Source organism: Coregonus lavaretus, assembly GCF_964263955.1.
Source record: "Coregonus lavaretus genome assembly, chromosome: 20".
NCBI classification, from domain to species: Eukaryota; Metazoa; Chordata; class Actinopteri; order Salmoniformes; family Salmonidae; genus Coregonus; species Coregonus lavaretus.
Genome location: NC_140007.1, coordinates 31,373,889 through 31,431,933, shown reverse-complemented (window position 1 = coordinate 31,431,933; position 58,045 = coordinate 31,373,889). Strand labels below are relative to the sequence as shown.

The following is a 58,045-nucleotide window of genomic DNA, read 5'->3' as shown; positions in this document are numbered from 1 at the left end:
ACAATTTTGAGGGCCTTCCTCTGACACCACCTGGTATAGAGTTCCTGGATGGCAGGAAGCTTGTCCCCAGTGATGTACTGGGCCGTACGCACTACCGTCTGTAGTGCCTTGCGGTCGGAGGCCGAGCAGTTGCCATACCAGGCGGTGATGTAACCAGTCAGGATGCTCTCGATGGTGCAGCTGTATAACTTTTTGAGGATCTGAGGACCCATGCCAAATCTTTTCAGTCTCCTGAGGGGGAATAGGCTTTGTCGTGCCCTCTTCACGACTGTCTTGGTGTGTTTGGACCATGATAGTTGTTGGTGATGTGGACACCAAGGAACTTGAAGCTCTCAACCTGTTCCACTACAGACCCGTCGATGAGAATGGGGGCGTGCTCAGTCCTCTTTTTTTTTTCCTGTAGTCCACAATCATCTCCTTTGTCTTGATCATGTTGAGGGAGAGGTTGTTATCCTGGCACCACACGGCCAGGTCTCTGACCTCCTCCCTATAGGCTGTCTCATCATTGTCAGTGGTCAGGCCTACCACTGTTGTGTCGTCGGCAAACTTAATGATGGTGTTGGAGTCGTGTCTGGCCATGCAGTCATGGGTGAACAGGGAGTACAGGAGGGGACTGAGCACGCACCCCTGAGGGGCCCCCGTGTTGAGGATCAGCGTGGCAGATGTGTTGTTACCTACCCTTACCACCTGGGGGCGGCCCGTCAGGAAGTCCAGGATCCAGTTGCAGAGGGAGGTGTTTAGTCCCAGGATCCTTAGCTTAGTGATGAGCTTTGAGGGCATATCACCTGATGTAATGTTGTTGTCAGGGGAAAGACTGAAAAAGCAGCATTCAAAAGTGTGTCAGCAGTGTTGTATGTGTCCATGCATGAGTTAATATAACTGGATGTTATCCAAAAAGGTTGAAGCAACTATCTGGAGTAGATTTAGATGTTCTGTGTTGTGGGTCTCTACTGATTAGATCAAGGAAACAATGGACTGTGTCTAGCTGGACTTTTGTTTAGATCACAAATCATGTCTTGCATCTTACCGCCATTGCTTATAAAATGGCACTCTGGCAAAATGCCTGATTTTCAAAGCTATAATGTAGTAAAATAAACTCAAGGCTTTATTTACCATTTTCTTCAAAGAACTGCATCAAATTAAGGCAGAGATTAGGTCAGGGTAGCGGACTATAGACCTTGATATTGAGTTACTCTTGATATCTGTTGTCGCTAAAGCTCATTCAGTTAACAGACCACAGCGTCTGGTTTGTTAGACTGAGGTATTTCATAAAAGTGTTAGACAGGTTCTATTTCACACAATTATGTACTTGTGTGTTTATATGGCAGGGGAATAAAGGGTTTGTGTTTATTGTTGTGTGTGTGTGTGTGTACATTGCTGTAAAAACATAATGGCAGATGTTAGTACTAGCTTTTAGATTTTATGTACTTGAGTATCGTTGATGCTCCAACAGATGCATGCTCCAATCTGATGTGTCTGCTCACAAACATGAATAAAACCATTACAAGCTAATTGAGTGTGAATGGGGCTAACTAACTGTGAATGCTGCATAACACCTGCAGTTGCACTGACTTCGAAACAAAAAAATCCCCTCTCCTCTCAGTAGAAAACAAATCTATCCCTCACCTCTCCGGGACCTCAATATGGATGATATTGCCAAAGAAAAGTGGGGCACTGGTTCAGTGAACCCCCACCCTCTGACCTCTCCACTGTCCACTGGCAAAGGATTCAAGCAGAATAATAACCTGAAATTGCACATGAAGATCCACATGGGAGAAATCATATCATTTACATCGTTGTGACAACTATTTCAGCACTACCACCCAGTCATGACTGGCAGAGACTTGTGAGAGACTCAGTGGTATGAGAGGAGGAAGAGGAGGCTGTTTTGAGATTAGGAGGAAGGGGAGGCCATTTTTTAGATGAGAGGAGGAAGAGGAGGCCGTTTTATATGGCTGATAAGATAAGGTAGGCCCTACTACATCTCAAAGCCCATTCAGATCATGTGTTTATAAAAATCTAATGTAAAAGAGACATCACACCAGATGCATACTGGGCAACCAGAGGGTTGACCCACGCTCCGGGTGATATTTCGATTCTTGACTATGACTAATGCGACTACATACATTTACAGCATCTACGTTTTTCATATGCTGACAGACAACAATTTCCAGCTGAGTCAAGGCATAGGCTACACGCAGTCGCAGCATTTGCTGGCCTACAGCCAACACTCAAGTCAAGAATAATCCCATCAATCATCTTCGAATCCAATCATCTCTCCAGTCCAACTTAAGAGAGTGGTTCTAGTAAGAATGCTGCCCCAAAAATGACAGTACATTAGCTATGGGCAGTTACTGTTGATGAATGTAGTCTACTATTCAGTACAGACCATCAAAGCCAAGTTATGTTGTGGCATGTCGTCAGAACATTGTATGAAACTGCAGCATTATGGTGACTAGTTTAGTTGTCTGCTCTGGGTCGGTTGAGAAGGCTGTTACATGGAGAACACAGACACGGTTCACCTCGCTCCCACGACCTCAAGGAATCTCCCGAGGCCCACTAGAGGGACGTGACACACAACATGCCCCATGTGACGTGTGGATGAGGCATGGGGTTTTCAACATATTTACATACAGTGCCTTGCAAAAGTATTCATCCCCCTTGGCGTTTTTCCTATTGTGTTGCATTACAACCTGTAATTTAAATTGATTTTTATTTGGATTTCATGTAATGGACATACACAAAATAGTCCAAATTGGTGAAGTGAAATGAAAAAAATAACTTGTTTCAAAAAATTCTAAAAAATCAATAATGAAAAGTGGTGCGTGCATATGTATTCACCCACTTTGCTATGAAGCCCCTAAATAGGATCTGGTGCAACCAATTACCTTCAGAAGTCACATAATTAGTTAAATAAAGTCCACCTGTGTGCAATCTAAGTGTCACACGATCTGTCACATGATCTCATTATATATACACACCTGTTCTGAAAGGCTCCAGAGTCTGCAACACGACTAAGCAAGGGGCACCACCAAGCAAGCGGCACCATGAAGACCAAGGAGCTCTCCAAACAAGTCAGGGAGTTGTGGAGAAGTACAGATCAGGGTTGGGTTATAAAAAACACGTTGAACATCCCACGGAGCACTATTAAATCCATTATAATAAAATGGAAATAATATGGAACCACAACAAACCTGCCAAGAGAGGGCCGCCCACCAAAACTCACAGACCAGGCAAGGAGGGCATTAATCAGAGAGGCAACAAAGAGACCAAAGATAACCCTGAAGGAGCTGCAAAGCTCCACAGTGGAGATTGGAGTATCTGTCCATAGGACCACTTTAAGCTGTACACTCCACAGAGCTGGGCTTTACGGAAGAGTGGCCAGAAAAAAGCCATTGCTTAAAGAAAAAAATAAGCAAACACGTTTGGTGTTCGCCAAAAGGCATGTAGGAGACTCCCCAAACATATGGGAGATGGTACTCTGGTCAGATGAAACTAAAATTGAGCTTTTTGGCCATCAAGGAAAACGCTATGTCTGGCTCAAACCCAACACCTCTCATCACCCCGAGAACACCATCCCCACAGTGAAGCATGTGGTGGCAGCATCATGCTGTGGGGATGTTTTTCATCGGCAGGGACTGGGAAACTGGTCAGAATTGAAGGAATGAAGGATGGCACTAAATACAGGGAAATTCTTGAGGGAAACCTGTTTCAGTCTTCCAGAGATTTGAGACTGGGACGGAGGTTCACCTTCCAGCAGGACAATGACCCTAAGCATACTGTTAAAGCAACACTCAAGTGGTTTAAGGGGAAACACTTAAATGTCTTGGAATGGCCTAGTCAAAGCCCAGACCTCAATCCAATTGAGAATCTGTGGTATGACTTAAAGATTGCTGTACACCAGTGGAACCCATCCAACTTGAAGGAGCTGGAGCAGTTTTGCCTTGAAGAATGGGCAAAAATCCCAGTGGCTAGATGTGCCAAGCTTATAGAGACATACCCCAAGAGACTTGCAGCTGTAATTGCTGCAAAAGGTGGCTCTAAAAAGTATTGACTTTGGGGGGGTGAATAGTTATGCACGCTCAAGTTTTCTGTTTTTTTGTTTTATTTCTTGTTTGTTTCACAAGAAAAAATATTTTGCATCTTCAAAGTGGTAGGCATGTTGTGTAAATCAAATGATACAAACCCCAAAAAATCATTTTTAATTCCAGGTTGTAAGGCAACAAAATAGGAAAAATGCCAAGGGGGGTGAATACTTTCGCAAGCCACTGTAGCCCATACTTCAACCACCAAATGCAGCACTATGCATGTACACAATTCTACTCAATCATCATAACTGGCTTTGGCCTCCAAAATTCAATTATCCATTCCACTGCAACGGAAAACATACAGAATGAAATACTTCCAGACGGACCGTATCATATGATTACCGTCTGAACTGTAGCTCTTTTATAACAACAGCCTAGATGGAGACACAGTTTGAAGGTCTTGTCAAGTTGTTTTTTAATGGATGCTCTGCAAGCATAATCGTGTCACCGCTCACATGCTCATTCATGCGGCGAATGCCTCACAACCACAATTGTACTGCACACGGCCACCACCATGCTTCAACAGCCACTGATTCCCCAGTTATCTCCCCTGAGTCAAGACAATCACAGTGTATGAGTGACATTTCCCGTTCAAGTGGAGTCTTATGTCAGACTGAATCAATTCAACTGAAGAGGAAAAGGGACCCTTTGACAGACATCCAGCCAACAGTAAGATGACAGCATCAGACAGACATGATCAGACCCCAGTGTCTGGAGTCTGGACCTTCGTCTCCGGATATCAGACTCAAGTGTTTTATAGACAAGTCACAGAGCAAAAGATAAATGCTGAGAGTCACTGAGAAATGCAGGCAGATGTGACAATTCAATCACAGGGTTCAGTGTCTGCAATTATCAGCGTTACTGGCTGTGTTCAAACAGGTAGAGACTAGAGACACACAGAGGGAGATACAGAAAGGCATATATACATTATGAAAAATAACACAGCAGTGTGTCAATTGTAAATCATTGATTTTCGGTATGTGTGCAGGCCAATCTAAGTTTGGTTTGGATATCTAAACTGGCTCTGTGGCTACGTCTCAAATGGTAACCTATTTCCTATATAGTGCACTACTTTTGACAAGGGCCCAGTAGTGCACTAAATAGGAAGTTGGGTGCCAATTGGGATGCAACTGTGTCAGTCACTATCCAGGGCACCTAGTTAACTACAGCTGACCAGAGCAGCTATTCAACAGAACTCAAAGACATAGCTGTTGCACAGTTCAGCTGGCCCACAAAACACCAGATCAGCCACAGTTGACCAACGCTGCAATTCAGCTGGTCAACCAGTGGTCATTCAGCTTTCTAATGTGGTGACAAGCATGCATGGATGCAAACACACACACACACACACACACACACACACACACACACACACACACAATCACACATGTGCTGTACTCATGTTACAAGGTTTGTTTATGGTTCCACTTGCCACTGCAGTAATATGTATTCAATGTTTATGTATTCTTATTGGTTGGCTGAATTTACATATCAATAAGGTGTTTTGCCATTGGTCATGCTTGCAGATAGGGGGAGATCGCAAACTTCAATTCTTCCCAGTCTGATATTGACATGCAAGCAGTATAGGTCACGTTCTGAAATGTGCATTTTATTTACATATTTACAATGTGTACGAGTTCACTATGTACATTTCCTGATATACAGTATATACACGTGCCTTCAGAAAGTATTCATACCCCTTGACTTATTCCATATTTTCTTGTGTTATAGCCTGAATTCTAAATGGATTCAATAGATTTTATTTTCATCCATCTACACACAATACCCCATAATGACAAAGTGAAAACATGTCTTTTGATATTTTTGCACATTTATTGAAAATGAAATACAGAACTATCAGTAGATGTTAGAATCACCTTTGGCAGCGATTACAGCTGTGAGGTTTTCTGGGTAAGTCTCTAAGAGCTTTGCACACCTGGATTGTACAATATTTGCACATTATACTTTAAAACATTCTTCAAGCTCTGTCAAGTTGGTTGTTGATCCTTGCTAGACAGCCAACTTGGGCTCCCGAGTGGCGCAGCGGTCTAAGGCACTGCATCTCAGTGCTAGAGGCATCACTACAGACCCTAGTTCGATTCCAGGCCGTATCACAATCCGGCGGTGATTGGGAGTCCCATAGGGCGGCACACAATTGGCCCAGCGTTGTCCGGGTTTGGCCCGGGTGGGCCGTCATTGTAAATAAGAATTTGTTCTTAACTGACTTGCCTAGTTAAATAAAGGTTAAATAAAAATAAAAAGTCTTAGCATAGAAGCCGATTTAAGTCAAAACTGTAACTAGGCCACTTAGGAACATTCACTGTTTTCTTGGTAAGCAACTCCAGTGTACTGTTTGTGTGTGTGTGTGTGTGTGTGTGTGTGTATGTACGGTACCTGTTAGATATTGGGGTCTTCCTGGGATGTGCTTTGTATGGTATTGCTGTAAGAGCAAGTTAGCTAGCATGCTCTAATTGTAATGGTCGCATTAGCTCCCTGCTAATTCACAGTTACTGTATTTCCATGCTAACAGACAAATCACGAATCTACAGCCATCAACATACCGTTGTCCTGCACATCTAATGTGCTTCCTTGTGTCTATCGTCAGAATAAACACCAATCAACTAGGATCGCTGGCTAGACAGTCCTTTCTTTAAAAACACAACGCAAGAGAGTTATGAAGTACGATCACATCTGTTACACTCACACATGCACACACACACACACGCACGCGCACACACACACTTACCTGCGTACTCACATGCACGCACGCACTCACATGCACACACACACACACACACACAGCTGAGGGTGTTCTGGATGTTCTGGTATTCATGTACCATTTCTTGGAGAAAGACAGTGAGCAGAAAATGGGCATCCACTATGGGTAGATCTTTCAGTGGAAAATACGCTTTGTTTGAAAGGGATGACGCACATCACACTGGTCTGTAAGGAAGCTTTCCAATTTACTGTATAGTCAACATGTTAAAAAAGGACCAAGAGATTTTGGTTGTTTGCCTTGAATAAAAAAAGAAGTGATGAAACATTAATGTCAGATGGCGCCAGGGATGAGATGTGAGTGAGAGGGTCTTTTTGAAGTAGTATCATGATGGAGTTCTTATTGGTGTCTTTGTTAGAGTAGCAAAGCCTGGCTGTCTCTGTCTTTGAAAGAGCACCCTCAGTCTCCATTTTATGTAACATTTGAATGTTAAGTAGGCCAATGATGTGAACTCACTGATCTAGTAACCGAAAGGTCGCTGGTTCTTACCCCTGAGCCGACTAGGTGAAAAATCTGTCGATGTGCCCTTGAGCAAGGCACTTAACCCTAATTGCTCCTGTAAGTCGCTCTGGATAAGAGCGTCTGCTAAATGACTAAAATGTAAAAATGTAAATCTTGGTGAGGTTTAAATAATGAAAACCTGCTTGTGATGGTTAATAGTTATGGCACACATGGTTAAATATACCCCTGGCTCAAGTACCCAAGTGAGTCACTAGACAAACACTAAACTGACTTGAGATGAAATTAGAAATATAGGTGGGTGTGACTTAACATTGTTTGTTTAAATTCACAATTTCCACCCAAAAATGAATGAAGGTGAAATATGACTGATACATTAAACATACACAGTTCCATGCGTTGTCACGACACGATCAGCAAATTCAGATAACCAACCCATTTGCTAATGGTCTGTCAAGCATCCAAGTAACATTGTAGCCTACATGTACCTGAATATATCTGATAGGGTTGTTACGCAATCCTGTGGAACACAACGTCAGTCTATTGGAAATTAATATTCTGGTCAAGGGGATGTGCTTCTGTAGTGCTCCTCCAACCAGACTCAATTACTGAGAATCACTACGTTATATAGCCTTCCTTATACACCACCGATGTTGTAATACATTATAAGCATTTCCTAGATTTGTGGTGACGTAACTATGTCTTTCTGTGTAAGATATTAAAATACTGATTGGAGCATGGCTACAGGTTCAAGGACACTCCCTATATGGTTGAACGGTGACCTAAAGTTTATTTTTAACACAGTTCCCCATTGACTTTGCTGTCTGTCAGACTGGGCATGTAGCACTTCATATTAGGGTGTACTTTATAAAGGGGTTATAAATAGCTTATAAACGGTTAATCATTTGTTTATAGATAGTTAATAAACTGATAGGCAATGAACTTATCCTATCCTTTATTCAATTTCAGTTATTACATATGCCCTAGAAAAATAAGCACATTTGGTAACCTACATAACCTCAAACCCATAAGGAGGGATGCCTGAGGGCCATCATTGTCTAGAGCAGGAGTTCCTAAACTTTTTCACTCAGGCCCGCTTCCAACATTGGGGAACATCCCGCACGCGCGCGCCACATCTATTTCTATGGGCACAAGGACTGTTCTCACCTCCTCCTACAGGGAGGAGGTGAGGGCCCTGGTGGAGTGGTGCCAAGAAAATAACCTATCCCTCAATGTCAACAAAACAAAGGAACTGATCGTGGACTTCAGGAGACAGCAGAGGGAGCACGCCCCCATCCACATCGACGGGGCTGCAGTGGAGAAGATGAAAAGCTTCAACTTCCTCGACGTACACATCACTGACAATCTGAAATGGTTCACCCACACAGACAGTGTGGTGAAGAAGGTGAAACAGTGCCTCTTCAACCTCAGGAGACTGAAGAAATTTGGCTTGGCCCCTAAGACCCTCACAAACTTTTACAGATGCACCATTGAGAGCATCCTGTCGGGCTATATCACCCACCACCTGGTACGACAACTGCACCTCCCGCAACCACAGGGCTCTCCAGAGGGTGGTGCGGTCTGCCCAACGCATCACCGGGGGCACACTGCCTGCCCTCCAGGACACCTACAGCACCCGATGTTACAGGAAGGCCAAAAAGATCATCAAGGACATCAGATGCATCAAAGTTGGGACCGAGAGACTGAAAAACAGCTTCTATCTCAAGGCCATCAGACTGTTAAATAGCCATCACTAGCCGGCCTCCACCCAGTACCCTGCCCTGAACTTAGTCACTGTCACTAGCCGGCTTCCACCCGGTTACTCAACCCTGCACCTTAGAGGCTGCTGCCCTATGTACATAGACATGGAATCACTGGTCACTTTAATAATGTTTACATACTGTTTTACTCATTTCATATGTGTATATACTGGATTCTAGTCAATGCCATCCTATTCAACTATTGTTGTATACACTACCAGTCAAAAGTTTGGACACACCTACTCATTCCAGTGCCGCAGGTAGCTTAGTGGTTAAGAGCGTTGTGCCAGTAACCGAAAGGTTGCTGGTTCTTTTCCTTGAGTCGACTAGGTGGAAAATCTGTCGATGTGTCCTTGAGCAAGGCACTTAACCCTAATTGCTCTTGTAAGTCGCTCTGGATAAGAGCGTCTGCTAAATGACTAAAATGTATCTTTATTTTCTACAATGAATAATAATAGTGAAGACATCAAAACTATGAAATAACACATATGGAATCATGTAGTAACCAAAAAATTGTTAAACTAATTTGTGGAATTTCTTTCCTTCTTAATGCGTTTGTGCCAATCAGTTGTGTTGTGACAAGGTAGGGGTGGTATACAGAAGATAGCCCTATTTGGTAAAAGACCATATTATGAACAGCCAAAAAGTTATACCTTTGAATCATCTGTCCATAGAACGTTCTTCCAAGAGTCTTGATGATCATCCAGGTGCTTTTTGGCAAACTTGAGTCAACTTTTTGGACGAGATGGGTCCCATTATGCCTGGCGAAAACCAAACACTGCATTCCACAGTAAGAACATCATACCAAAGGTCAAGCATGGTGGTGGTGGTGTGATGGTTTGGGGATGCTTTGCTGCCTCAGGACCTGGACGACTTGCCTTAATAGAAGGAACCATGAATTCTGCTCTGTATCAGAGAATTCTGCAGGAGAATGTCAGACCATCCGTCTGTGAGCTGAAGCTGAAGCGCAGCTGGGTCATGCAGCAAGACTATGATCCAAAACACACAATCAAGTCTACATGAAAATTGCTAAAAAGCAACAAATTGGAAGTTTTGGAATGGCCTAGTCAAAGTCCAGACCTAATCCCAATTGAGATGTTGTGGCAGGACTTGAAACGAGCAGTTCATGCTTGAAAACCCACACGTCACTGAGTTCTGCATGGAAGCGGTTCTGCATGGAAGAGTGGGCCAAAATTCCTCCACAACTACGTGAGAGACTGATCAACAACTACAGGAAGCATTTGGTTGGAGTCATTGCAGCTAAAGGTGGCACAACCAGTTATTGAGTGTAAGGGGGCAATTACTTTTTCACACAGGAGAATTGGGTGTTACATAAATTTGTTTATGAAATAAATATGTAATTGTTGTGTTATTTGTTCACTTATGTTCCCTTTATCTAATATTAGGTTTTGGTTGAAGATCTGATAACATTCAGTATCACAAATATGCAAAAGTAGAGAAAATTAGAAAGGGGGCAAATACTTTTTCATAGCACTGTATGTGGGAACTGCTTCAAGCTGTCATCAAGGTAAAGGGTGGCTACTTTGAAGAATCTAAAATCTAAAATATATTTTGATTTGTTTAACACTTTTTGGGTTACTACATGATTCCATATGTGTTATTTCATAGTTTTGATGTCTTCACTATTATTCTACAATGTAGAAAATAGTACAAATAAAGAAAAACCCTTGAATGAGTAGGTTTGTCCAAACTTTTGACTGGTACTGTAAATATATTGACACTCCGGACTCTGACATTGCTTGTCCTAATATTTATATATTTCTCAATTCCATTCTTTTACTTTTAGATCTGTGTATTGTTGTGAATTGTTATATATTGCTGCACTGCTGTAGCTACAGTGAGGGAAAAAAGTATTTGATCCCTTGCTGATTTTGTACGTTTGCCCACTGACAAAGACATGATCAGTCTATAATTTTAATGGTAGGTTTATTTGAACAGTGAGAGACAGAATAACAACAAAAAAATCCAGAAAAACGCATGTCAAAAATGTTATAAATTGATTTGCATTTTAATGAGGGAAATAAGTATTTGACCCCTCTGCAAAACATGACTTAGTACTTGGTGGCAAAACCCTTGTTGGCAATCACAGAGGTCAGACGTTTCTTGTAGTTGGCCACCAGGTTTGCACACATCTCTTGGCCACCAGGTTTGCACTCCTCTTTGCAGATCTTCTCCAAGTCATTAAGGTTTCGAGGCTGACGTTTGGTAACTCAAACCTTCAGCTGCCTCCACAGATTTTCTATGGGATTAAGGTCTGGAGACTGGCTAGGCCACTCCAGGACCTTAATGTGCTTCTTCTTGAGCCACTCCTTTGTTGCCTTGGCCGTGTGTTTTGGGTCATTGTCATGCTGGAATACCCATCCACGACCCATTTTCAATGCCCTGGCTGAGGGAAGGAGGTTCTCAACCGAGATTTGACGGTACATGGCCCCGTCCATCGTCCCTTTGATGCGGTGAAGTTGTCCTGTCCCCTTAGCAGAAAAACACCCCCAAAGAATAATGTTTCCACCTCCATGTTTGACGGTGGGGATGGTGTTCTTGGGGTCATAGGCAGCATTCCTCCTCATCCAAACACGGCAAGTTAAGTTGATGCCAAAGAGCTCGATTTTGGTCTCATCTGACCACAACACTTTCACCCAGTTCTCCTCTGAATCATTCAGATGTTCATTGGCAAACTTCAGACGGGCCTGTAAATGTGCTTTCTTGAGCAGGGGGACCTTGCGGGCACTGCAGGATTTCAGTCATTCACGGCGTAGTGTGTTACCAATTGTTTTCTTGGAGACTATGGTCCCAACTGCCCTGAGATCATTGACAAGATCCTCCCGTGTAGTTCTGGGCTGATTCCTCACCGTTCTCATGATCATTGCAACTCCACGAGGTGAGATCTTGCATGGAGCCCCAGGCCGAGGGAGATTGACAGTTATTTTGTGTTTCTTCCATTTGCGAATAATCGCACCAACTGTTGTCACCTTCTCACCAAGCTGCTTGGTGATGGTCTTGTAGCCCATTCCAGCCTTGTGTAGGTCTACAATCTTGTCCCTGACATCCTTGGAGAGCTCTTTGGTCTTGGCCATGGTGGAGAGTTTGGAATCTGATTGATTGATTGCTTCTGTGGACAGGTGTCTTTTATACAGGTAACAAGCTGAGATTAAGAGCACTCCCTTTAAGAGTGTGCTCCTAATCTCAGCTCATTACCTGTATAAAAGACACCTGGGAGCCAGAAATCTTTCTGATTGAGAGAGGGTCAAATACTTATTTCCCTCATTAAAATGCAAATAAATTTCTAACATTTTTGACATGCGTTTTTCTGGATTTTTTTGTTGTTATTCTGTCTCTCACTGTTCAAATAAACCTACCATTAAAATGATAGACTGTTCATTTCTTTGTCAGTGGGCAAACGTACAAAATCAGCAGGGGATCAAATACTTTTTTCCCTCACTGTAGGAACACAAGCATTTTGCTACACCCGCAATAACATCTGCTAAATATGTGTATGTGACCAATACAATTTGATTTGATTTTCATGGCACAAACTGTTCACACCCCTCTTGTTTGAGGATAGATCATTTTGCAGGTTTAAATCTTATTTCCTGCAATTTTACACATTTTGTCATGGTGTGCAGAGAAAATGTTGCTGTTTTAAAGCTAATTTTCGTACAATTCTATACATTTTGCCATGTCTAATGTGTATTCATGTGATATTTGAGTTTTTTTATTTTATTTATTTAACCTTTATTTAACCAGGTAAGCCAGTTGAGAACAAGTTCTCATTTACAACTGCAACCTGGCCAAGATAAAGCGAAGCAGTGCGATAAAAACAACAACACAGAGTTACATATGGGGTAAAAAAACATAAAGTAAAAAATACAACAGAAAATATATATACAGTGTGTACAAATGTAGCAAGTTATGGAGGTAAGGCAATAAATAGGCTATAGTGCAAAACAATTACAATTAGTTTTAACACTGGAATGATAGATGTGCAAGAGATTATGTGCAAAAAGAGATACTGGGGTGCAAATGAGCAAAATAAATAACAATATAGGGATGAGGTAGTTGGGTGGGCTAATTTCAGATGGGCTGTGTACAGGTGCAGTGATCGGTAAGGTGCTCTGACAACTGATGTTTAAAGTTAGTGAGGGAGATAAGAGTCTCCAGCTTCAGAGATTTTTGCAATTCGTTCCAGTCATTGGCAGCAGAGAACTGGAAGGAATGGCGGCCAAAGGAGGTGTTGGCTTTGGGGATGACCAGTGAGATATACCTGCTGGAGCACATACTACGGGTGGGTGTTGCTATGGTGACCAATGAGCTAAGATAAGGCGGGGATTTGCCTAGCAGTGATTTATAGATGGCCTGGAGCCAGTGGGTTTGACGACGAACATGTAATGAGGACCAGCCAACAAGAGCATACAGGTCACAGTGGTGGGTAGTGTATGGGGCTTTGGAGACTAAACGGATGGCACTGTGATAGACTACATCCAATTTGCTGAGTAGAGTGTTGGAGGCTATTTTGTAAATGACATCGCCGAAGTCAAGGATCGGTAGGATAGTCAGTTTTACGAGGGCATGTTTGGCAGCATGAGTGAAGGAGGCTTTGTTGTGAAATAGGAAGCCGATTCTGGATTTAACTTTGGATTGGAGATTCTTAATGTGAGTCTGGAAGGAGAGTTTACAGTCTAACCAGACACCTAGGTATTTGTAGTTGTCCACATACTCTAGGTCAGACCCGTCGAGAGTAGTGATTCTAGTCGGGTGGGCGGGTGCCAGCAGCGTTCGATTGAAGAGCATGCATTTAGTTTTACTAGTGTTTAAGAGCAGTTGGAGGCTACTGAAGGAGTGTTGTATGGCATTGAAGCTCATTTGGAGGTTTGTTAACACAGTGTCCAATGAAGGGCCAGATGTATACAAAATGGTTGGTGAACCAGGTGAGGCAGTCATTTGAGAAACCAAGGCTATTTAGTCTGCCAATAAGAATGCGGTGGTTGACAGAGTCGAAAGCCTTGGCCAGGTCGATGAAGACGGCTGCACAGTACTGTCTATTATCGATCGCGGTTATAATATCGTTTAGGACCTTGAGTGTGGCTGAAGTGCACCCATGCAACCAGCTCGGAAACCGGATTGCATAGCGGAGAAGGTACGGTGGGATTCGAAATGGTCGGTGATCTGTTTGTTAACTTGGCTTTCAAAAACTTTCGAAAGGCAGGGCAGGATGGATATAGGTCTGTAACAGTTTGGATCTAGAGTGTCACCCCCTTTGAAGAGGGGGATGACCGCGGCAGCTTTCCAATCTCTGGGGATCTCAGACGTTACGAAAGAGAGGTTGAACAGGCTAGTAATAGGGGTTGCGACAATTTCGGCGGCTAATTTTAGAAAGAAAGGGTCCAGATTGTCTAGCCCAGCTGATTTGTAGGGGTCCAGATTGTGCAGCTCTTTCAGAACATCAGCTGTCTGAATTTGTGTGAAGGAGAAGCGGGGGGGAGCATGGGCAAGTTGCAGCGGAGGGTGCAGAGCTGGTGGCTGGGGTAGTGGTAGCCAGGTGGAACGCATGGCCAGCCGTAGCAAAATGCTTGTTGAAATTCTCGATTATTGTAGATTTATCGGTGGTGATAGTGTTTCCTAGCCTCAGTGCAATGGGCAGCTGGGAGGAAGTGCTCTTATTCTCCATGGACTTTACAGTGTCCCAAAACTTTTTGGAGTTAGTGCTACAGGATGCAAATTTCTGTTTTAAAAAGTTAGCCTTTGCTTTCCTAACTGCTTGTGTATATTGGTTCCTAACTTCCCTGAAAAGTTGCATATCGCGGGGGCTATTTGATGCTAATAGAGTGACTTGAACATAACTACAAAACCAATGGGCTAAAAAACCTAGCTAAAAAACGTTAGCTGATATAGACTAGTTAATCTGGACATTTCTGAAAAGTTAATAGCTCTCCAAGGTACACAATGTCTGACATGACAAGAGGAAAACTGATGGTGCACTACCCAATTTATTTATTGCATCTTGTGCATTCTACTATTACAACTATCAAGAGTAAGTTGAAAGCCGGACTCAGTTCCTTAAAAAAAGTGGCTTTTTGGAGCCCGCGCCAACCTGTTGTGCCCCCACAGTTTGGGAACCACTGGTCTAGAGAGATTGTAGCCTCTGGAGGACTGGGAGGCCCACTCAGAACACAGTTGTGCTCCAGGCCCTTTGTGGTCTGTGTGGCTCTATTAGCAGAGGGACTGCCTGGCTCCTCCAACATCCCTCATATCAATAGTAATAGTAATAGACATGTTGAAGAACCTCTGTTTATCATATAGCATAAGTGTGTTGTGTGAATATGTCTCTCTCTCTCTCTCTCTCTCTCTCTCTCTCTCTCTCTCTCTCTCTCTCTCTCTCTCTCTCTCTCTCTCTCTCTCCTCCCTCTCTAAGATAATCAGACTTTTTGGCCATTAGGTTTGGAGTACCACCATATCTGCTGTGAAACAGTTCAAGGCTCTCCATCTCCATTTCCCTCTATTGTGCAGCTTACAATGGCATAATAGAGTCCGCTTAACACATCTACTCCAACATACTCCACATAGAAATCAACAGCTGCTGTGTGAAGAGCACACATTCAAACTCTTAACAAAAGTACAGCCAGCAGTGTCTTGGTTCAGTGCTCAACCCAGCTGTCGTTTCAATTCATTTCAAGGCCCAGTGCAGTCAAAATTCGTTTTTTTCCTGTGTTTTATATCACATTGTGCAACAGTTGATGAAACTAACACTGTAAAAGTGTGAACAATTTTGATCAGCGTTATTTCCTGATAGTTGCTGGTTGAAAATACAATCTACACGGGACCATCTAATCAGCAGGTTTGCATGGGCAGGAGTTGTGGCTTTCCATGGTGACATCACCATGCGGTAAATGTGTTAATAGACCAATAACAAAGAGCGTTCCAAACCTCCAATAACAGCTAGTTTTCCCCTCCCCACTGAGACCACTCCCAGACAGTCCTAGCAAAATTCTTGCTTCAGAAATCGTTTTTTGCTAAAAAGCTACTTTTGCCCATTTTTACGGAAATCTATTACAGTAAGGTACTTAATTGTTACCCAGAAATGATTTGATATTGATATAAAAACAGCTGCATTGGGCCTTTAAACCTTTCCCATTCTGATATTTATCCAAAGCAGACAAATGTAGACCAGATGGAAAGACAAACATAAATAGTGTAGTGAATCCTTTGTTGTTGCTCTCACTTTCATGATCTGTTTGTCCACCCTCGGATGTATTGCCTCATCACACGTTCACTAATTATTAAATTAGTTGATTCAGAGAGAACTTGTGGCTGTAATTAACGCTAGCAAACATTACGTAATGACATAATTGTCAATTAACTGCACTACTGTTCTCTGACTAACAGTTACACTCCCTTCTGTCGACCCCCCACTCCTTCTATCTCTTTCTCCAGATGGGAAATGCTTCAGACACAGCCTTGTTTGTCTCCACAATCTCAAAGGAGCTTGACTTCCTCATGGGCACCCTCTACAGCATATTCTGTGAGTTCATATTCACTGCCAAGAGGTCATACTTATATCCATTCACAACAAATTCTCACATTTGAGTAAATTCAGTTCCAGCTAGCTAGTCATCCAGTCACAGCCACATGCAGTTCAAATTAAGAGAAGATTCAAGGCATATACAATCAATCCATTCATAGAGTACTGGATATGCTTTTATGCCTGGATGTATACCCTCCGATTTTCATTCCTCTATGTCTTCAGTTGTCCTCTCTTTTTCATATTATCATATTTCACTCTTGTGGTGCCGAGAAAACAATGCTAATTATGCTGTGAGAACAAGGGAATCCGCTGACACTGTCCTCGATTATAATTCTTTATTACATTTGAAGATCTCAGCGCCAATTTACAGATATCTGCCGATATCTGGAGAATAACCGGCTCCAATCTGTAATATGTTATTCTCTCCGTCCTCTGTTTTAACCGTGGTATTTATCCTATGTAACCTGATATGGGTGTTTTCCCCTACAGACCAATCCCAGGACTCCACCTAACATACTTCCTCGGCTTTAGGGTGCCCCTATAGAACTACTCTCCAGATGCTCCCCTTAAGCTTAGTCAACATCCTCTAAGACCATTTGCAACCATTAGCAAAGTCATAAATTCCTTAGACACCATACTCTCTTTCTCTTCTAGGTGTTCTATCTCTCCTGGGGAATGGCATATTGCTGCTTGTTGCGTATCGTAAGCACTTGTCCTTGAAGCCGGCCGAGTTCTTCATCATTAACCTGTCCATCAGCGACCTTGGGATGACCCTGTCTTTATTCCCTCTGGCCATTCCCTCTGCATTCGCTCACAAGTTCGTCATATTCTTTCTCTCTTCTGGCTCATGGAACAAAAAACTAAACAAAAAAACACTTGTTTGAAATAGAAAATCTAACAGAACAGATAGATGGCAATAAAAACTGTAACATAGAGGCTCAGAATAAATTAGAGGAAAAACAAAAAGAAATGGAGAAACTTATTCAAGAAAGATCAAGTGTAATATATTATAAAAATAAAGCAAACTGGATGGAATATGGGGAAAAATGCACAAAATTATTTTTTTATCTTCAACATAGGAATGCTACCAAAAAGAACTTAATGAAACTGGTTACAATTGACGGAGCCACCCATAATTCACCAAATGATATTTTGAAGGAAGAAACAAAGTACTTTAAGCATATGTTTTCTTTTCAGTCGCCTCCATCTCCTCTAACTGAAGCTAATTGTAGAGATTTTTTTTCTATTGATAATGTCAAATTAACAGCCACACAGAAAGACTCATGTGAAGGTGAAATTACAGAGGAGGAACTTCTGGATGCAATTAAAGACTTTAAGTCCGGGAAAACTCCAGGGTTGGATGGCATACCAGTCGAGGTATACCAAACCTTTTTTGATATACTAAGCGGACCACTATTAGCATGTTTTAGTGGTCCTCTGTAGCTATTAGTGGTCCTCTGTAGCTCAGCTGGTAGAGCACGGCGCTTTTAACGCCAAGGTAGTGGGTTCGATCCCCGGGACCACCCATACACAAAAATGTATGCACGCATGACTGTAAGTCGCTTTGGATAAAAGCGTCTGCTAAATGGCATATTATTATATTATATTATATTATTATTATTATTATTATTATTATGTTTTAACCACTCCTATGTAAATGGTAGATTATCTGACACTCAAGAAGAAGGTCTGATCTCATTATTACTGAAACAGGATACAAGTGGAAAATATAAAGATCCAGTCCATTTACAAAATTGGAGGCCCCTTACACTTCAGTGTTGTGATGCAAAAATCCTAGCAAAATGTATAGCGCATAGAATTAAAAAGGTATTGTCGGATATTATTCATTCTAATCAGACAGGTTTTTTACATGGAAGATACATTGGAGATAATATAAGACAAGTATTGGAAACAATAGAACACTATGGAAAATATGGGAAACCAGGCCTGCTATTCATAGCAGACTTCGAAAAGGCATTTGATAAAGTTCGACTGGGGTTTATATATAAATGCCTGGAGCATTTCAATTTTGGAGAATCTCTTATAAAATGGGTCAAAATCATGTATTGGAACCCTAGGTGTAAAATAGTAAATAATGGCTATTTCTCAGAAAGTTTTAAACTGTCAAGAGGAGTGAAACAAGGATGTCCACTATCAGCATATCTATTTATTGTGGCCATCGAGATGTTAGCTATTAAAATCAGATCCAATAATAATACCAGAGGATTAGAAATACAGGGCTTAAAAACAAAGGTGTCATTGTACGCTGATGATTCATGTTTTCTTTTAAATCCACAACTAGAATCGCTCCACAGCCTCATAGAGGATCTAGATAAATTTTCTAACCTCTCTGGATTACAACCAAATTATGACAAATGTACTATATTACGTATTGGATCACTAAAAAATACAATTTTTACATTACCATGTAGTTTACCAATAAAATGGTCTGATGGTGATGTGGATATACTCGGAATACATATCCCAAAGGAAATAAATGATCTCACTTCAATACATTTTAATAGAAAGTTAGCAAAAATAGATAAGATCTTACTACCATGGAAAGGAAAATACCTGTCAATTTGTGGAAAAATCACCCTGATTAACTCTTTAGTATTATCCCAGTTTACCCATTTGCTTATGGTCTTGCCTACGCCTAGCGAACAGTTTTTTAAATTATATGAGAAAAAAATATTCAATTTTATTTGGAACGGCAAGCCAGACAAAATTAAAAGAGCATATTTGTATAATGAATATGAATTCGGAGGACAGAAATTATTAAATATTAAAGCATTAGACCTATCACTAAAAGCTTCAGTCATACAAAAGTTATACTTAAATCCGAACTGGTTCTCAAGCAAATTAGTAAGATTGTCTCACCCAATGTTCAAGAAAGGCCTTTTTCCCTTTATTCAGATTACAACCTCTCACTTTCAGTTATTTGAAAAGGAAATCATCTCCCAAATGTCACTATTTCTAAAACAAGCCATAGAAAGTTGGTTGCAATTTCAATTTAATCCTCCAGAAACGACAGAACAAATAATGCAACAAATATTGTGGTTCAATTCAAATATAATAATTGACAAAAAGCCTTTATTTTTTGACAGAATGTTTAAAAAAGGTATAATCTTCGTAAATGATATCATCGGTAGGACTGGTGGAGTTATGTCGCACATGCAGCTAACAAAAACATTTGGAAATGTCTGCTCTACCCAAAATTACAACCAAATAATTGCAGCCTTACCGCAAAAGTGGAAGAGGAAAGTGGAAGGGGGAGAAAGTAAGGAACTTGTCTGTCGGCCTTGCATTAAAGAACATAATTGGTTAAGGAAAACTGTGATAAATAAAAAAGTATATCAGTTTCACTTAAGGACCAAAGGATTGACAGCCGTCCCATATAGATTGCAAAATAGTTGGGAAGAGATATTTGACGTACCGATCCCATGGCATAGTGTTTATGAACTGACACGCAAAACGACACCGGATTCAAAAATTAGAATCTTTCAATTTAAATTATTATATAAAATTCTTGCTACCAATATAATGTTATTTATATGGGGGATACAATCTTCCCAGCTCTGCAGGTTTTGCTGTGAAGAGACAGAATCATTAGATCATTTGTTTTGGTTCTGTCCATTTGTAGCTTGTTGTTGGACACAGGTCCAGGAATGGCTAAAGGATTGCAATATTTACCTGGAACTAACCTTGCAGATAGCATTACTGGGTGATCTGAAAAGTCATAGTCAATCAATCAATAATATAATAATACTTTTAGCAAAAATGTTTATTTTTAATTCACAATCTGTAGAAGCAATGAGAATAGAGAGGTTCAGAATTTTTGTGAAACATCACAGTACGGTTGAAATATATATGGCAAATAGAAATCCTATATGGATGGTGTTAAGAGATAGATGGGAGGTATTGAATAGAGTTGAAGGATGGGACTAATAACAAATAACAACAAATAATAACAAAGATAGCTAATAATGTAAGCATACTGTGTCCATAATAAGTATATAGGTTGTATGTTGGGAGCTTTTGGGAAGGAGCACAGTTAGAAAGATATGGCATATAGAAGCAAACCGGATGGACACCATGAAAATGATCGGAGAGGTTGAGAGTAGAAGAAGTTCAGGAGCAAAAAATATGTATATATATATATATATATATATATATATATATATATATATATATAATAGAATTATTGTAAAATTAACTCTGTCCATAAGGTGTAGATAGTAAGTATAGACCGGAAGTAGAGGCCTGGGCATTGTTGTTCACTAATTTACTCCAAGTAGGGAAAGGATGGTGGGGTTGAAAAGTAATAAAGGGGAGTATATATATAAAAAATAAAAATAAACATGGGGGATTGGAAGTGATGCAGACAATTACATTGATTGAAGATACAATCTATCTGCAATATTAAGCTGATCCATTCCCACAGAAAAAATAATAATAATAAATAAATAAAATAAAATAAAATATATATATAAAAATTTTAAAAAAAATAACACTTGTTTCTCTCTCTCTCTGTTATTCTGAGTTGTAATGATAATGACGGAATAGAACACTTTCTCCTGCCTAACTCTTATCTCTCCCCACCGTGTAGGTGGTTGTTTAATGAGATCACCTGTCAGTTCTATGCTATGTGTGGGGTTCTGTTTGGTCTGTGCAGCCTGACCAACCTCACAGCTCTCTCCTTCGTCTGTTGCCTCAAAGTCAGCTTCCCTAACTATGGTGAGTTAGATGTCAATGGGATATGATCAAACCTTTATTTTTTCCCCGTACATTAATCTCTGAAATGGTGAAATAGTCTGTTAAAACTGATGCAAACTAATTTGCCCTTTAGAGATTAATAAAACACTATCTTATCTTATGTCAAAATGCACATTTCTCCTCCTTCCTTTTCCCCCTTTGTCCCATTTTCCATCCCCAGGTAACAAGTTCTCCTCGTCCCATGCCTGTGTCCTAGTGGTGTCTGTGTGGTGTTATGCCTCTGTGTTCGCCATCAGTCCCCTGGCACAGTGGGGACACTACGGGCCCGAGCCTTATGGCACTGCCTGCTGCATTGACTGGCACGCTCCCAACCACGAGCTGTCAACACTGTCCTACATCGTCTGCCTGTTCCTCTTCTGCTACGCTCTGCCCTGCACCGTCATCTTCCTCTCCTACACCTTCATCCTGCTGACGGTGCGCGGCTCTCGCCAGGCCGTCCAGCAGCATGTGTCGTCCCAAACCAAGACCACCAATGCACACGGCCTCATCGTCAAGGTCAGAGGGTATCCCTGTGTCAGCAGTCCAGTTCACAACAACAACAACAGCTCAGGGATGATATAATTCTGTGTGTGGCAGATGTGTATAGTTTGCAGGGTCTGTGCCAAAGTTATAATGCATTATACCTGCAGACTTTAAGTAAAGTAATATTGAATATTTATTCAATGTTTATGCCTATTTATATATGCAGAAATGTTTTCAATTGTGTGTGTTTCTTAACAGTTGTCAGTAGCAGTATGCATCGGCTTCCTTGGTGCATGGAGCCCTTACGCCATAGTGGCCATGTGGGCGGCATTTGGTGACGCCACCAGTGTGCCTCCTGCTGCATTCGCCCTGGCGGCCATCTTTGCCAAATCATCCACCATCTACAACCCTATGGTCTACCTGCTGTGCAAACCCAACTTCCGCAAGTGTCTTTGTCGAGACACGTCCACAATCCGCAATAGGATCTGCAGGGGCAGCCCCCGGCCTGAACAGAAAGACCCCTTTGGATCCATATCCCAGCCATCCCAGAGAAACAACAAGGAAATTAGCATCTCATATGGACAGCCAGAGAGCCCCATGGTGTGTCTGCACTGTGCTGAGGATGGAGCTCCCTTCCACACAGGGACCACATCCCAGAGGACTGCCTGCATACTGACAGGCTCCACCTACAGCGAGGTGACTGTCGGTCAACTCTCTGCCAATCTGCAAGCTGATTTCCTCTAGTAGTGCATCAGAACTGTATCCTACCCTAATCGTTCAGACAGGGATGGCGAGATGGCCAGGTGGAAAGAGATGGCCAGGAAGGGAGAGACAGACAGTAAAATGGCAAAAAGGCTTGGTTTAATCATATCTTGCAATCTGGCACACAAGCCAACATGACAGTGTCTGTGTCAGTGAGAGATGCTGGGCCCATCTTAACTCATCAGCATTTTCTGACATCTGTATGTACAGTTGAAGTTGGAAGTTTACATACACCTTAGCCAAATACATTTAAACTCAGTTTTCCACAATTCCTGACATTTAATCCAAGTAAGAATTCCCTGTCTTAGGTCAGTTAGGATCACCACTTTATTCTAAGAATGTGAAATGTCAGAATAATAGTAGAGAGAATGATTTATTTCAGCTTTTATTTATTTTGTCACATTCCCAGTGGGTCAGAAGTTTACATACACTCAATTAGTATTTGGTAGCATTGCCTTTAAATTGTTTAACTTGGGTCAAACCTGTCGGGTAGCCTTCCACAAGCTTCCCACAATAAGTTGGGTGAATTTTGGCCCATTCCTCCTGACAGAGCTGGTGTAACTGGGTCAAGTTTGTAGGCCTCCTTGCTCGCACAAAAAAGTACGATCTTTGTCCCCATGTGCAGTTGCAAACCGTAGTCTGGCTTTTTAATGGCGGTTTTGGAGCAGTGGCTTCTTCCTTGCTGAGCGGCCTTTCAGGTTATGTCGATATAGGACTCATTTTACTGTGGATATAGATACTTTTGTACCTGTTTCCTCCAGCATCTTCCCAAGGTCATTTGCTGTTGTTCTGGGATTGATTTGCACTTTTCGCACCAAAGTACGTTCATCTCTAGGAGACAGAACACGTCTCCTTCCTGAGCGGTATGACGGCTGCGTGGTCCCATGGTGTTTATACTTGCGTACTGTTGTTTGTACCGATGAACGTGGTATCTTCAGGCGTTTGGAAATTGCTCCCAAGGATGAACCAGACTTGTGGAGGTCTACCATTTTTTTTCGGAGGTCTTGGCTGATTTCTTTAGATTTTCCCATGATGTCAACCAAAGAGGCACTGAGTTTGAAGGTAGGCCTTGAAATACATCCACAGGTACACCTCCAATTGACTCAAATTATGTCAATCAGCCTATCAGAAGCTTCTAAAGCCATGACATCCTTTTCTGGATTTTCCAAGCTGTTTAAAGGCACAGTCAACTTAGTGTATGTAAACTTCTGACCCACTGGAATTGTGATACAGTGAATTATAAGTGAAATAATCTGTCTGTAAACAATTGTTGGAAAAATTACTTGTGGCATGCACAAAGTAGATGTCCTAACCGACTTGCCAAAACGATAGTTTGTTAACAAGAAATTTGTGGAGTGCTTGAAAAACAAGTTTTAATGAGTCCTACCTAAGTGTATGTAAACTTCCGACTTCAACTGTACCTCAGCAGCTGTTGCACTCATTCTTACCACAGCAAACAAGAGAATATTGCTAGAGTCCAATGTCTTACAAGTTGGTCAATGCAAACAACCAAGAACATTAAAATTGTACAAGATCAAATCAAATCAAATCAAATCAAATTGTATTGGTCACATGCGCCGAATACAACAGGTGCAGACATTACAGTGAAATGCTTACTTACAGCCCTTAACCAACAGTGCATTTATTTTTAACAAAAAAAGTAAAAATAAAACAACAACAAAAAAAGTGTTGAGAAAAAAAGAGCAGAAGTAAAATAAAATAACAGTAGGGAGGCTATATATACAGGGGGGTACCGGTGCAGAGTCAATGTGCGGGGGCACCGGCTAGTTGAGATAGTTGAAGTAATATGTACATGTGGGTAGAGTTATAGTGACTATGCATAAATAATTAACAGAGTAGCAGCAGCGTAAAAAGGATGGGGTGGGGGGGCAGTGCAAATAGTCCGGGTAGCCATGATTAGCTGTTCAGGAGTCTTATGGCTTGGGGGTAGAAGCTGTTGAGAAGTCTTTTGGACCTAGACTTGGCACTCCGGTACCGCTTGCCGTGCGGTAGCAGAGAGAACAGTCTTTGACTAGGGTGGCTGGAGTCTTTGACAATTTTGAGGGCCTTCCTCTGACACCACCTGGTATAGAGGTCCTGGATGGCAGGAAGCTTGGCCCCAGTGATGTACTGGGCCGTACGCACTACCCTCTGTAGTGCCTTGCGGTCGGAGGCCAAGCAGTTGCCATACCAGGCGGTGATGCAACCAGTCAGGATGCTCTCGATGGTGCAGCTGTAGAATATTTTGAGGATCTGAGGACCCATGCCAAATCTTTTCAGTCTCCTGAGGGGGAATAGGCTTTGTCGTACCCTCTTCACGACTGTCTTGGTGTGTTTGGACCATGATAGTTCGTTGGTGATGTGGACACCAAGGAACTTGAAGCTCTCAACCTGTTCCACTACAGCCCCGTCGATGAGAATGGGGGCGTGCTCAGTCCTCTTTTTTTTCCTGTAGTCCACAATCATCTCCTTTGTCTTGGTCACGTTGAGGGAGAGGTTGTTGTCCTGGCACCACACGGCCAGGTCTCTGACCTCCTCCCTATAGGCTGTCTCATCGTTGTCGGTGATCAGGCCTACCACTGTTGTGTCGTCGGCAAACTTAATGATGGTGTTGGAGTCGTGCCTGGCCATGCAGTCATGGGTGAACAGAGAGTACAGGAGGGGACTGAGCACGCACCCCTGAGGGGCCCCCGTGTTGAGGATCAGTGTGGCAGATGTGTTGTTACTTACCCTTACCACCTGGGGGCGGCCCGTCAGGAAGTCCAGGATCCAGTTGCAGAGGGAGGTGTTTAGTCCCAGGATCCTTAGCTTAGTGATGAGCTTAGAGGGCACTATGGTGTTGAATGCTGAGCTGTAGTCAATGAATAGCATTCTCACGTAGGTGTTCCTCTTGTCCAGGTGGGAAAGGGCAGTGTGGAGTGCAATAGAGATTGCATCATCTGTGGATCTGTTGGGGCGGTATGCAAATTGGAGTGGGTCTAGGGTTTCTGGGATAATGCTGTTGATGTGAGCCATGACCAGCCTTTCAAAGCACTTCATGGCTACAGACGTCAGTGCTACGGATCGGTAGTCATTTAGGCAGGTTATCTTAGAGTCCTTGGGCACGGGGACTATGGTGGTCTGCTTGAAACATGTTGGTATTACAGACTCAGTCAGGGACATGTTGAAAATGTCAGTGAAGACACTTGCCAGTTGGTCAGCACATGCTCGGAGTACACGTCCTGGTAATCCGTCTGGCCCTGCGGCCTTGTGAATGTTGACCTGCTTAAAAGTCTTACATCGGCTCCGGAGAGCGTGATCACATAGTCATCCGGAACAGCTGGTGCTCTCATGCATGCTTCAGTGTTGCTTGCCTCGAAGCGAGCATAGAAGTGGTTTAGCTCGTCTGGTAGGCTTGTGTCACTGGGCAGCTCGCGGCTGTGCTTCCCTTTGTAGTCTGTAATAGTTTTCAAGCCCTGCCACATCCGACGAGCGTCAGAGCCAGTGTAGTACGATTCAATCTTAGTCCTGTATTGACTCTTTGCCTGTTTGATGGTTCGTCGGAGGGCATAGCGGGATTTCTTATAAGCGTCCGGGTTAGAGTCCCGTTCCTTGAAAGCGGCAGCTCTACCCTTTAGCTCAGTGCGGATGTTTCCTGTAATCCATGGCTTCTGGTTGGGGTATGTACGTACGGTCACTGTGGGGACGACATCATCGATGCACTTATTGATGAAGCCAGTGACTGATGTGGTGTACTCCTCAATGCTGTCTGAAGAATCCCGGAACATGTTCCAGTCTGTGCTAGCAAAACAGTCCTGTAGCTTAGCATCTGCGTCATCTGACCACTTTTTTATTAACCGAGTCACTGGTGCTTCCTGCTTTAGTTTTTGCTTATAAGCAGGAATCAGGAGGATAGAGTTATGGTCAGATTTGCCAAATGGAGGGCGAGGGAGAGCTTTGTATGCGTCTCTGTGTGTGGAGTAAAGGTGGTCTAGAGTTTTTTTTCCTCTGGTTGCACATTTAACATGCTGGTAGAAATTAGGTAGAACGGATTTAAGTTTCCCTGCATTAAAGTCCCCGGCCACTTGGAGCGCTGCATCTGGATGAGCATTTTCCTGTTGATTTATGGCCTTGTACAACTAATTCAGTGCAATCTTAATGCCAGCATTGGTTTGTGGTGGTAAATAGACAGCTATGAAAAATATAGATGAAAACTCTCTTGGTAAATAGTGTGGTCTACAGCTTATCATAAGATACTCTACCTCAGGCGAGCAAAACCTCGAGACTTCCTTAGTATTTGATTTTGTGCACCAGCTGTTGTTTACAAATATACACAGACCGCCACCCCTTGTCTTACCGGAGTCAGCCGTTCTATCCTGCCGATGTAGCGTATAGCCCGCTAGCTGTATGTTATCCATGTCGTCGTTCAGCCACGACTCGGTGAAACATAGGATATTACAGTTTTTAATGTCCCGTTGGTAGGATAACCGTAATCTTAGGTCATCCAATTTGTTATCCAATGATTGAATATTGGCTAATAGGATTGATGGAAGAGGCAGTTTACTCGCTCGCCGTCGGATCCTTACAAGGCACCCCGATCTACGTCCACGATATCTCCGTCTCTTCCTCACGCGAATGACGGGGATTTGGGCCTTGTCGGGTGTCTGTATGATATCCTTCGCGACCGCCTCGTTGAAGAAAAAATCTTCGTCCAATACGAGATGAGTAATCGCTGTCCTGATATCCAGAAGCTCTTTTTGGTTATAAGAGACGATGGCAGAAACATTATGTACAAAATAAATTACAAATAACGTGGAAAAACACACATAATAGTACAAATGGTTAGAGGGCTGTAAAACGGCAGCCATCTTCTCCGGCGCTGTTCTAGTCGAGGCAAAAAACAAAAGTGTTAACTGAACTATTTAAATATATTCATAAAAGATCAAATGTATTATTATTAAGTGCAGTGGATTTATCCAGGAAAATCACATGGCAAGGAGACAGAACCAATGAAAATAGGTGCCCAATGATCCCACATATCATGCAATGTTCACATCTGTGTAGCAGGGGCGATATGAAAATATTACAGCTAATCATCATCAACTCATCTGGTGATACTCTGCAGGTGAAGAGAGAAGCCTCGGCTGAATTTTTCCTGCCATATTTCCAAAACATTGCTGATAGAATTGGGCTGTAAAGTAGCCCTGGTTTTCCCTTCGGATCATTGTGTTGCTGTGCTGTAGACATTGATGTGTATTTGTAATAAGATAGCATATCTATAGTTTCATTATGATGTCCTTATTGTAACTGTGAAACAAATGTTTAAGGAAGTTGCTGTAATTAGCTAATTTGATTAAAAACGTTGAAACAACCAGTCTGGTGCATGGTTATAATTGTCCCGTGTAGCTCAGTTGGTAGAGCATGGCGCTTGCAACGCCAGGGTTGTGGGTTTGATTCCCACGGGGGACCAGTATGAAAATGTATGCACTCACTAACTGGATAAGAGCGTCTGCTAAATGACGTAAATGTTTGACATTTAACTCATGTTTCAAAACTGGCCTACCTTTTCTTCTGATGGGCCATTATGTTCAGACACCCTTGATGCCATGGGTCAGGTGAGGGAAACTCATTATTTGCATTATATCAGATGTCTGTAATGAGATTAGGTAAACCATTTTTACGGTCATATTAGTTTCTGTGTCATTCAGAACTACAAACCTGTATCAACAGCATGGACAGTTGGACACAACGAACTGTATGACTGAATATTTCATTTTCCTGTTCGCATGGTTCCCGGTTGATGAACTTTCCCTTAATTGCCATTGGCATTATCTGTTGAGCAGATCCAAAGAGCAGAACCACCAGAATCTCTGAAAATTACCGTTTCAAATAATTCCAATACCATTAAGGCAGTTGTGATGCAACTCAAGTTATTCTGCCACAACATCAAGAATAGGTGGAAAAGTATTGCTATGGCACCTCAATTAAAAACGTGCAAAATATGTTCATTTTGATAGAATTTCCAACATATGCCTGCTAAATGCAGATAATATATAGTTTTGGGGGGAGGAGAAAGTCTGTGAATCCTAAAAAAAGATTAACATAAAACACATTATTCTGGCAGGTGGTTGCAAGCATAGGACAGTTTGACTGTGTGCGTTGGCAGACAGAGTTTTGTGGGAGTATTTTATGAGGAGAGTAAACCTAATCAATCAGAAATCTCCATTCTCTCGGAATAGGGGTTGCGGTATCGGTGCGCAGGACATGAAATCTCGGCTGCAGTCACCTCATCTTTCCACCTGTTTGTCACGTTCGCTTAAGGAGGAGGACCAATGCGCAGCGTTGAATGCGTACATATTATTTATTAAACAGATCACCCGATCAAAACAACGAACGAAACGTGAAGTCCTTCGATACACACAAACCAAAAGGAACAAGAAACCACAACACAAAGTGAAAAGACCGATAGTTAAATATGGCTCCCAATCAGAGACAACCAGCTGACACTCGTTGCCTCTGATTGGGAGTCACTCAGGCCAACCTAGATATACAAAACATAGACTTACACACCCTGGCTCAACATAACATAGTCCCCAGAGCCAGGGCGTGACAGTACCCCCCCCCAAAGGCGCGGACTCCGGCCGCGCCAAACAACCACAACAGGGGAGGGACCGGGTGGGCACTCCGCCTCGGCGGCGGATCCGGCTCCGGACATGACCCAGGCACGGGTTGTGCTGGACTGACGACGCACACCCCTGGCATGATGCGTGGAGGAGGAACGGGCCGGACCGGGCCGACGAAGCGCACCCCTGACTTGGTGCGGGGAGCAGGAATGAGCCGGACCGGGCTGACGACGCGCACCACTGACCTGGTGCGGGGAGCTTGGATGGGCCGGACTGGGCTGGCGACGCGCACCACAGACTTGGTACGGAGAGCAGGAACGGGCCGGACAGGGCTGACGAAACGCACCATAGACTTGGTGCGGAGAGCAGGCACGGGCCGTGCCGGACTGACGACGCACACCACTGGCTTGGTGCGGGAAGCTTGGATGGGCCGGACTGGGCTGGCGACGCGCACCACAGACTTGGTGCGGAGAGCAGGAACGGGCCGTGCCGGACTGACGACGCACACCACTGGCTTGGTGCGGGAAGCTTGGATGGGCCGGACTGGGCTGGCGACGCGCACCACAGACTTGGTGCGGAGAGCAGGAATGGGCCGGACTGGGCTGGCGACGCGCACCACCGACTTGGTACGGAGAGCAGGAACGGGCCGGACAGGGCTGACGACGCGCACCACAGGCTCGGTGCGAGAGGCAGGAACAGGCCGAACCGTACTGGGGACACACGCCACTGGCCCTATGCAGGGATCAGGAACGGGCCGGACCGGACTGGTAATACACCCCAGTACCTCTCGCCGTGCCTCCACACTTTCCCTCTCCTCTGTGACCAGTGGCCCCCTTAACCTGGCGGCCTCCTCTTCACACCCGCTGGACCGCTCCATCGCGGCCTCCTGCTGCCCCGTCGTCCACGTCGTGAGCCCCCCCCTAAACATTTTCTGGGGTTCTCTCCTCCCTGTGGACCAGGCCTCCCTAGCTCTCGCCAGACTCTCGATCCATTGCTTCATAGACCAGCCTCTCTCCTCTTCACTTAGCGTGGCCCAGCCGAAACTCCTACTCCCCTGATCCCAGGTCCTTCCTCTCTCCTCTTCACGCTGCTTGGTCCATTTTAGGTGGTTTCTTCTGTCACGTTCGCTTAAGGAGGAGGACCAATGCGCAGCGTTGAATGCGTACATATTATTTATTAAACAGATCACCCGATCAAAACAACGAACGAAACGTGAAGTCCTTCGATACACACAAACCAAAAGGAACAAGAAACCACAACACAAAGTGAAAAAACCGATAGTTAAATATGGCTCCCAATCAGAGACAACCAGCTGACACTCGTTGCCTCTGATTGGGAGTCACTCAGGCCAACCTAGATATACAAAACATAGACTTACACACCCTGGCTCAACATAACATAGTCCCCAGAGCCAGGGCGTGACACTGTTTGATCTGAGATTCATCAGAGAGAACAGGAATTTGCATTTTGTATGAAAAGTGGTAATTCTATATGAGTGTCCCGCATAGTTGTGTTTCTTAAGGCCTACAACAACAAGCCCACTGACTTTATCAAAGCTGACAGGCTAAATAATAATGAGTGGTTCACAGTGAATGCAGTTACATAACAAACAGATTTAACTCTAACACGCAGTGAAGCTCAACATTTGATTAGGTTATTTTTGTTCATGCCTAAATGCTGGACAAGCTTCACCACTGTTAAAATTCTCACATTAGTACAGGAAAAAATATTAAACGTAGTGGATGTCAAGGCTGAGGTGTATGATGTGTGGAAGTCAGGCGCAGGACACCGAAGCTTAGTCCAACAAAGTTTACTGTGAAAAACCACCAGGCAAGGATACAGTAAACGGCCTCAACAAAACAGAGGCGAGCAATACGCAAACTATGCATATAACAAATAAACAAATAAACAGATACAAAAACACGCAGCACTACCGACAGGCGAAAAACAACACACAATCTAACCAATGCAAAACAGGGAACTTATAGGACACGTAATCAGACACAAACGGACACAGGTGTAAAAGACAGACCAAAGCAATCACACCAATAAACATTCAACGGTGGCAGCTAGTACTCCGGGGACGGCGAACGCCGAAGCCTGCCCGAACTAGGAGGAGGAGCAGTCTCGGCAGAATCCGTGACAGTACCCCCCCCTTGATGCGCGGCTCCAGCCGTGCGCCGACCCCGGCGTCGGGGACGGCCAGGAGGACGCGGATCCGGGCGCGTGGGATGCCCACGGTGGAACTCAGTCAGGAGGGACGGATCTAGGATGTCCCTCCTAGGCACCCAGCACCGTTCCTCCAGACCGTACCCCTCCCACTCCACGAGATACTGGAGACCACTCATCCGGCGCCTCGAGTCCAAGATGGTCCGGACCCTGTACGCCGGGGCCCCCTCGATGTCCAAAGGGGGCGGAGGGGTCTCTCCTATCTCATCTTCTTGGAGTGGGCCAGCTACCACCGGCCTGAGAAGAGACACATGGAACGAGGGGTTAATATTCTTGTACTCAATAGGCAGTTGTAACCTGTAACACACCTTGTTCAATCTTCTCAGGACTTTAAAGGGCCCCACAAACCGCCGACCCAGCTTCCGGCAAGGCAGGCGGAGGGGCAGGTTTCGAGTCGAGAGCCAGACTCGATCTCCCGGTGCGTACACCGGTCCCTCACTGCGGTGGCGATCGGCGCTCGCCTTTTGTTGACGGATGGCCCGCTGCAGATGGACATGGGCAGCGTCCCACGTCTCCTCCGAGCGCCGAATCCACTCGTCCACCGCAGGGGCCTCGATCTGGCTCTCGTGCCATGGTGCCAGGACCGGCTGATACCCTAAAACACACTGGAAAGGTGTTAAATTGGTAGAGGAGTGGCGGAGAGAGTTCTGGGCCATCTCTGCCCAGGGGATATACCTAGACCACTCCTCCGGCCGGTCCCGGCAATAGGACCTCAGAAACCTACCCACATCCTGGTTGACTCGTTCAACCTGCCCATTGCTCTCTGGGTGGTACCCCGAGGTAAGGCTTACCGAGACCCCCAAGCGTTCCATGAATGCCCCCCAAACTCTGGAGGTGAACTGGGGACCTCGGTCAGACACAATATCCTCGGGGACCCCATAGTGCTGGAACACGTGGGTAAATAGGGCCTCAGCGGTCTGTAGGGCAGTAGGGAGACCCGGCATTGGGAGGAGACGACAGGCCTTGGAAAACCGATCCACAACGACCAAAATGGTGGTATTCCCCTGGGAGGGGGGTAGGTCGGTCACAAAATCCACCGAGAGGTGGGACCATGGTCGTTGTGGAACGGGCAGGGGATGTAACTTACCCCTGGGCAAATGTCTAGGCGCCTTACACTGGGCGCACACCGAGCAGGAGGAGACATAAACCCTCACATCCCTAGCTAACGTTGGCCACAAGTATTTCACGCTAAGGCAGTGCACTGTCCGGCCAATACCTGGATGTCCAGAGGAGGGTGATGTATGAGCCCAATAAATCAGACGATCACGAACCTCGAGCGGAACGTACGTCCGCCCCACAGGACACTCGGGGGGAGTAGGGTCGGTACGCAGTGCCCGCTCGATTTCCGCATCGACCTCCCACACCACCGGAGCCACCAGACAAGACTCCGGCAGTATGGAAGTAGGCTCAATGGACCTCTCCTCTGTGTCATACCGCCGGGACAGGGCGTCTGCCTTACCGTTCTGGGACCCTGGGATGTATGTGATCTTAAAAACAAACCGGGTCAGGAACATGTTCCACCTAGCCTGACGAGGGTTCAATCTCCTAGCTGCCCGGATGTACTCCAGGTTACGGTGATCAGTCAGAATGAGGAAAGGGTGTTGAGCCCCCTCAAGCCAATGCCTCCACACCTTTAGGGCCTGGACTACAGCTAACAGCTCCCTGTCCCCAACGTCATAATTACGCTCCGCCGAGCTGAGCTTCTTGGAGTAGAACGCACAGGGGCGGAGCTTAGGTGGCGTGCCGGACCGTTGCGACAGGACTGCCCCAATGCCGGCCTCGGACGCGTCTACCTCTACTTGGAATGGTAAAGAGGGATCCGGATGCGCCAGCACCGGGGCCGAGGTGAACAGGTTCTTCAGTTTGACAAATGCCCTGTCCGCCTCAGCTGACCACTGCAAACGAACCGGACCCCCCTTTAGCAGGGACGTAATGGGAGCTGCAACCTGTCCAAAGCCCCGGATAAACCTCCGGTAGTAATTAGCAAAACCCAAGAACTGCTGCACTTCTTTTACAGTGGTTGGAGTTTGCCAATTACGCACGGCCGACACACGGTCTACCTCTATCTCCACACCAGACGCGGACAACCGATAACCCAAAAAGGAGACGGACTCCTGGAAGAACAGGCATTTCTCTGCCTTGACATACAGTGGGGAAAAAAAGTATTTAGTCAGCCACCAATTGTGCAAGTTCTCCCACTTAAAAAGATGAGAGAGGCCTGTCATTTTCATCATAGGTACACGTCAACTATGACAGACAAATTGAGAAAAAAAATTCTAGAAAATCACATTGTAGGATTTTTAATGAATTTATTTGCAAATTATGGTGGAAAATAAGTATTTGACCACCTACAAACAAGCAAGATTTCTGGCTCTCACAGACCTGTAACTTCTTCTTTAAGAGGCTCCTCTGTCCTCTACTCGTTACCTGTATTAATGGCACCTGTTTGAACTTGTTATCAGTATAAAAGACACCTGTCCACAACCTCAAACAGTCACACTCCAAACTCCACTATGGTCAAGACCAAAGAGCTGTCAAAGGACACCAGAAACAAAATTGTAGACCTGCACCAGGCTGGGAAGACTGAATCTGCAATAGGTAAGCAGCTTGGTTTGAAGAAATCAACTGTGGGAGCAATTATTAGGAAATGGAAGACATACAAGACCACTAATAATCTCCCTCGATCTGGGGCTCCACGCAAGATCTCACCCCGTGGGGTCAAAATGATCACAAGAACGGTGAGCAAAAATCCCAGAACCACACGGGGGGACCTAGTGAATGACCTGCAGAGAGCTGGGACCAAAGTAACAAAGCCTACCATCAGTAACACACTACTCCGCCAGGGATTCAAATCCTGCATTGCCAGACGTGTCCCCCTGCTTAAGCCAGTACATGTCCAGGCCTGTCTGAAGTTTGCTAGAGTGCATTTGGATGATCCAGAAGAGGATTGGGAGAATGTCATATGGTCAGATGAAACCAAAATATAACTTTTTGGTAAAAACTCAACTCATCGTGTTTGGAGGACAAAGAATGCTGAGTTGCATCCAAAGAACACCATACCTACTGTGAAGCATGGGGGTGGAAACTTCATGCTTTGGGGCTGTTTTTCTGCAAAGGGACCAGGACGACTGATTCGTGTAAAGGAAATAATGAATGGGGCCATGTATCGTGAGATTTTGAGTGAAAACCTCCTTCCATCAGCAAGGGCACTGAAGATGAAACGTGGCTGGGTCTTTCAGCATGACAATGATCCCAAACACTCCTCCCGGGCAACGAAGGAGTGGCTTCGTAAGAAGCATTTCAAGGTCCTGGAGTGGCCTAGCCAGTCTCCAGATCTCAACCCCATAGAAAATCTTTGGAGGGAGTTGAAAGTCCGTGTTGCCCAGCAACAGCCCCAAAACATCACTGCTCTAGAGGAGATCTGCATGGAGGAATGGGCCAAAATACCAGCAACAGTGTGTGAAAACCTTGTGAAGACTTACAGAAAACGTTTGACCTGTGTCATTGCCAACAAGGGGTATATAACAAAGTATTGAGAAACTTTTATTATTGACCAAATACTTATTTTCCACCATAATTTGCAAATAAATTCATAAAAAATCCTACAATGTGATTTTCTGGATTATTTTTTCTCAATTTGTCTGTCATAGTTGACGTGTACCTATGATGAAAATTACAGGCCTCTCTCATCTTTTTAAGTGGGAGAACTTGCACAGTTGTTGGCTGACTAAAAACTTTTTTTCCCCACTGTACAAGTCATGCTCCAACAGTCTTCTCAACACTCGGCGCACCAGGGCTACATGCTCGGCTCGTGTAGAAGAGTACACTAGGATGTCGTCGATGTATACTACCACACCCTGCCCATGCATGTCCCGGAAAATCTCGTCAACAAAGGATTGGAAGACTGAAGGAGCATTCATTAACCCGTATGGCATGACGAGATACTCGTAATGACCCGAGGTGGTGCTAAATGCTGTCTTCCATTCATCCCCCTCCCTAATGCGCACCAGATTGTACGCGCTCCTGAGATCCAACTTTGTGAAGAACCGCGCTCCGCGTAATGATTCTGTCATAGTCGCAATCAGTGGAAGAGGGTAACTGTACTTAACCGTGATCTGATTGAGACTACGGTAGTCAATACACGGGCGCAAACCCCCGTCCTTCTTCTTCACAAAGAAGAAACTAGAGGAAACCGGGGAAGTGGAGGACCGTATGTATCCCTGTGCCAAGGACTCGGCTATGTAAGTCTCCGTAGCCGCTGTCTCCTCTTGAGACAGGGGATACACACGGCTCCGCGGAAGTGCCGCTCCTGTTTGGAGATCTATCGCACAATCCCCCTGTCTATGAGGTGGTAGCCGTGTTGCCCTCGTTTTGCTGAACACAAGTGCTAAATCCTCATACTCAGGGGGAATGCGCATTGCGGGCACTTGGTTCGGACTCTCTACCGAGGTCGCCCCTAAGGAAACACCTAGACATCTCCCTCCACACTGGGCAGACCACTCCATAAGAGCCCTCTGTTGCCACGCAATGGTAGGATCATGGGCGCTTAACCAGGGAAGCCCCAGCACCACGGGATACGCAGGAGAGTCAATCAGATAAAACTGAATGATCTCCTCATGACCCCCCTGCGTCATCATCTTAAGTGGTGCTGTGACTTCTCTGATCAGCCCCGACCCCAACGGCCGGCTGTCTAGGGCGTGAACAGGAAAGGGGGCTTCTACCGGCCGAAGGGGAATTCCTAACCTATAACAAAATGCACGATCAACAAAATTCCCAGCTGCGCCTGAATCTACTAGCGCCTTATGCTGGGAATGAGGTGCCACCTGTGGAAATCTCACAGGTATACTCATGTGACCAACAGAGAGCTCTGGGTAAGTGGGGCGCCTACTCACCTGAAATGACTCCCCAGTGCGTGACATGTTGTCCCCTCTCCCAGGAGACCCTCCCCAGCACCTGGCCGCAGTGTGTCCTCCATGGCCACAGTTGGTGCAGGGGATGGCCCCCCTCGGGTTCTCTCTCCTCCTCTCTCTAGCGCCAGCACCCCCGAGCTCCATGGGAATCGGCTCGGAGGTGCTGGAGGGTGGAATGGACGACCCCCACTCGGGACGTCCGCGGGTAGCCAGCAGGGTGTCGAGACGGATGGAGATGTCCACCAACTGGTCGAAGGATAGGTTGGTGTCCCTGCAGGCCAGCTCACGACGAACGTCCTCTCGTAGGCTACACCGGTAATGGTCGATGAGGGCCCTCTCATTCCACCCCGCATCCGCCGCTAGAGTCCGAAACTCCAGGGCGAACTCCTGTGCGCTCCTCTTCCCCTGTCGGAGGTGGAACAGACGCTCCCCCGCCGCCTTCCCCTCAGGTGGGTGATCGAAGACAGCCCTGAAGCGGCGGGAGAACTCCGCGTAGGTGATGGTAGCGGCGTCTATTCCCCTTCATTCGGCATTGGCCCACTCCAACGCCTTGCCGGATAGACAGGAGATGAGGGCGGAGACGCTCTCGTATCCCGAGGGCGCTGGGTGTATGGTAGCCAGGTAGAGTTCCACCTGCAGGAGGAACCCCTGACACCCGGCTGCAGAACCGTCATATGCCCTCGGGAGCGAGAGCCGTATGCCACTGGGTTCCGGTGCTGAGAGAGGAGGACTGGCCGTTGGTGATGGGATGGTGTGAGAAGGCGTGGGCACCTCTCCAGTAACCAACCGGCGCAGAGTGTTGGACACCTCGTTCATGGTGGCCCCAAGTTGCCGGATCATGGTGTCTTGGTCGCTGATCCGATCCTCCAGCGACTTGGGTGCCGCCACTGCTCCTGCTGACTCCATAGTGGTGTGTTGTTCTGTCAAGGCTGAGGTGTATGATGTGTGGAAGTCAGGCGCAGGACACCGAAGCTTAGTCCAACAAAGTTTACTGTGAAAAACCACCAGGCAAGGATACAGTAAACGGCCTCAACAAAACAGAGGCGAGCAATACGCAAACTATGCGTATAACAAATAAACAGATACAAAAACACGCAGCACTACGGACAGGCGAAAAACAACACACAATCTAACCAATGCAAAACAGGGAACTTATAGGACACGTAATCAGACACAAACGGACACAGGTGTAAAAGACAGACCAAAGCAATCACACCAAGAAACATTCAACGGTGGCAGCTAGTACTCCGGGGACGGCGAACGCCGAAGCCTGCCCGAACTAGGAGGAGGAGCAGTCTCGGCAGAATCCGTGACAGTGGAAATTAAAAACACGTAAAACAGACAGTCACACTATCTTTGTAAGATACCTTGCTACTCATTAAATACATTTATAAACTGACGATTAATCTGACTATTTGCCATTTGTTTAAAATGAAACTGCAGTGCACCATTCAATATTTGTATCCCTTTCACTCCCTTCCCTCATCGCTGTTCACTCCCTCTCACAACTTCTCTTTCTCTTTCCTCCCTATCTCCGTTTACCATCCCCCTCTCTACGCTCTCCCTCTGATGAAACCCTCAGGTGATTATAGTGGGTAGTGGGGTTTGGAGCCTCTTGCTACACCAGCTGTTCCAGAGCTTCACAACTGCTCCTGCCACCCAGTTAGCGCACAATGCACATTTATTTTGGCGTGTTTATTTCTCAGCCTGCTGTCCCAGCCTCAGAAGATACTGGGGGGCATTTCTGCTCTGGTATGTGTGTGTAAATTAGTAATTCAATTTCTCCTTGTATTTATACAATTGTCAGTTATGTAATTAGTATGACAGTAGTATGGGCTGTCCTGCTCACTTGATGGGTGGCCTAGACTACTTCAGATAATATTCTCTTTTAGGGGCTTATTTGAGTACCTCAGTGGGTCGGTGACGCTATTTCATTTGCTTTTACGGTACTGAAATAATAGTAGAGGGGGACTTATTTCAATGTTGTCAAATTAAGAAACAATACAGTTTATATGGCCCAGACGAGAACACAAAACGCTACTAAAGAGTTATCATAAAAGAGAAGGGAAACAGAAAATATAGGACTTAGAGGCAAGAGAGTAACAGTGCCCCCAGCTGGTTATAACAGGAAAAACACTGGAGTGAAGAAATGTAAATGAACATCACATGCCAAAACAAATCTGGTTCAATTTAGCTAGTGTTAGAAATAGCGTAATTCAAATCTGGTATTGGAATAAGAGAAAACATAATCAAGAGATATTCAATCCAAGCTACATTTATTATATGCAAAATGTATGTATGATAAGTATGAAGGTTCGTATACGGGCTCACTGAAATACCACGCAGGGCAGATAGAGAACTGATCCATTGTTACAGGCTCTTCTTTAAATACCATGACAGTGATAGTTCCCGCTCCTTGCTGGGCCTATCAGGGTAGAGGCTGAGTGTGGTTTAGACTTACTCAGCCTATCGTTGGCGCACAGGCTGGTCCCAGCCTCTTGGCGCTTCACTGTTGCAGACTGTTGCCAGGCATAAGTTGTTATCATCACAACTTGTCCAGAGAGTCGGCACTTTTTGCAGTACACGTCCTTGAGCGCGGTTTAACAAAGAGGCAGTGTTTGTGTATGTGAGACACAAGTTCTTATCTCCCCCTACTCCCTAACAGCTCCTCACATGAATCACAGCTTGTTATGTTAAACAGTCTATATCAGTACAGCACAAACCTATTATGTTTAATCATTCATGTATTCTTTCTAAGCTAGGCATCACATCTAGTTATAAGAAAATAGATCCCCACAATCCCCCTTTTCACACCCACTGGGTGTGAACCCAAAATAAGAGAACCCAAAATAAGAAATTTCAGGGAAATTTAGGATTCCCACTATTGACACCCTCTAGGGTGTCACTCATTAAAATACAATACAAACAAAAATAATCACACTTTTATTAATAGGCAATAATGATAATAAAAAGGCCTTCAGTCCTTCCATCTACACCCAACTTGTACTAGGTTGGCTACCAGCCACCCAGGAACTTCAAACCTTCACATAAGGAAAGACAAACATTCACAATGGTTAACTTGATTAATAAAGCATATAACACAGGATTAATAGAACATAAAACACAAAGATTAATACATTTTGGCCCCCTTTAGACACCCTCTAGGGTGTCACTCCACCACCTCACCAATAGCAAACCAAGGGTCATCCTTTGTCAACCCCATCTCAGTGTCTGCATCCCCTTCTTGAGCCCCATGGAGGGGCATCATACCAGCCGTATGCACGACATCTGTAACATACTTTCTCAGACAAGGAATTACACAGGCAGTACAGCACATTAATATTAGAAACACAACTACTAGGGTCAGAAATCCAGTAACCACCAATGATGCGAACTTAAAAATTATATAGACACCACCCCTTTCTGCCTGATCTAGAGCCAACCTCTTTTTACTAAGTCATAGGAGTGAGATGGCGGATAATTGTTCAAAAGATCCCTTCCGTTGCACCCCTAGTCCAGCCAATAAATCGTTGTTGGTCGTAATAGATATAATTAATCCAATTCACAATTTTGTTTATTGTCACCCACCAAAAGAACGTGGTAGCAAACCCTTCCCCTAGTAGCTCGGTATCCATCCGATACCCCCCTTGGTATCCCAATCGCATCCATCTAAATAGGGCTATTCTCCTTCTTGTTAAAACTCCTCCTACATCTGTTTAATCCTTGGTTCCTGGTGACTAATTCTAACTAGCTGAATCAGTAGAACCAGGGCGCATGTGTCTAGCCACCCCTTTGGAATTCTCTGCCTTACACTGCCTTTACTGGCACACGCCCACCACACATCGGTTACAGGGGCTGTAAGGTTCAGAATTCTCTCCTGTGCTTCCGAACTTAAGTCTGTCACATTACTACTATCTCCAATTGATAATTGGTGATGTCTTTATTTCTCTTTACCCCCCATCTGGATGTTCAGTCCCCCTCGGTCTCATATCCCCACCCCCAAGTGTATTTAAACACTTGAGTCTAGGAACAATCCGCCGTGGGGACCGAACACGAATATAATAGGATTTTATCATCCCAATTTGCTTATTGACATGTACCCCACCCATTGGCTACGTCCCCAACCCTTATTTTGAATCTGACAGTCTGCCCTTCTCTGACTCCCATTTTGTAGGCCACTCGTCCTTGACGGTCAGTATGTCGGGTCGCTTCTCTTCTCTTTTACTTCTTAACAATGGTAAGGGCATAGCATAATTGGTGGTGGATCTTGACATATCAAGACCATTACCGGGACTGATGCAACCCAAGTTATCCATATTCCCAAAAACCGCCAACCCTCTCCTGTCCTCAGTCTTTCTGTTTGGTACTACCCCATACTCACACCTCTATAAACACCCCACAGTGATGAAAGGTTGGGGTAGGGGATCTTCGTTAACAGAGTTTACCCCCAGACCCTATTGGTACCAGTTCTTCTCTTTAACTCTGTGTGTGTTCAACGGTGTTGGTATGTGGGCCTACCTTTTTGCAGTGGGTAACGTTGACCCAAGTGGCTCTCTCAGGACTGGATGCTCACCAGTCACCTGGTTAGATAGAGTGGGTCACCTTCTCCTTTAGTTCACCTGTGGGGCACAAAACCTCTGACATACGGGTGTGGTTAATAAACTATCTTCACACATGTTCAGCTCTGAATTTATATTTCTGACTGCATGTATCTAAAAAATTTTTTTTTAAAGTATTTTGTCCTCTCCTTCGTATATATGTATTATTTTATCCTACCATCCCCCTTTTGACACATGTTCTGCTCATGTGGCAATATTACCACCTACCTAAACAATCACTTAGGTAATATTGGTAATTTATCATCCAATTGCCATCCCTTATTTTTATTTTTTTTAGACTGTCCCTTGCTTCTTTATTGCTCCTATCTTCCTGATCTCATTACTAAATAAATGATCTAGGTAATAGCTGTTTCGCATTAGATTGTGCCTTCCTCTGATTACTGCAGCTCATTGCATTAATTTAGTTTCAAATACCAACTTGTTGTTTATTAAAGCATACTAAAAATGAAATTTAAATGACAACATTTGATAATACCTCAATTTACTTCTATCCCGTAAAAGTAATCCAAGATTAGTACAATTGACTAGCAACAGGTATCCCTCATTCAGGGAAAGCTCTCTCTCTCTCTTCTGTTATTTTATGGTTCAAATCATATATATTATTACCAAATTATAATCTTCTTCACACTTTTCACAGTATTATAAATTACCCTCAACTTAGTAAAATAAACTATCTTAAAGTCCTCCTCTCATGCCTTTAGAATTTACCAGTGTGGATGATTAATTTACACCAGAAAGTTAAAACAGAGTTCAGAGGCAATTGAAATTATTCAACGAACTGTTCCATCCCATAGTATACCAAACATTACCATTATTCTAAATATTTCTTAAATGTTACTTATCCCAAGTGTTCATTAAGTCCTCATGACATTCATTCTCATAAGAAATCATATATACCCCAAACTCAGCCAAAACCGAAAAACTCCATAAAATTCACTGTGCATGCTCCTCCAAGACCTATCACCCTTGACCTGCTGAAACCCCCCCAAAATTGAAACAACAAGGCTTTATAAACATCATACTAGGTGTGTTGTTTTTTGTTTGAAAAACCCAATTTGAAAAAACAACAACCACAAATAGCCAGGCCCCACTTAAATACTGCCTAACTTCACTACTGCTCCCCCTAGCCCTGGGCAACATTCCAATGAGATAAGCTAATTCTCTTTCTCCTGGTTATAATTTTTGTTAACCTTCAATTACCATCAGTAATCTAAAGATGGTAGTACACACAAAACATGATACAGATATCCCCAGTCCTAACCCATCAATAATTGTTTGTATCAATCTAATTCCTCATAATTAATCCATAAAACCACTAAAAATTCCTCGAGTATACAATGATTATTTAATTGATTACCCTAAATCTGCTACATGTGATCTCATCTCAAATGATCCATTATCAATTATTTGATCAACCCCCTAGGAAAATCTGTCTCATCTTCTATTGTTCCTGTCCCCCCTGTAAATGTAATTTTTCATTTTTTAGCCAATACAATCACGGTTACATCAAAAGTAATGCAATGTCTATATTAGGGTGTAAGGTAAATTATTCCTGTTTTCTTTTTTCAGCTAAACGTTTTATATCCCTCAGTTAATGGTATTTTCTCCCTAATATATCTTCATACTCTTCTTCTTTCCCTAAATGAGATTTAATCCCTTGCCTTTCCTCTACTATCCTTCTATCATTACTGGATCAATGATAATAACTGTAATAACTATTCATAATAATTGTAATAACTATTTCACATTAAATTGTACCTTTTTCTGATAATGTTATAATTGTAGCCTATTGCATTACTATAGTTTAAAATATAAGTTTGTTTATTTAACAAATCCAGAACCCACCACAGGCTGGCGCTATTCCCCAGCACAACAGCCAAAACCACTTGCACCCCCTTGTCCCCGTAACGAAAATAAATTATCGTTCTAGAATTTACCAACTATTTGTATACACCACTGGTGTTAAGCAACCTATTGAATAAAGTAATAACAATTAGAATTTATCAAAGCACTGCCTTCCAGTCAAGTATCTAGACCTCTACTTGAAATCCCACAGCTCATTCTAACTCGCTTGACTGTCTCTATTTTATTATTATTTTTCTCCCGCTAACCAGAACCATAAATTACTCTCCTTTGTCCTCAACTCAATTTTCACAGCTCTATCGCCATTTCAGTTCGCTATTCAATTTCTTTAACTGTTCTCTCTGATTAGGCCCTAATTAATAAAACAAATACTTGCTATCGTTGATAAGCATACATTTAATGATATTCCTAACATTTGAACTATCTCTCACCCCTCCCCTTGCTCCTTTCTATCCAACGAGGAAGGGGCGGGGACCTAGTAACATATTTTCATAGTCCTTTCTAGAATACTTCTACTTAAGCTATCTAATTCAACCTTTCACATTTCTCAATCCATGTAATAATCTAGGTCTATAGCCCCAATGCAAAAGCTTTACCCACTGTCCCTACCTGTGTTCGAACCCGGGACCCTTAGATACATTGCCAGTCACCCCACACATTCCGCGATGCTTTCAAAGCACGCCAAACAACCACTTCCATGTCGCACAACCAGCCACGTCATCACTCCCGACTGGCCAGCCCTTTCATCTCAAACACTAAATCCCCTAGTAGCAAAAATAAAACACACTCTCAAACAGCGTTCTGCATTTACCTCTATCATCGGGTTAAAAAACTAACGTAACAACATTAACCATCCTCTATTGCTGTAGTAACGTCATGTTTGGTTCAGTTTATTTAATACGGAGTGTCCATAATACTTATCTATTCTCAGTAATTTAACTCTCACTTCATTCAGCAACACAACTCTCTCCCCGCACCTATTCCGGTTGAATAAGTGAGTCTTTCTATTTAACCCCAACCATGCTACAAATCTTCCATTCAACATCAACAAACCAAATACTCAGTAGTATCCGGTCACTACCCAAACCAGCCGTTGAATTCACTCATACACACAGACCCCACCCCATGCCACCGAAATGCCCAACAAAACATAATAGTTCAATGGAGCCCCCTACTGGCTCTCCACTATTTATACATTACTTCCATAACCACACCAGTCATGGTCCGATCACCCATCAAACCCCATCACATTATCAAACAACGGTACAACCTTAAACTCATATTCTCTACTTTCTCACCCATTACGTACGTCTACGTTCGGGCGAGCAAGCCCATACGTATATATCGTCAGAAACCCACAGGCACCTCTCAAACAATCGCCCCGTGGTGTTCCCAGCCAACTCCCAATCGACACAAATCCCCCCCTAGTCCTTCCTGACTCTCCAAAAGCCACACTCTCGCTGTCTCCAGCCCCTCCCTCCTTTTGTTTCAAGGGTGGACTTCAGTACTTTCAGCACTCGTTCCGCCTCTGTGTGTCCTGCCATTTTAATGTACACGACGCTTCCTTCTTTTTATTTCTATTCGAAAAGTTTTAAAATTTTAGGTTCAAGTTTCTATTTCTCACTTTTAATACGTTTTATTTTAATTTCTCTACCTTAGTATATATATTCCCAATTATCATAACACAAATTATACGGTTTAAACAACCACAAACCCAATAGTTATTCACAAATTATACAGTTTGGACAGCCACAGACGTCTTTAATTCCTAATTAGTTTTCTATCAAGGTATACAGGTTTATTAATTTTAGTAACCCGCATTCACTCTTTTATTTCGTCTGCAAACACTTTTTTATTACACTGGGATCATTCGCACTCTCATGCATACGACAACACCCTATACTCTAAAGTGTCCCTCTGATCCTAGCCGTACCTAGCCTTTGCTGATACGTGTCAATAGCGTCACCCCTTTCTTAAAGAATTTTAAGTGCCTCCTATGAACCTAGTCATATCTAGTCTGAACTGATATGTGCCATAGCGTCGCACTGCCTATCTATTTTAAGTACCTCCTATGAACCTTAGTCATAGCGTCGCACTGTCTAACTATTTAAAGTACCTCCTATGAACCTCAGTCATAGCGTCGCACTGTCTAACTATTTAAAGTACCTCCTATGAACCTCAGTCATAGCGTCGCACTGTCTAACTATTTAAAGTACCTCCTATGAACCTTAGTCATAGCGTCGCACTGTCTAATCCTACAATTCCCATGGGTTTAACCATCACAATTATCAAACATTTGCATAGTATATTATGAAATTTAAGTTGTATAATGTACACGTTATGTTGGTATAATAGGGTTCACTTACATCAAACAGGTGCTTCACAAAATTATTTTGGATAAAGCCAATGTGCAGAACTTTAGTTATATAACAATAGGTGTCTGCTTACCTGTTTTTAGAAGCCCGGGCACTTTGTGAAACACACCGTTCGACGACAGCGATGTCCAATGGGCTGGATGAATTCCAGCGAAGTTCCGCTACCAGATCACGTCGGGGTCACCAATTGTTAGAAATAGCGTAATTCAAATCTGGTATTGGAATAAGAGAAAACATAATCAAGAGATATTCAATCCAAGCTACATTTATTATATGCAAAATGTATGTATGATAAGTATGAAGGTTCGTATACGGGCTCACTGAAATACCACGCAGGGCAGACAGAGAACTGATCCATTGTTACAGGCTCTTCTTTAAATACCATGACAGTGATAGTTCCCGCTCCTTGCTGGGCCTATCAGGGTAGAGGCTGAGTGTGGTTTAGACTTACTCAGCCTATCGTTGGCACACAGGCTGGTCCCAGCCCCTTGGCGCTTCACTGTTGCAGACTGTTGCCAGGCATAAGTTGTTATCATCACAACTTGTCCAGAGAGTCGGCACTTTTTGCAGTACACGTCCTTGAGCGCGGTTTAACAAAGAGGCAGTGTTTGTGTATGTGAGACACAAGTTCTTATCTCCCCTTACTCCCTAACAGCTCCTCACATGAATCACAGCTTGTTATGTTAAACAGTCTATATCAGTACAGCACAAACCTATTATGTTTAATCATTCATGTATTCTTTCTAAGCTAGGCATCACATCTAGTTATAAGAAAATAGATCCCCACACTAGCTACTGTAGTCAATCAATGAACTGCCTCAAACTTTGGATTTCATAATAAAATAGTTTGTATTTGTTTAAGGGGTTGAGCCACTTTAAACTTTTTAGTTGGCTCTGGCATGCTCTAGCACTCACACACAATTTCAGGATAACAAAACATGACACATGATCTGTTAAAGTTGACAGGATTTCCTGTAGCTACTTTAGCGATTTAAATGTTTTATGGTTACAAACAAAACTGTAGCATAAAAACGTTGAAACGTCACGCATGTCACCCGATTAGACTACAACCACACAATGTAGCTAAATTGTTAGCTATCACTTTGCTCGAGACAGGTTGCTCCACTCTCGTGCCATGCTGGTGCCAAATACACGGGTAATGTCGAGGTTATTCTCGCGCCATCACTAGCTAGCTAGCTTTTAAACTGGGCACCGCCTTCAAAACAGACTTATTTTGGACTTAAACGTGTGAGTATCCAATTATTATTGTAAAAGAAGGGTACAATTATTTAGAAATGTTACATTTTCTCAATCTAGCTAGTATTCGGGACAAATGTAAACGAAGGTAGCAAGCCAGGTCAGAGGTTAGCTCCAGCTTGTTGTCAACAACGCCTTCGAGAAAGAGGCACGTTTTCAGACCATCAGCTACAGTAACGTTAGCTAGATAATGCTTCTTAAACAAATATTTTGCAAGTGAATTGTGCCTTATCCCATATAAAATTAACAAAATCTATTGTTTTATCAAACAAATACCGCAGCTAAATCAACAGAGAGGACCAGATAGACCACCAAGGCGTTCACCATGATGTTCTACACTCAGCTCTTCACATCCAAGCGCGGACCTCTGACCAAAATTTGGTTAGCGGCTCATTGGGAGCGCAAAATTACCAAAGTTCATGTGTTTGAATGCAATTTGGAGAGCACTATCAAACACATAATCTCCCCACAGGTACACTTTGTTCTGTCTTCCAAAATATACGAACAAGGGGATGAAATGTATTTGCCTGTGACTGAGTTAGCTCACCATGTTGTTAGATACTGTACTTAACTTAGCTCACCATGTCCTTTTATTCCATTATCCAATGAATACCTTGCCTTTCAGGTTTCGTCTTCATGGCCATAGCTATGTGTCTCAAAATATGTACAATTGTTTCTGATACAGCTCTTCACATACCTGTAGCCACACAATGAGCACGTCATATATAATATATGATATAGGCTGACTTAGGCCTGCCTCTCTCTGTCTGTTTTCCTGTCTCTGCTTGTGTGCAACTATCTCAAGACAAAGATCGGCTTGCGGACTTTTGGCCACCTACTCCTGGGAGTAGTGAGGATATACTTCAGAAAAGCCAAATATCTGCTTGCTGACTGCAATGACGCTGTTGTCAAAATTAAAGTGGCCTTCAGACCAGGTTAGCCAAGCATCCTTTTTGTGTTGTCAATGTCAACATTTCAGGGTTCACCCCAGGATTTTTTAACAAGGTGCTGCAATCTAGAGCATAAAATACCATATTAGGGTCTGGTGCCTGGCCTTAAATGATAACAAATATTTTTTACATAGTGCTTCAGCCAGTCCACAAGGTGGCGCGCAGCCCTCTTTACGTGCTTTGGGTAGAACCCTGCATTTTAATGACAGTAACTCCATGTAATTCTGATAATTGGAAACATAATTCAGTTGAAGTCTTGTATAAAATTATACATTTATTTCTGTCACCATTAGGACAGACTGACATGCCTGTTGATGGACTTGAGGCCACACCAAGCCATCACGTTGATGGAGGATTTCACTGACTTCGATTCCCAGCTACCAGACACAAAGTACTTTTGTTTTTCTTTCTCTCTCCTCATTTAACTCGCTCACATTCAAAACCAAAATATATGCTCCCAATAGGCCCTACCCCATTAAGGCTAGTGTCAGTGTTTCAATAGATCATGGGGGTGTGGATGCTTAACATAACAGTATTTGTGATGTTTATATCGAAAAGTAATTTGTTATTTTCTCCTCTCTCTGACCCTAGTGCCATAGGTGTTGTGGACCATTTTTCACTGAATCAGTGCCGAACAGAGGACATCACCCTCAAAGAGGATTTTGGAAATAGCTTTCTCACATTTGAGGACTTTGGTAAGGGTTAAGGTTGCTACTCCACAGTGCCTACCTGTGTCTCTCTCAATGTTATTTTCCTTCTCACCATAGCCCACCTTTCTCTCCTTCACTCACATTGCTGTCAGTAACTTACTCTGTCTAATATTTGTAGGTGATGAGACCCATTCTCAGCAAGGGGGCATGTTAGATTTGAGTTTCCTAAGCCTGGCCCAGCACGGCGAAGCTTTTGGCGATGAGGTCAAAGGCATCGACATCCTGGGTAACGTCCCGACCTGGGTTAACAGGAGCAGATTCACTTCAAGATAACATATCTGTTGCACATCTGAACACATCAAGAATGTTTCAAAGGCAAACCTATGCAATGTCTCAAACCCCTTTCCAAATCCTAAATAGACTTCATGGCCAGTTCCAGTGAGAATGCTTTTTTGATTGACCTTTTCCCAGCCGAACCACAAAATGTAATGCTGGAGATTGCTCCCATGAACGTTAACCAAGAAGGTAATTTTTTGTGTTTATTTTGGTAGTCTTTTAGGAAACTTTTTACTCTGTCTAAATATTCAGTGTAACTGTAGACATTGGTATGAAGGTGTCTACATCTGTATGAGACCACAGTTCTACCAAAGACAGTACAGTATGAAGATAGGCAGAAACTGCTTCTCCAATAGATATCCCAGATAGCACTTGTAGACGATGTCATGGCGACGTTGGCTAGCTAAGCTCATGCGCAGAAACACGTCACCGGGTCTTACAGTCGTCTCTCGCCGAACTGCGCATGTGCAGGCCGTCAAATCCAAGGCACTCCTTCGATATAAAGTTGTTTTTGACAAAAATGAAAACGTGTCAGTTTGCCACTTTAACTACTTAAGACATTGGCTCAAATCTAGGTTGTGGCTTTAGATTTCGAGGAAAATTAACAACTAAGGAATTATTTTTCACTTCTCTCATTGACTTCATTTTTCACTTCTCTCATTGACTTCTCAAACCCCAGCCTGGTCTGCTTGGTCTGTTTTGCAAGCGTTCCCGGAAGTGTTCCCGGAAGTCTCGCAATGTTGCGCCTCTGGGTTTAGAATCTCTGTGGTTATATTTTGTGCAAGCATTGAAGCACCCTCTCTAGCAGCAAGAGGCAATGCATAACATAAAATTATCATTTCATTATTAATGTGCTAATTCCACTTTGCTGTAAACTTTGCAGGGAGTAAATTTGATTTTTCCGGTGCTGAAACTTTTCCCAAAATTGGGTGCTTTGTCATTATTACATTATATTCATCCATTGTATGCTGTCCATGTCTACTTTGTTATCACAATAGTAGACTGAGACAGCATGCCCTTCATTCCACAACCCAGACATTGCAGGTCGTCCAGACTCTCCTATTACATCTGTACCTGTGGAGGAGAACCGCCTTGTCCTGAATGAGACGACTCTGTTGTTCAATGAGGAGGAGGGCTTCGACGAGGGCTTCGCTCTGGAGCCTGTCGCTGTGACCCGTAAATATTTACCTGCCTAACAAGCAACATCTTGACACCACAACAAGGCCATTCTCCTAAGCACACTTACTGTCCCTCAAAACAATTATCTAACTGGACACAACCTCCATCATACATCAATCAATCAATCAATCAATTTTATTTTATATAGCCCTTCGTACATCAGCTAATATCTCGAAGTACTGTACAGAAACCCAGCCTAAAACCCCAAACAGCTAGTAATGCAGGTGTAGAAGCACGGTGGCTAGGAAAAACTCCCTAGAAAGGCCAAAACCTAGGAAGAAACCTAGAGAGGAACCAGGCTATGAGGGGTGGCCAGTCCTCTTCTGGCTGTGCCGGGTGGAGATTATAACAGAACCATGCTAAGATGTTCAAAAATGTTCATAAGTGACAAGCATGGTCAAATAATAATCAGGAATAAATCTCAGTTGGCTTTTCATAGCCGATCATTAAGAGTTGAAAACAGCAGGTCTGGGACAGGTAGGGGTTCCATAACCGCAGGCAGAACAGTTGAAACTGGAATAGCAGCAAGGCCAGGCGGACTGGGGACAGCAAGGAGTCACCACGGCCGGTAGTCCCGACGTATGGTCCTAGGGCTCAGGTCTCTCAGTTGGCTTTTCATAGCCGATCATTAAGAGTTGAAAACAGCAGGTCTGGGACAGGTAGGGGTTTCGTAACCGCAGGCAGAACAGTTGAAACTGGAATAGCAGCAAGGCCAGGCGGACTGGGGACAGCAAGGTGTCAGCATGCCCGGTAGTCCTGACGTATGGTCCTAGGGCTCAGGTTCTCAGAGAGAAAGAGAGAACGAGAGAATTAGAGAGAGCATACTTAAATTCACACAGGACACTGGATAAGACAGGAGAAGTACTCCAGGTATAACCAACTAACCCCAGCCCCCCGACACATAAACTACTGCAGCATAAATACTGGAGGCTGAGACAGGAGCGGTCCGGAGACACTGTGGCCCCATCCGAAGAAACCCCCGGACAGGGCCAAACAGGAAGGATATAACCCCACCCACTCTGCCAAAGCACAGCCCCCGCACCACTAGAGGGATATCCTCAACCACCAACTTACAATCCTGAGACAAGGCCGAGTATAGCCCACAGAGGTCTCCACCACAGCACAAACCAAGGGGGGGCGCCAACCCAGACAGGAAGATCACGTCAGTAACTCAACCCACTCAAGTGACGCACCCCTCCTAGGGACGGCATGAAAGAGCACCAGCAAGCCAGTGACTCAGCCCCTGTAACAGGGTTAGAGGCAGAGAACCCCAGTGGAGAGAGGGGAACCGGCCTGGCAGAGACAGCAAGGGCTGTTCGTTGCTCCAGAGCCTTTCCGTTCACCTTCACACTCCTGGGCCAGACTACACTCAATCATAAGACCTACTGAAGAGATAAGTCTTCAGTAAAGACTTAAAGGTTGAGACCGAGTCTGCGTCTCTCACATGGGTAGGCAAACTGTTCCATAAAAATGGAGATCTATAGGAGAAAGCCCTGCCTCCCGCTGTTTGCTTAGAAATTCTAGGGACAATTAGGAGGCCTGCGTCTTGTGACCGTAGCGTACGTATTGGTATGTACGGCAGGACCAACTCGGAAAGATAGGTAGGAGCAAGCCCATGTAACGCTTTATAGGTTAACAGTAAAACCTTGAAATCAGCCCTTGCCTTAACAGGAAGCCAGTGTAGGGAAGCTAGCACTGGAGTAATATGATCAAATTTCTTGGTTCTAGTCAGGATTCTAGCAGCCGTATTTAGCACTAACTGAAGTTTATTTAGTGCTTTATCCGGGTAGCCGGAAAGTAGAGCATTGCAGTAGTCTAACCTAGAAGTAACAAATGCATGGATTAATTTTTCTGCATCATTTTTGGACAGAAAATTTCTGATTTTTGCAATGTTACGTAGATGGAAAAAAGCTGTCCTTGAAACAGTCTTGATATGTTCGTCAAAAGAGAGATCAGGGTCAAGAGTAACGCCGAGGTCCTTCACAGTTTTATTTGAGACGACTTTACAACCATCAAGATGAATTGTCAGATTTAACAGAAGATCTCTTTGTTTCTTGGGACCTAGAACAAGCATCTCTGTTTTGTCCGAGTTTAAAAGTAGAAAGTTTTCAGCCATCCACTTCCTTATGTCTGAAACACAGGCTTCTAGCGAGGGCAATTTTGGGGCTTCACCATGTTTCATTGAAATGTACAGCTGTGTGTCATCCGCATAGCAGTGAAAGTTAACATTATGTTTTCGAATAACATCCCCAAGAGGTAAAATATATAGTGAAAACAATAGTGGTCCTAAAACGGAACCTTGAGGAACACCGAAATGTACAGTTGATTTGTCGGAGGACAGACCATTCACAGAGACAAACTGATATCTTTCCGACAGGTAAGATCTAAACCAGGCCAGAACTTGTCCGTGTAGACCAATTTGGGTTTCCAGTCTCTCCAAAAGAATGTGGTGATCGATGGTGTCAAAGGCAGCACTAAGGTCTAGTAGCACGAGGACAGATGCAGAGCCTCGGTCTGACGCCATTAAAAGGTCATTTACCACCTTCACAAGTGCAGTCTCAGTGCTATGATGGGGTCTAAAACCAGACTGAAGCATTTCGTATACATTGTTTGTCTTCAGAAAGGCAGTGAGTTGCTGCGCAACAGCTTTTTCTAAAATTTTTGAGAGGAATGGAAGATTCGATATAGGCCGATAGTTTTTTATATTTTCCGGGTCAAGGTTTGGCTTTTTCAAGAGAGGCTTTATCACTGCCACTTTTAGTGAGTTTGGTACACATCCGGTGGATAGAGAGCTGTTTATTATGTTCAACATAGGAGGGCCAAGCACAGGAAGCAGCTCCTTCAGCAGTTTAGTAGGAATAGGATCCAGTATGCAGCTTGAAGGTTTAGAGGCCATGATTATTTTCATCATTGTGTCAAGAGATATAGTACTAAAACACTTAAGTGTCTCTCCCGATCCCAGGCCCTCGCAGAGCTGTGCAGATCCAGGACAGCTAAGCCCTGGAGGAATACGCAGATTCAAAGAGGAGTCCGTAATTTGCTTTCTAATGGTCATGATCTTTTCCTCAAAGAAGTTCATGAATTTATTACTGCTGAAGTGAAAGCCATCCTCTCTTGGGGAATGCTGCTTTTTAGTTAGCTTTGCAACAGTATCAAAAAGAAATTTTGGATTGTTCTTATTTTCCTCGATTAAGTTGGAAAAGTAGGATGATCGAGCAGCAGTGAGGGCTCTTCGGTACTGCACGGTACTGTCTTTCCAAGCTAGTCGGAAGACTTCCAGTTTGGTGTGGCGCCATTTCCGTTCCAATTTCCTGGAAGCTTGCTTCAAAGCTCGGGTATTTTCTGTATACCAGGGAGCTAGTTTCTTATGACAAATGTTTTTCGTTTTTAGGGGTGCAACTGCATCTAGGGTATTGCGCAAGGTTAAATTGAGTTCCTCAGTTAAGTGGTTAACTGATTTTTGTCCTCTGACGTCCTTGGGTAGGCAGAAGGAGTCTGGAAGGGCATCAAGGAATTTTTGTGTTGTCTGAGAATTTATAGCACGACTTTTGATGCTCCTTGGTTGGGGTCTGAGCAGATTATTTGTTGCGATTGCAAACGTAATAAAATGGTGGTCCGATAGTCCAGGATTTTGTGGAAAAACATTAAGATCTACAACATTTATTCCATGGGACAAAACTAGGTCCAGAGTATGACTGTGGCAGTGAGTAGGTCCAGAGACATGTTGGACAAAACCCACTGAGTCGATGATGGCTCCGAAAGACTTTTGGAGTGGGTCTGTGGACTTCTCCATGTGAATATTAAAATCACCAAAAATTAGAATATGATCTGCTATGACTACAAGGTCTGATAGGAATTCAGGAAACTCAGAGAGGAATGCTGTATATGGCCCAGGAGGCCTGTAAACAGTAGCTATAAAAAGTGATTGAGTAGGCTGCATAGATTTCATGACTAGAAGCTCAAAAGACGAAAACGCCATTTTTTTTTGTGTAAATTGAAATTTGCTATCGTAAATGTTAGCAACACCTCCGCCTTTGCGGGATGCACGGGGAATATGGTCACTAGTGTAACCAGGAGGTGAGGCCTCATTTAACACAGCAAATTCATCAGGCTTAAGCCATGTTTCAGTCAGGCCAATCACATCAAGATTATGATCAGTGATTAGTTCATTGACTATGACTGCCTTTGAAGTGAGGGATCTAACATTAAGTAACCCTATTTTGAGATGTGAGGTATCACGATCTCTTTCAATAATGGCAGGAATGGAGGAGGTCTTTATCCTAATAAGATTGCTAGGGCGAACACCATCATGTTTAGTTTTGCCCAACCTAGGTCGAGGCACAGACACAGTCTCAATGGGTATGGCTGAGCTGACTACACTGACTGTGCTATTGGCAGACTCCACTAAGCTGGCAGGTTGGCTAACAGCCTGCTGCCTGGCCTGCACCCTATTTCACTGTGGGGCTAGAGGAGTTAGAGCCCTATCTATGTTGGTAGATAAGATGAGAGCACCCCTCCAGCTAGGATGGAGTCCGTCACTCCTTAGCAGGTCAGGCTTGGTCCTGTTTGTGGGTGAGTCCCAGAAAGAGGGCCAATTATCTACAAATTCTATCTTTTGGGAGGGGCAGAAAACAGTTTTCAACCAGCGATTGAGTGCTGAGACTCTGCTGTAGAGCTCGTCACTCCCCCTAACTGGGAGGGGGCCAGAGACAATTACTCGATGCCGACACATCTTTCTAGCTGATTTACACGCTGAAGCTATGTTGCACTTGGTGACCTCTGACTGTTTCATCCTAACATCGTTGGTGCCGACGTGGATAACAATATCTCTATACTCTCTACACTCGCCAGTTTTAGCTTTAGCCAGCACCATCTTTAGATTAGCCTTAACGTCGGTAGCCCTGCCCCCTGGTAAACAGTGTATGATCGCTGGGTGATTCGTTTTAAGTCTAATACTGCGGGTAATGGAGTCGCCAATGACTAGGGTTTTCAATTTGTCAGAGCTAATGGTGGGAGCCTTCGGCGTCTCAGACCCCGTAACGGGAGGAGTAGAGACAAGAGAAGACTCAGACTCAGACTCCGACTCGCTACATAATGGGGAAAACCGGTTGAAAGTTTCTGTCGGCTGAATGAGCGACACCGGTTGAGCATTCCAACGGTATTTCCCTCCAGAAGCCATGAGAAAGTTGTCCGGCTGCGGGGACTGTGCGGGGGGATTTATACTAACGTTACTATCTGTACTTACTGGTGGCACAGACGCTGTTTCTTCCTTTCCTACACTGAAATTACCCTTGCCTAACGATTGCGTCTGAAGCTGGGCTTGTAGCACAGCTATTCTCGCCGTAAGGCGATCGTTCTCCTGTATATTATGAGTACAGCGACTGCAATTAGAAGACATCATGTTAATGTTACTACTTAGCTTCGGCTGTTGAAGATGTTGACGAACCATGTCCAGATAAAGCGTCCGGAGTGAAAAAGTTGAATGAGGGAAAAAAGTTGCGATGGAAAAAAGGAAAATAAAGTAAAGTTGGCAGCAAAAACGCACAGGAAAATGACTCTTCTGTCTCGGGATAAAACGTCCGGGGTGAAAAAGTTTAACGAAAAAAGATGAGTGAGGACAAAACTAAAAAGTTGGTAAATTTGTTGAACACAGAGATTGATTAAACGTTTATTAAAAGTAAAACGTGAATAGTTTGGCAGGTAGCCAAGTAGCAACAAACAGCACAGCAGCACGGAGACAATGCGGAGCGAGACGGAAGCCATAAGTAACACACAACCTTCTTACTTATTATCTGTGGTGGAAACTCAAAGTGTGAAAAGCACAGGTAAGGTAAGCCATTGGAGTTAAACCTTTTGTTTGTCCTCCGCCTCCTTAGCGACCTTAGAGAGGAAGAAGGGGAAGAGGAGAAGGAGACTGGTGGTGGACCAGGCCAAGGAGCTGTCCAACCAGGCCATCAGGGAGCAGCTCACTGACTATTCAGATCTCACTGCCCCATTGGACATAGCCCCACCCACCCAACAAATCATGCAATGGAAAGAGAGTGGAGGGGTGGACAGGCTCTTCAGTCACCTCTGTGCCCCTGTCATTCATCCACACCTTCAACAGGTAAGCAGGGTGTGAAATCAACATTGTCCCATCAGTCAAATGTAGGTTGACACATTTACCTTTAATGTTTATCAAATCAAATTGTATTGAATGGAATTAAGAAATATATAAATATTAGGACGAGCAATGTCGGATTCCGGAGTATAAATATACATACTGTATGTGATGGGATGTATAGACAAGACGGACAGTATATGGATAGAATATGTAGTATATCTTATAAAGTGGCCGGTGTTCCATGACTACATAAGTAGGGCAGCAGCCTCTAAGGTGCATGGTAGAGTAACCCGGTGGTAGCCGGTTAGTGACAGTGAATAAAGTTCAGGGCAGGGTACTGGGCGAAGGCCGGCTAGTGGTGACTATTTAACAGTCTGATGGCCTTGAGGTAGAAGCTGTTTTTCAGTCTCTCAGTCCCAGCCTTGATGCACCTGTACTGACCTCGCCTTCTGGATGGTAGTGGGGTGAACAGTCTGTGGCTCGGGTGGCTGAGGTCCATGATGATCTTCTTGGCCTTCCTATCTCATCTGTTACACTAAAAAGTACAGGTTTAGAATGTTGTTCCACCTAAGTCAAGCCTACAATATATAAATATTGGATTCCACACTTAAGTGAGGAAATTGAGTTCACATCTGTAACCAGTGATGTATAGCAGCAGTGCATTTTGATTCAACAACTGCCCCCATTCTGCCTCTGCAGCTCTATTCCAGGGATGTGTTTCGGGGGAAAACAGATGGGGTGGGCATTGAAGATGACCGTGAAGAGATGAGAGACATGAGGGTAGGAGGTCATATTCACAGAGAGCAACACCATGTTATAGAAATGATTGTCTGAGAATACGAGTCATTACATTGCATGAATTTGGGAGAATTGAATTCCCCATTACCTTTGAACTGTTATGTTTCCTATTTTGGTGTATTAATTTTGTGTGTGTCTGTACAGTGGACACTGATGTGAGCGACCTGCCCAGTGAGCTCAGTGTCCTGCATGAGACTATGGGTCCTGAGAAAATGGGACACGATGTGGAGCTCACTGCTCTGCACCACCATGGGAATGACAACCCACCTGAGGACATCTGGGACACAGTACATGTAAAGAGCTCAACATGAACACAAAATATGCTTTTTTCACCATTAAAAAGTGTTTATATAACCTTTATTCAACCAGGTTATCTCATTGTCTATACATTTGTCTGACAACATTCCCTGTTCCTCCTTTCTCTTTTTCTTGTCTCTCAGGATGAGAGGAGATTTGAGGTTTCTCACCCTGAGCTTCCTTCTGAGGATTCCATGCATGTTCATCCTTCTGTAATGGAGAGGGAATCTCCATCGAATGTGACACGGAACACACAGGTGCTTTCACATGCATTGAATATACACACAGAAATACATACACACAAGCTTACACACAGAAAAGCACAAACGGTCATCATGAGTGTGGTGTGATGTACGGTACACTCTGTAATGTGTTGTTATCCCAAACTACAGGCTATGGTGGACAGCCAGGATGACTTTGAGGAGAGGAGGATGACCACCCGAGCACAGAAACTACTAAACGCTCTCAAAGTAAGAACCCAGTACCCCTATGCAGCAGGGCATCCATTCTTATCCTTTGTCAGCTTGCTAGCTTGATTACAATCAGACCCAGAAATCTGCAGAGTCACAGATGATAGGGATTTAAAAGATTAAAAGGCTAGAGCAGGATTGGGCAGGATTAGGGGACAGTCGGTGGAAATTAAATTGCTGCATTGTGCAATTGTGTGTTGTGTTAAAACAAACGGATGGGATTTTCCCTGCTTTCCTGACATTTATCCTTCATATAATAAATCAGAAACGGGGCTATAAACAAAATTCTGATTGTTCTATGTTGTCCTGATGACTTCCCTAAACAGATTCAGAGCTGCAGCAGCAACGCCATGTTCAGTCTGCAGATGTTGTGTGAGAGGAACAGTCGCTCCCAGGCCTCAGCCACCTTCTTTTGCCTCCTGGTGCTGAAGAAACAGCAGGCCCTGGACCTGCACCAGAGCGAGCCTTACGCTGACATTATAGCCACACCTGGACTCAGGTTCTAAGAGGCGTAGAGGAGGACTCGTAGTGGAGGAAGAGGAGGAGGTTTTGATATGAAGACGCCTGCTAATTGTGCCTTGTTCATAGACTCAATGTTATCTGTCAACAACTGCACAAAACTCTAGCGGTCTAGATAGCCTCGTCATACATGGACCTTAGGAGGGTAGCATCTCAGAGGATGGACACTAATTAAGAACTGATTACACCAATAAATATCCTTTTGATAATTTACCAAACTGGGTTGTGATATACAGCACTTACCAGCACTAATGAGATAGTTATG

The 58,045-nt window shown here is 43.9% G+C and overlaps 1 protein-coding gene and 1 pseudogene across 2 annotated transcripts; both read left to right on the top strand.

The window, feature by feature from the left end:
* Positions 1–16,532: 16,532 nt before the first annotated feature.
* Positions 16,533–22,605, top strand: LOC311147336 (opsin-5-like; the record flags this gene model as incomplete). The annotated part of the gene is made up of 5 exons (XM_084184025.1): positions 16,533–16,620; positions 17,278–17,440; positions 21,233–21,360; positions 21,560–21,894; positions 22,120–22,605. 5 exons carry the CDS (start codon positions 16,533–16,535, stop codon positions 22,603–22,605), a joined length of 1,200 nt encoding a protein of 399 aa, XP_084040151.1.
* Positions 22,606–46,803: 24,198 nt separating this feature from the next.
* On the top strand, positions 46,804–57,767 carry LOC311147439 (double-strand-break repair protein rad21 homolog; annotated as a pseudogene). The gene is made up of 13 exons: positions 46,804–46,950; positions 47,284–47,413; positions 47,722–47,819; positions 48,020–48,123; positions 48,257–48,364; positions 48,499–48,603; positions 49,459–49,590; positions 55,470–55,699; positions 56,396–56,476; positions 56,639–56,787; positions 56,935–57,048; positions 57,184–57,261; positions 57,588–57,767. The product of its transcript is annotated as a double-strand-break repair protein rad21 homolog (transcript).
* Positions 57,768–58,045: the final 278 nt, after the last annotated feature.